The sequence below is a fragment of the Cannabis sativa genome, chromosome 1 (genome assembly GCF_029168945.1).
Source record: "Cannabis sativa cultivar Pink pepper isolate KNU-18-1 chromosome 1, ASM2916894v1, whole genome shotgun sequence".
Classification (NCBI taxonomy): domain Eukaryota; kingdom Viridiplantae; phylum Streptophyta; class Magnoliopsida; order Rosales; family Cannabaceae; genus Cannabis; species Cannabis sativa.
Window position 1 is genome coordinate 65,397,068 of NC_083601.1, and position 72,089 is coordinate 65,469,156.

At 33.7% G+C, this 72,089-nt stretch overlaps 4 protein-coding genes across 6 annotated transcripts; 3 read left to right on the forward strand and 1 right to left on the reverse strand.

Moving 5' to 3' along the window:
• The first annotated feature begins 697 nt into the window (after positions 1–697).
• Positions 698–4,693, forward strand: LOC115704768 (auxin-responsive protein IAA27). Its single transcript, XM_030631973.2, has 5 exons — positions 698–2,385; positions 3,014–3,246; positions 3,363–3,486; positions 4,103–4,164; positions 4,278–4,693. The coding sequence occupies exons 1-5, from the start codon at positions 1,940–1,942 to the stop codon at positions 4,313–4,315; spliced, it is 903 nt and encodes a 300-aa protein (XP_030487833.2). The 5' UTR covers positions 698–1,939; the 3' UTR covers positions 4,316–4,693.
• Positions 4,694–19,494: 14,801 nt separating this feature from the next.
• Positions 19,495–21,368, forward strand: LOC115706843 (DNA-directed RNA polymerases II and IV subunit 5A). 2 transcript variants are annotated; one of them, XM_030634596.2, is made up of 5 exons: positions 19,495–19,891; positions 20,258–20,487; positions 20,572–20,718; positions 20,799–20,912; positions 21,000–21,368. In XM_030634596.2, the coding sequence occupies exons 2-5, from the start codon at positions 20,278–20,280 to the stop codon at positions 21,129–21,131; spliced, it is 603 nt and encodes a 200-aa protein (XP_030490456.2). In that variant the 5' UTR covers positions 19,495–19,891; positions 20,258–20,277; the 3' UTR covers positions 21,132–21,368. The 2 variants fall into 2 exon arrangements, with proteins under 2 accessions (XP_030490456.2, XP_030490458.2); XM_030634598.2 differs by having other exon boundaries at positions 20,575–20,718; positions 21,000–21,363.
• A 1,430-nt stretch (positions 21,369–22,798) lies between these two features.
• LOC115704771 (uncharacterized) lies at positions 22,799–25,536 on the forward strand. The gene is made up of 9 exons (XM_030631977.2): positions 22,799–22,968; positions 23,076–23,132; positions 23,469–23,566; positions 23,776–23,845; positions 24,034–24,082; positions 24,274–24,362; positions 24,499–24,546; positions 24,892–24,951; positions 25,128–25,536. Exons 1-9 carry the CDS (start codon positions 22,909–22,911, stop codon positions 25,215–25,217), a joined length of 621 nt encoding a protein of 206 aa, XP_030487837.1. The 5' UTR covers positions 22,799–22,908; the 3' UTR covers positions 25,218–25,536.
• LOC115704770 (polyprotein of EF-Ts, chloroplastic) lies at positions 25,503–31,356 on the reverse strand. 2 transcript variants are annotated; one of them, XM_030631975.2, is made up of 5 exons: positions 31,160–31,356; positions 28,585–30,313; positions 27,987–28,172; positions 26,773–27,478; positions 25,503–26,479 (listed from the first exon to the last, which is right to left on the reverse strand). In XM_030631975.2, the coding sequence occupies exons 2-5, from the start codon at positions 30,254–30,256 to the stop codon at positions 25,834–25,836; spliced, it is 3,210 nt and encodes a 1,069-aa protein (XP_030487835.2). In that variant the 5' UTR covers positions 30,257–30,313; positions 31,160–31,356; the 3' UTR covers positions 25,503–25,833. The 2 variants fall into 2 exon arrangements, with proteins under 2 accessions (XP_030487835.2, XP_030487836.2); XM_030631976.2 differs by having other exon boundaries at positions 28,585–30,333; positions 31,160–31,339.
• Positions 31,357–72,089: the final 40,733 nt, after the last annotated feature.

The window sequence follows — 72,089 nt, forward strand, 5'->3', positions numbered from 1 at the left end:
TCTCATATGCAAAACTCATTCTCATTGTAATATGGAGAGCCATAGCTAAAAATTATAAGATTTTAGCCTCTAATTTGCTTGGTATTATCTCAAGATCACTTAATACAACTAAAATGAGAGTAGGTCATTACCTGAACAAAGGGGTCGAACTTCTATAAATCTGTATCTTTATATTTATTATTATTCCACATGTGACAGTTATAAGCGAAATTCGATTCTAATCAGACTCCACGTCGGTTGGCTAAATCTACAGTTAACAATGTTATTTGTTATTTAATACAATACAACCTACCAAACGAGTCCTTATAATTTTGATTTTTGCGTTCTCTAGAAAATTCTCTTTTTTGTAATGAATTAGGTTTTTATTAAGGAAAGCCTTTATTAAATTCATTTTTGTCATACACATGAGTTAGGCAATTCGTGCACTAAAAATAGATGACAAACTAATTTTGATAAATATTTTTCTATTTTTTCTCTATTTTCACGGAATGTTAAAGAAAAATTAACTTAATAGATGTACTTATATTGTTGTTTCTTTTTCTTGAAACTATAGTATTGGTTTTGAAACATTAAAAATTAATATTTTTTTTAAAAAAAGAAACATTAAAAAATGTGTTATTTTTCTTTTTGACAAATAAAATAAAATGGTATTATTAAATATTAATGTCAATATTAATAATATTCCCGCCAAATAATATAATAAATTAAAAAGCTACTGCTACTATTGATATTGAAACCGGAAAAGACAATAAGAACCGGAAAATAACAAATAAAAAAAAAAAAAATTGCAAAATTTTCCGGGAAAACAAAATTCCGGGCATCCAAACGACACGGGCTTTGTACAGAAACAACAGGGTCAGTTCATAATTACATTCCTAAAATAAATATAAAAATAAAAATTATTTCTGAGTTTCTCAAACTGCCGTTTTCTCTTTTTTCTTCATAGCAATTCGTTGTCGATTCGAGCGGTGTAGAGTGAGAGAGATAACAGTGAAGCAGTCCAGTAGTGTCAGCTTTCTCAAAATTCCCTCACTTTCTCTACGACTTTTCATTTTCTCTCACTATTTCTTTTTTCTTTTCTTTTAATTTTCCCAGCAACCAAACACCAAATCAGCCAAAAACACCCTCGGCGTTTTCCTCAGCCGGTGATTTTCCTGTCCTTCTGAAAATCCGAGAAAAGTTTTCGCGTTACAGCAACACCCACCCCCGCTTTCGTCCCATCCCTTTCCGCGATTCCCTGCCCCCATCTTTTCCCTTTGGTTCTTTCAATTTTCCACTCTCCCAAACACTGCCACGGCGCACGTTAGCTTCACCCGCGCATGTTTCCCCTTCCCCATTTTTTTAAAAAAATTAATTTATTTTTAATTACTCTTTTCTTTTCTATCTCTTTCGTAATATTGAAAAAATAATAAAGGTCAAGGGTATTATTGGAAAGTTTGCCGGGCACTTTCTGTGACCTGTCGGAGAGGTTGCCCACAAAAAGGTTCATATACAATTATAAAATTAAATAAAGAAAATGTTAAAATAAATATATTATTAAAATTTAAAACAGAGACAAACGGTTCCATTTTTTCTGTTCTTTCTTTTAGAAAAAAATGTTTATAAATGAAAATGAAATGATTTGGTTTTTTGTTTTGCTTTTTAATACACGACTTTACGGTATAGAAGGATAGTTTATACATATTATATTACATACACCAAATAAAAAATAAAACAAAAACCACAGAAGCTTCTTCTTCTTCTTCATAATCATCATCATCACCACCACTACCACCACCACCAAGCTTATCATACTCTTCTTCTCTCTCTCTCTCTCTCTCTCTCTCTCTCTCTCTCTCTCTCTCTCTCTCTCTCTCTCTTTTTCTCTGTAATATCTAAAGCTAAGTGAGTTCTTCTTCTTCCTCGTCTGTACTTTATTCCCTGTTAAAGTTACCGTTTCATGTCTATGCCCTTAGAGCATGATTACATAGGCTTATCAGAGTCAGTTCCTTCAATGGAAAGCTCTGGCAAGTCTTCTGAGAAAAAAAGTGGTTCTGGTTTGAACCTTAAGGCCACTGAGCTGAGGCTGGGTTTGCCCGGGTCCGAGTCCCCAGAAAGAGAGGAGGGTCTTGCTGGGCTGGGCTTAGTGACTGGAGCTAAGAGAGGTTTCTCTGACGCCATTGATGGAGTTTCTGGCAAGTGGGTTTTCTCTGGAAAAGGTGGATCTGAGGCTGATTTGGCTAAAGGTGGTAACTTGTTTTCTCCTCGAGGTGTTAATAATGGTGGGTCGGAGTCTAACAACCATACAACGGGTTTGACTGTCTCGTCAACTGTCAAAGATGGTGTTCCTCAGTCCCCTAAGCCATTGCAGCAGAAGAAGCCTCAGCCCTCTGCTCCGACTGCAAAGTAATAAGATTTGCTTTCATTTTCTCTTTCGTTTCTTTACTAACTAGAATAAAGAAAGAGTATAGTATTATTATCTGATATTGTTTTTTTGTTTTAAGTTTCTGTTTTCATGACATGTTCAAAAATTTCATCTATTGGCCCTTTTATAATTATTTTTCATATATTTGCTACGAAAGTGTTTGATGATAAAGTGAATATTCTATTTGTCTCGTTTTGTTTTCTTCTCTCATGGGTGGAAAGGGAAGAAACCCTCAATTGACCAGAGACAGATTTATTGGTTTGAATTAGCCATAACTGATGAAAATCTATTCTTTCTCTTTTGTATGCAATTTTATTGTATTTAATATGTTTTTTTTATTTTAATATATATTTAAGTATTTAAACAAGTCTTGATGATGATATCAACCACTCAAGCTTTGTAAGCTTGTCATAGAAATTGTCTTCTTCTAGCTAGGCCTCTTCATCAATATGTTTTCATGTAAGAAATAATCATGTAATGAGTACTAATTAAACTTTTCATTGGAGGTTGAATCTATTTCTGAATTTCATAGTAAGCAAGTTGATAGTAAGCAAGTTGAGAGAGATCTACAAATAAAAATGTTTCTTTTTTTCGAAACATGTCTGACAGAGCACAGGTTGTGGGATGGCCACCAATCCGATCTTTCCGGAAGAATTCGATGGCTTCTTCTCACCCTCCAAAGAATGATGATGATGCAGAAGCTAATGCAGGATCTGGTTGTCTTTATGTTAAGGTCAGCATGGATGGTGCACCATACCTCAGGAAAGTTGATCTTAAAACTTATGTTAGTTATATGGATCTATCTTCAGCACTGGAAAAAATGTTCACCTGCTTTACAATAGGTAAATTCTTTGGAAACCTATCTTATATATGTTCAATCCAACCATTTACATATTAAATACAAAATGTTAATTAATTTAATAGCAGCTATAGCAAGATATTCATAAAACTTGTTCAGGTCAATGTGGCTCTAATGGATTTAGTAAGAGCCGATTAATGGATCTCCTTCATGGCTCAGAATATGTACTCACCTATGAAGACAAGGATGGAGATTGGATGCTAGTGGGTGATGTTCCTTGGGAGTAAGTGTTACTATTCTTTCAACATTTATTTCTTTTGTAATTAACTTATTATCTTATCAAGTCTTAAGAAGGTTAGATTGAAACTGAAATTAGTCCACTTGACTTGACTTGATACATAAGAGGAGGTTTCTTCAGCATTGACAATGTGTTATGCTGCTAATGCTATAGGTTATAACCCCTAAACTGTATTAAAGCAAGTAACTTTTAGGGAGTTTCTCTAAGAAGATGGTATAAAAATTCACACGAGGAGCATTTCAAGTGGAAATTAAGGTCTACCAAGTAACACCTGTCATTCTCATTTATCTTTTTCTTTTCTTTTCTTTCTTTATTTTTATTGGTGCACGTGATAGCCTGATTAGATGTAGATGAGAATGAGTTGGGTTGGTATAATTTTAACTTAGTAAATTTTGGTAAAATGCAACTCTTGCTAGGTTGTCTTGGTTAACATGTTGATTGATGTACCTGCTGTGAATATTCTTCCCCTGTAACTATGCAGTTAAAGCAGTAAAAAAATAAAATTCAGACTTAAGAAAACATATCAAAACCAAAGCAAACCAGTAATGACAGCTCAAAGACTGTTTACATATTTACTTTTTACTGTTTTGTTTGTTTGCAGGATGTTTACCGAGTCATGTAAGAGGCTGAGGATAATGAAGAGTTCAGAGGCTATTGGTCTTGGTACGTAGTACTGCCCAACTCATCAAGGCTTCATGATTTTACCTTTACAATTCTACTTTCTTCTATGTAAATATATGAATCCCTTATTGGGTCTTTTTCATTTCTTTTTACAGCCCCAAGGGCCATGGAGAAGTGCAAAAATCTGAACTAGTGCTTGAGGACGCCATGGATGGACCGAAATGCACAAAAGCTTCAATGGCTCATCATGATCAAGCCTCCCCTGTTTCATATTATTCATGTGTATGATTTCTCCATATTAAATATTTTGTGTTTAGTGTAACAAAATGAAACAACCTAGTAGGGCCAGATATGTAATTTTAGAGTTTTTCCAGGATGTTTTCGAATCTCTGATACTCTTTTCTGCTGCCTTCTCTCTGTGTACTAATGTTGGCTGCATAGTAGTTACGATGATTATATATGTAAATGGTTTGTTTGCTTAAGTATTTTCCCCTCTCCTCACTCTGGAGTGAAATGAAACTGTTTTTGTGTGTTAGAAACTTATAAAAGTCTTGTTTGGCTGCCCAGAAAAGCTCTTTTGTAACTGTCAAGTTGTGTGAAAAGGAATGTGACTCAAGTATCAAAACATAAAATATCAAAGCTATTTGACAGAAAATTTCAAAAGGGTTGTTGATTGATGTTATTTCTTTATGTTTAACATATAAATTGAACTGTTGAATACTATAATAGATAGGATAGGAGTGGATAAACATTCCCATTAGAAATGGACAAGTTACATGGTTATTCATAGGAGAGATATATTATTTAATGCATCTATGTTGTTTAGAGTTAGAAACAGTGTTTTGGCCTTACTGATTGCTCTTGTACTGTTTTGGAGTTTAACCATTCTTGTAGAGATGAGTGAGAAGGTTAACCAGTTAGGAGACATGTCTACCTGACGTTGATTGATGGCTTTGTAAATTGGCAAAATACATGAAATTAAGTGGGGCCAGCATGTTTCTGTATATTTATGAAAGAATATAAATATATATATATATTAAAAAAGAAAAGGAAATTGTCTGTTTTGAGTGGGAAATGCATGACCAGCCACTAAATAAAATGACTGGTCTATTATCACTTATCACATTACCTTTATCTTTTGGTGTATTTTTGCCTAATTGTGATGCACGAGTAGAAAATACACATATATTTATAATATTTTGTCACTCATCTCATTATTTGAAAGTTGAAATAGTACAATATTACGATAGGTTTTTTATTTTCTTTCTTGAACTATTGTCTATTAGAATTTTGGCCCTTGAATTTTTGAATGTAGCAAAATATTTTCCTGAACCATCGGAACTAATATTGGTAAGTTTAATGCTGAAAGAACTTATCAATAAAAAACACTATCACAGAACTCAAAGAAAACAATGAATTTCTAAAGGCTTGCAAAAGTTGCAAGACTTGGAATGAAAAGCTTCATTTTTAGGCAGATTATTACAGAGTAGTTAGGAGTTGAAAACAGAAACGTTTAACTAATTAATTACTGTTTCTAACATTATGTTCGTTACAAAGATCCTAACTAAGACCTATGATTATGAACTAATAGATGTATCAAATGCTAATATTCAACTTTGGCTAATTTTAGCTAGTTAAATGAATTATCATATATGCTTATGATCTGTAACTGCATGAGCAAATCGTTCAGAAAATTAACTGGATACATCATAAGCAAATTTTTTATAGTTGCTATACTTTGGGAGAATTTTTTCATGCAAAAAAGTAAGAATCTATAAGGCAAGAAAAAAAATTATTTGCCATTACCAATATTATTTTAGGCAATTCTAGTTTATATTGTTATGTGAGATAATTTAGAGTAAAAATTATTTTAGATGTTGCGTTTTGCAAAAGTTAATAATTTAATAATATTTTTTGTTAAATGACAATTTAAACTCTATAAGATTGTTTGGCTATGTTTTCAGTTTTTAGAATTGTGTTTTCAAAAGTGTGAATAGAAAATAATTTTTTGTTGGCACAAGTTTTTTAAAACTAATTTTAGATTTTTTTCTCACTAAAAAAATCAATATTCTACACCATACCATGACATGAAGCCATCTTACCCTGGACCCGACTCAAACTTGGACCCTTGTTGCGAAAATTATTAATTACTACGCAAGTGCACGCAATCAAGTAGTATACTCACGCAAGTGAGGTCGAACCACAGGGAATTGGATTAATTACTACTAAACTATACTTATAATTCTATTTGGCAAATCAAAAGTATTTATGATTGAAAAAGGAAGAAAGAAATTCAAGAAACTTAAAGAAATAAGTGAATATTAATCAAGATGAGAGAATAGGGAGACGAATCCTGTTGTTAAGTTACCAATGTTAATGTCTAATTGCTATCCTTCTCTTGAAGTGAATGACAGATTATAAATTAACCTAGCTCTTTTCAGATCTTCTAGGTTCTAAATCTCATGCTCTCTAATTAATCTCTTAATTAAACTAACATGAAATCAGCATTAAGCAATAATCTAAATGTCACAAAGGCTATGTAAATACTTTCGTTTCACATCAAAACCTAGACTATCCAATTTTAGCATTCTCAATTCTCACTTTTCAGATTTCGAATTGAGATCATAAAACATGTAAAAGGTGATCAATCTTGCACATGGAAATTAAACACAAATATGAATAGTGTTCACAATCAAGATGGAGGAATGACAATTATTTATTAACTAGGAAAAACTTAAACAACATTCATCATTCTCCCTAAATAGGAGTTTAGTTCAAAACATCCATAATCAAATCCATAATTAACATTGAAACAGAAAATAGCATAGAAAAATTAAAGAGAAGAGAAAGAACTAGTTGAAGCAATTGATCCGGGTCACCACAAGCCGCTCTTCTAGCCTCCTTCTTTGTTTCTAGGGCTCCAAATCTGAATCAACCCTAATTTTCACGAACTCTCTCTATTTAAACCAAGTCTCATCTTTAAAATTAACGAAATTACGAAACTGCCCAAAAATCCCGTCACTGGGGTCCCCGTCGCGACTGGCAATGCCCCCGTCGCGACGGGGTTAAGCTGCGATTTCTTGAAAATCTTTCTGCCAGTTCTCGTCGCGACTGGCATGTTCCCCGTCGCGACTGGAACAGGCAGCGACACAATATTTGGTTTTTCTTCTCGATTCTTTCACCACGCGTCCTCAATTCTTGTACATACTTTCTTTAAACACCCAAGGACCTGAAACAAAAGAATCAAGCGTAAAATAGCCCTAAAACTAGAAACAAAGAGTGAAAACTAACCAAAAATATGACCCGAAACTTAGACTAATTTTAGCCTAACAAATTCCCCCAAACTAGATTCTTACTCGCCCTCGAGTAAGATAAATACTACTAACTACTAATCTACTAACTACGCTATAAGATAATCACAATACTACTGCTCATGTGTTGTTCTCTTCCATTGCTCAAACTAGAATTTCAATTCCACCAACTCTGACAATTAATTTAGATGCTCAGTTTGTCACATACTATACAAACACAAGATGACTTCACAATCGAAACAATGCTATAATGGTTTTACTCTTTCCAACCATTCCACTACCCGATAACTCATATGCTTGCATGCTTACCTCTCTCCACTAATGTTGACAACATCCTTTCAGAATCAATAGGGCTTTTTGAGGTTTATAAAGTATGGCTTAGATATTTGGAAAAGAAAAAAAAAATTGGCTAAGATATCATAAGCACAAAAGTAACCCACAAGCTTCTTCTAATTTCAAATTTCCCAAAATGTTCTCACAACTAACCAAGATTGAGAATTTTTTTCTTTTCCCAACATCACTGAATTTTATTATTTTTCTTGAATCATATTTTTTTTTTCAATATATTTTTTTTATTCAGTGATATTGATCTTACAACTTATATTTTTTTTTCTCAATCTTGCACGTTTTTTCTATCTTCTCTCACACCATGCATTTTGCTCCTCCAAACTAATTATATAGCTTATGATATCATTGATAAAATAGTGAGGACAAAATTTAACAGTGTGGATACATATTTCGGTTCAACAGGTGAAGAATAAAACAAGTTTAGGCTCAAGAGGGTTAACTAAGGATAATCATTTCATGGTAGGCTTGAAAGGCTCAAACTATCCAGCAAATGCCTAAATCATATTCCTATTGAATGTTGTCAAGGATTTCGCCTCAAAAGAATAAGACATGCAAGTTCTAAGCTATCCAGTCAATCTTACCACAAACCATAGTAAAACAATTATAACATATTTTACAGATCATCAAATTGCATTCTTACACATGTTATGCGAGCATCCAAACTAATCCAAAGAGTTAACAAAATTAAGCACACAGTTATTTTGCAATTTCAGAGCACATAACATTAACAGCAGCACACAATCATCGTTTAGCTTATTGCCAATTCCTAACTAAAACAGAAAATTAAAGCAGAAAATTAAAAATGCAGAAAATAATTTATTTTTTTTTGAATCCTTCCCCCCAAACTAAAGATTCACATTGTCCCTAATGTGACATTAAAGAAAAAGGAAAAGAAACTTACCTGAGCGCCGCATCAACAAGCGGTTGACTCCCGTAATAAGCGTCATGCAAGATAACTTGAAAATTGTTGTTGTACTTGCCTTCAAGCTTGGCAAGTGATGAGTTTGAACTAAAATCAACACCAACAACATAAGACTTTGGAAGATGTGCTTGGGGAGAAGCCTTCCGTAGCTCGTAGAGGATATAATATGATGTAGATGAAATATATGGATTCATTGGTGGTTTATCAGTCAATATCATTGATGAAGTCGAATCAATGATGCCATGTTCTTCTTCATCCTCCAATGTCACAGTTTCTACACTTTCATCTAACAACCCTTCTTCTTGTTGCTCACTCTCCACTTGGCTATCCATACCCTTGCTTGTGATTTCATATTCAATGATTTCCTCTTCACAAGGATCTTGATCTTCAATTGTAGGCTTATTATCTTCCTTGTATTCAAATAATGACCCTTCTTCATTGTACCAATAACTCTCATAACTTTCATCATTGGAGTTATTACATTCGATCTCACCATGTCAGTTAAGCGATTAATCTCTCTTGGAAGTGATTGTAGAAGTGATAGTAGTTGCTCCTCTTTTTCAGTTCGTTGGGATGAATTTGGACAATAAGGTGGGTACTGGTGACTCCAACTCTGAAGTGATGGATCCCAATGCCAGTCGTAATCAAAATCTGCCATATTATTCAACAAATTTATTACATCATAGCCTCTCATTAATAGAGGCGCTCCAGTTGCCTCTGCTCCATAATCAACCCAGCTTCTGGTTTCATTATTAAGTCCATTATAAAAGAGCCACGTAAAACATCCACTTGAGAAAGTGAGATAACATCTCTCTCCAAGTTCTTTAAATCTCCTCCAAGCAGAATAGAATGACTCATTGTGTTGTTGGACAAAATCCTCAAGATATAACATCTGGATTTATCTTGCAGGTCAAACTCATAAGTACAACATTAGTAAAATTAAAAAAAAAAAAAAACCTAAATTAGTAATTAAAAGATAAAAATTTGAAACAACAAAATTAATACTAAAACTAAAAAGAAAAACCAAATTAGAACAAAATTTAATTTTTAATAATATTACAAAATTTAATCTAAAAGAAACAGATTAGAAATAAGCAAAAAAAAAAAAAATTAACCAAAGTAGAAGTTAGTATAATTTTATGTAATATCAATCTTTATACAATTCCCCGGCAACGGCGCCAAAAACTTGTTGCGAAAATTATTAATTACTACGCAAGTGCACGCAATCAAGTAGTATACTCACGCAAGTGAGGTCGAACCACAGGGAATTGGATTAATTACTACTAAACTATACTTATAATTCTATTTGGCAAATCAAAAGTATTTATGATTGAAAAAGGAAGAAAGAAATTCAAGAAACTTAAAGAAATAAGTGAATATTAATCAAGATGAGAGAATAGGGAGACGAATCCTGTTGTTAAGTTACCAATGTTAATGTCTAATTGCTATCCTTCTCTTGAAGTGAATGACAGATTATAAATTAACCTAGCTCTTTTCAGATCTTCTAGGTTCTAAATCTCATGCTCTCTAATTAATCTCTTAATTAAACTAACATGAAATCAGCATTAAGCAATAATCTAAATGTCACAAAGGCTATGTAAATACTTTCGTTTCACATCAAAACCTAGACTATCCAATTTTAGCATTCTCAATTCTCACTTTTCAGATTTCGAATTGAGATCATAAAACATGTAAAAGGTGATCAATCTTGCACATGGAAATTAAACACAAATATGAATAGTGTTCACAATCAAGATGGAGGAATGACAATTATTTATTAACTAGGAAAAACTTAAACAACATTCATCATTCTCCCTAAATAGGAGTTTAGTTCAAAACATCCATAATCAAATCCATAATTAACATTGAAACAGAAAATAGCATAGAAAAATTAAAGAGAAGAGAAAGAACTAGTTGAAGCAATTGATCCGGGTCGCCACAAGCCGCTCTTCTAGCCTCCTTTTGTTTCTAGGGCTCCAAATCTGAATCAACCCTAATTTTCACGAACTCTCTCTATTTAAACCAAGTCTCATCTTTAAAATTCGCAAAATTACGAAACTGCCCAAAAATCCCGTCACTGGGGTCCCCGTCGCGACTGGCAATGCCCCCGTCGCGACGGGGTTAAGCTGCGATTTCTTGAAAATCTTTCTGCCAGTTCCCGTCGCGACTGGCATGTTCCCCGTCGCGACTGGAACAGGCAGCGACACAATATTTGGTTTTTCTTCTCGATTCTTTCACCACGCGTCCTCAATTCTTGTACATACTTTCTTTAAACACCCAAGGACCTGAAACAAAAGAATCAAGCGTAAAATAGCCCTAAAACTAGAAACAAAGAGTGAAAACTAACCGAAAATATGACCCGAAACTTAGAATAATTTTAGCCTAACAGCCCTAGCCCGAATCCTGACCCGGACCTAGACCCAAACCTGGACCCGAACTCGAACTTAGACCCAAACCCGAACTAGGACACTGGACCTCGGATCCCGAACCTCGACCCCCCAGACCCAGACCCGAACTTGGACTCTGACCTCGAACCCTGACCTGAACCTCGAACCCTAACCCTGGTCCTGAACTCGAACTCGAACACGGATCCAAAACCCCGGGCTAGGTCCGAGGTCCTTAGCTGGGTCTGGATTTGGGGTTCGAGTTTGGGTCTGGGGTGTGGGGTCCGGGTTGGGGTTTGGGATCCAAGTTTGAGTCTAAGTCCAGGTCTTGGTCCAGGTCTGGGGTTCGGGTTCGGGTCCGGGTTCGATGTTCAGGTCCAAGTCCAAGTTTGGGATTTGGGTCAAAGTTTGGGTTGGGGTTCGGGTCGGGGTTTAGGGTCCGAGTCCGGGTTCAGGTCCTGGTCTGGGGTTTGGGTTCGGGTTTGAGATTGGGTCCGGGTCTGGGGTTTGGGGTCCGGGTCTGGTGTCCAAGTTTGAGTCTGGGTCCAGATCCAGGTCTTGGGTCTAGGGTCTGACTTCAGTGTGTGGGTCGAGGTCTGGGGTCTATGTCCGGGTCTAGGTCGTGATTTGGGGTCCGGGGTTGGTGTCCAAGTCCGGGGTGTAGGTCCAAGTTCGGTATCTAGGTCTTAGTCTGGGTCTAATTTTGGGTCCGGCGTTTGGGTCTAGTGTCTAATGTTCGGATCCAAGATCTGATACTAGGTCCACGTCGGGGTTTGGGATCCGAGTATGGGTCAGTGTACGGTTCAGGTCTGGGGTCTGGGTCAAGGTTTGGGGCCTGGGGTTTGAGCCCGGGTCTGGGTTGGGGTTTGCGTCGAGGTCCGGGGTTCGGGTTTGGGTCCACGTCCGCGTCTAGTGTCTGGGTCTAGGGTCGGGGTTCGAGTTTAGGGTCGAGGTCCAGGTTCGGGGTTCGGGTCCAAGTCCGGGTCCAGAGTGTGGGGTTCGGGTCCAAGTCTGGGTGTGGGGTATGGGGTTTGTGTTGGCATTTATGCCCTAAATAAAACCCATTTCAATATAATCAGATTTACTAATTAATAAAGATCAGAAACAACATTTTATGTTGCATGGTTCACATGATTTATTTCATGATTATTGTTTAATGTATAAATTCTATTAAGTCCAGAACATATTTATTTGTACATGATTGTAGTGTTGTCAGCACAGTGGAATATAATCATATTTATATGTTCGAAAGTTTTTTAATTCCCTGATTTGTCAGATCACTGGATTTAGACTGACATGGTAATCAGCGATAGGTTTTCTTACACCTTGGATAAGTGTTATGTCCTTTCCAGGGCATTGGCAAAGTTTACTAGTATCGGATGTATGGAGTATACATTGGATGGGACTGATATTGAACTTTGATTAGATATGTTAAATTTACCGTAATATCTATTCAATTTAATATCACCTAGTTGATCCTAGATCAAATGATCTTAATCCTGGCATGATTAGGTTCGATCTCAAGAGTATTATTCATGTTCTTGGATTTGTTAGTTAAGCCTATTTTCGGGTCAGGGTGATACGTACATTTTGGAACATGATAATGCAATTGAGTGGGAGCGCTAATCAAAGATATGGAATCTATAGCTTCTATAGGTATTTAGAAGTGAAACGATGATTTCCTTCGAGCTTGCTAAATAGAGATAAATGATTGAGATCTCATTTTAGTGATTATATTATTTCACTAAAATATCATTTATAAGGGGCAAGTATTTTAAGGATAAAATACATTGAAAGGGTGTAACGGTAATTTTATCCCTATGCAATGTAGATCATCTATAGAGGATCATTGATTATTGGGATTATAACAATGGATAATTTATAGCGTATCTATATCGTGGAACATATAGAGCGTTCTATATGACCGAGAGTGTAATTCTAAGTTCCAAGAGTGGATGCAACAAGGAATTAATAAGCTAGTGAATTTACTTGGTAAATTCTTGATCAGCTTATTGGAAGCTCGGTTATATAGGCCCATGGTCCCCATACTAGTTGAGACCATACTGCTTGTAAGACTCAGTTAATTGATTTTAATTAATCAATTATAATTCTAAAATTAGACTATGTCTAGTTTATGAATTTTCACTAATCAAGGGCAAAATTGTGAAGAAAAGAGATTCTAGGTTTTATTTATTAATTGAAAGACTTTATTAAGTCTAATTAATAAATTTATTAAATGACAATATTATTTAATAATTAATTTTTAGTTATTAAATGATTGGAATTGGCATTTAAGTGGTTAAATTTGGAAATTAGCGTTTTTGAGAAAATAGGATAGAAAAATGACAAAATGGCAAAATTGTAAAGTGGGCCCATTATCCACTATCTAGGGTCGGCCACACTTAAAGCAATCACCATTTATTTTTTCTATTATTTTAATGCCAAATAAATCTAAGCTAAACCTAGGTGGTTACCTATAAATAGATAGTGATGGCTCACATTCACACTTAACTCTGTCAGATGAAAACTGAGCCTCTTTCTATTCTCTATAGCCGAAACCTCTTCTTCTCTTTTCTTCTTCAATAATTACGAACCTTGAGTCATAGAGTGAGTGCCCACACACATCAAGTGGTATCTCAATCATAGTGTGGAAGATTGTGAAGAATCCAATCAACAAGAAGGAGAATCAGCATCAAAGAAGGAGTGAAAGAGATCCAAGTTCAGATATTGATAATGCTCTGCTATAGAAAGGAATCAAGGGCTAGATATCTAAACGGAAGGAGTCATTATATTCCGCTGCACCCAATGTAAGGTTTTCTAACTTTATATGTGTTTATTTCATTGTTTTAGAAATTCATATTAGGATATTAATGAAACATACTTGTTAGTAAATCTAGGTCCTGGTAAAATATTTTCAACAGTTTGGGTCCGGGGTCTAGGTCCAGGTTCAAGTTCGGGTTTGGTTCCGTGTCTAGGGTCCGAGTATGTGAGCAAAAATGTAAAATATAATATGTTAGACGAAAAAAATTATTTTTGAAAATTGAAAATAATATTTTGATGTTTTCTGTTTTCTAGTTTTATAAAACTCAGTTTTTAAAAAATTTAGCCAAACGATCCCTATTAGTTTTTAAAAACTTTTTTTTTTTTTTTTAAAAAAAAAAAAAACTAAAAATTGTTTTAAGTTATGAAGTCATACAATCCATATATTTTTCAAAATGGGATATATTAATAACATCAGCTTAATTTTAGTCAAAATAGAACATAATAATACATTGAGTTGTGATGTTATGACTAGTTTGTTTACATTTTTTTGTATTTTTATATACTAAAAATTGGCTTTGAGTTGGTATATTTTAGTGTTATTATTTATTTTTACTAAAATTGGGCTTAGGGTTTCACCCAGACTCCAAACTTGGCCTTGACCGGACCCCATATCTTGATCTTGAGTTGGACTAAGCATCAACCTAGACCCTTAGCCTGACTTGGACCCTAGTCCTTATTCAGGCTCCTAGCCCGACTCGAATCCCGACCCAGACCTTGAGCTTGGCCACGACCTCAACTCGAACCTTGGACCCTTGGCCCCAAGCCCAAACCCCCAGTTCGGACTCAAATTCGCACCTCGACCTAGACCTTGTACCCTCGTTCCCTGACTTGCACCCCAACTTAGGCCCGAACCCCTGGCATAATCTTAACTCGAACGTTGACCTTAACCCCAATCTCACCTTTGTCTCACATCATTTAAAATAAATTAATAAAATAAAAGTTACGAAACACATTTTTTTTTTAATTTTAAAATAGAAAATAAAATAGCTATCAAATATATTATTTATTTTCAAAAATAAAGAATAAAAACTAAAAATTGTATTTTCATTTTTCTAGTTTAAAAAACTCAAAAACAAAAACTTTACCAATCCCTCCTTGACTTGTTTTGCCAAAGGCAGTAATTCCCCATATATAGTATCAATCAAGTCTCTCTTTTTTTTGAGATAACCAATCCTCAAAGTTGATCTTCCTATTTTTGTGGATAATTTCGTTTGTTATACAATTTTTTGGGGTAAGTTGAAAAATACCATTTTTATTAATCAATTAATCAAATTTACCTCTAATTTTATATTTAATTGAAACATACTTCTTTTTATATGTATTGTACTCAAAATACCCTGACATAAGAGAGTTACATGGAGAATATCTTGAAGTGATAGGGGTAAAATTAGTATAATGTTTAAAAAAATAGGTAAATATGATAAACTTTAAAAAAAAAATAAAAATAACAGTAGACAATATAAAAAAGATATAGAGTCTAATTTCCTCCATATATTTTTTTTGGGATATTTTCAAAAATATGGGAAAAATGAGCCATCTTATGATAAATATGGCAACAAAACTAAATGCCACAAAATATGGCATTAACTAAGGAAGCAAACTACAAATATGGTTTTTTTTTAAAAAAAAAAACCATATAATAAGTTAAAAACAGAAACTAATTTTAAATGAATAAAATTTACTATTTTTAACCATATATAAACAAAATCTGTACACAATTTTCTCTCTCCTGCGATTCTCTCTCTCTCTCTCTCTCTCTACTGCGATTCTCTCTTCTCTCTCTACTGCGATACTGCGATTCTCTCTTCTCTCTCTACTGCGATTCTCTCTTCACTTCATCATCTTCTCCGATTCAATTCATCACTTCTCCCTGTCCAAATTTATTCTCTGATTCAAACAAAACTGATCTGAAAAACAGCCATGGCCATGACCAAACACACAGAAGCAACCTGCAACATCGCACCTGATAAGCAATGAAGCTCTCACCTTAAACCAGAAAACGCATTCTTAAACTCAGAGCAGAGCATCGATTAACCTGCACACATAAAATTCAATCAACAAAATCAAGCCAACACCGATTGTCCCTGTCAACAACGATCAAAATAAAATACAGGTACACTTATATAAATTCTGCTATGAATATTATAGGCATATATATACTGCAAAAGAAAATTACACCGATTATGTACAATTCCAATTTAAACTTAAAAGAAAAAAAAAACTAGTTTGAAGTAAATTTCATACAAAAACTATATGATCTTGCATTGCTTCATAATGAAATGTCCATACTTAATCTAGATTTAGACTATGAAGTTTCACAAACAAAAAAAAAAAAAAAAGAAAAGGAAAATTAAACATTATGAAAAATTCAGTTTTAGACATCCACGACCAAAAATGAAAAGATTACTGAAAATTATGAATATAAAACCGGTTTCTAAAAACAATATATATTTTAACTAAAAGTTCTTAAAATGATATTATCTGTTAAACATAAACAAAATATAAAGTAATGTTGGAAACCGGTTTCTGAAATATATAGGGAAACAAACACATATAATTTTTTTTAAAAAAAAAAACAAAAACCGGTTTCTAAATACATTATAAATTTTAACAAACAGTTTCAAAAATGATATTACCTGTTAAAAATAAACAAATATAAAGTAATGTTGGAAACCGGTTTCTGAAATATATAGTGAAACAAACACATATAATTTTAAAACAAAAAAAAAAACCGGTTTCTAAAAACAATATATATTTTAACTAAAAGTTCTTAAAATGATATTATCTATTAAACATAAACAAAATATAAAGTAATGTTGGAAACCGGTTTCTGAAATATATAGGGAAACAAACACATATAATTTTAAAACAACTAAAAACAAAACAAAAAAAATAAGAAAACCAGTTTCTTAATACATTGTAATTTTTAACTAACAATATTTAAAATACTGTGTACAGGTATGGACTCAATAATGTGTGTGGTCAAATATGGAGGGCAATGGAAAGAGGATAAAAAGTATGAAGACTACATAATGACTGGACTACTAATACCAACAAACTGTGATCTAAGAAGTTTGTTGGAAATAGTAAAGGCTGAAATCAAATGCAACACAACAATAGAAATGCATTACCAGTTATGCCCAGACTCACCACCAATGATCAATCTGTAAAAACTGGTTTTTGACATGTTTCCAAAATAGGAATGATCAAATATGTGCATTACATTGATGTTTGAAACCAGTTTCTCCTTTTATATCATTCAGTAGGATACTAGTGATTACGCTAGTTTATTTCAATCTAGAACCTCTAAAACACAATTGTCTAACTAGAATTTTCTTGTATTCCCCTGAGGATCCCAAACAACACCTGCATCAATTCTAAGTAATATAGAAAATGCAATTTCAGAAACTAGTTTTTAACTGATTCCAAATTAGGTATAGGATAAGCCCAAAAAACAACTGATATAGAAACTGTGATCTTCATATAGAAACAAGTTTTCAAATGACAATTTTTAAAATCACAGAACGCACAAATAACACAAATTAAACTAGAGAAACTGGTTTCTGAAGAAAATTAAACTAACACTGACACTAACAGAGTTGAAACTCTTGAAAACAAATCAGAAAAAGGGGCAGAAAATTACTTTGCTCGTTCTCAATCGAAGGCTACCAGGTTCTCCTACTGCTTTTACTTGATTTTCAAAACAGTTTTGGAAATAATTAAGCCAAATTTATTTGTACATACATATGTCCAATTGTGATCGCTTATATGATAGAATTATTTGATCGATTAAAGAGACAAATTCACTTGCAAGCTCTAAGAAACCTAGGTTTTTTACATGCCATAAACTGTTGAAAAACATTAAATATATAATCATATACGTTTGACTGATATGACTTTGACATGATGCATGAATATGCAAGGAAATCAATTTGTTCAACGAATATAAATGTGTCATTGGATATAACCCTCGGTTACCTGGAAAACTTTTGACTTTATGTGCATATAGAAACTGGTTTTTGAAGGAAGATTAGGCAGAATGGGAAAACAAGTATTATAGACAGATGAACCTGTCTCTGAAACCATATAGAATTGGCACACAAAATGCAGGTATACACTGGCTCTCCTTATAGGAGCACTATAGACAGAAACCGGTTATTGAAACTAATTATAATAGCTAGCTTTTCAACATTATAACATTGACAGAAACCGGTTTACGTTTTTATGCACAATGAGTTAAAAGAACACCAATACTGCTGAGCCTAAGATTTGCAGAAAACATCCAACTCCAAGATCTAAACATCCACCTCTATATTGCTCAAGATTCTATTATTTTTAGGTGCATATAGAAACTGGTTTTTGCAGGAAGATTAGGCGGAATGGGAAAACAAGTATTATAGATAGATGAACCTGTCTCTGAAACCATGTAGAATTGGCACACAAAATGCAGGTATACACTGGCTCTCCTTATAAGAGCACTATGTATTTAAACCTATTATTGAAACTAATTATAATAGCTAGCTTTTCAACATTATAACATTGACAGAAACCGGTTTACGTTTTTATGCACAATGAGTTAAAAGAACACTAATACTGCTGAGCCTATGATTTGCAGAAAACATCCAACTCCAAGATCTAAACATCCACCTCTATATTGCTCAAGATCCTATTATTTTTATGGATGGAAATTTTGAACATAAACAAAAGGAAAAATACCCATTCAATTTTTTGTTTCAATACCGTACAAACTTAATAGATCAAATTTTAAAAATCTAAGTCAACATAACGAAGAGTGAGCACCAGTATCGACAATGAGATACTCATATCACAAAAGCTCAAAATCAGACATTATTGGAAATCAAATTTGATACAGACACCATTAAATTCTAACAGAAAAAAGAAAAAACAAAAACAAATATGGAAAGAATACAAAAACAGAACAACCATCACCGAAAAAAAGAATACAGCCACATCACATTCCAGTTACAGTGTATAATAACATATACACATTTTCAAATTAACCCATAATGTTGGTTTAACACAACAAACAAACAGTGTAAAAAAAAAAAAAACTCCATGAACAACCAAAAAACTTCATTAAACACATAAATGAAAATGGAAAAAAACAAACCCTAACATCTGAAAATTAATAAAATGGAAAGATAGAAGCAATACCTTGAAGAACCAAAATCGCAAAATCACAATGTGCCTGATTTCCTCCCAAAATCGGTAGCCAAAAAGCAAAAAAAAAAAAAACAAAATCAAGAACCAGAACAATGAAGCCGAACAGAGGAGAGAAGGAAAGCTGAAGTCGAACAGATGAGAGAGGGAAAAATGAGAGGGATAAAGTGATATAATAGGCTGTTTATGGGGTTTATAGGTCTTAGTTGAAAACTGAAAAAAGAAGTTAAAATGGGGAAGCAACCATCAAATCACCATGATTACATGCAAAAATCCCTCTACAATAAACGGTTATCTTAAAAAAAAACTGTACCAAAAAATTTAAATACTTAAAAGGATTAAAATAACTTAAAGAAACTACAAAACCCACAATATGGGCTTTTGGCAAAATAGTTCCAGGTGTATGGGCTTTAAAATCCCATAAACTATTGCCAAAGTTGAAAAAAGCCATATAAAGGAGTCCATAGTTAAATATGCCATATTTATCATAAAAGGTTTAAAAAAACCATATACCATGTAAATTCTACTTTTTTTTTTTTTTAAGTTTTGGGACTTCACGTGTATGTTGGGCCATAAGAAAAGAAGGTTTTTGATGGCCCAATAGAGTAAATGGGTATTCTTCGGCTACAAGAAACTTTTGGATGGACGGCATTTGGGAAGTTTCCTCTCTTTCTATAAAATCAATCTTCATTCGTATCTTCATCCTCTTGATTCCTCGTCTTAAAATTCTTCACTCTTTTTCGATTAAGAATCAAGAAGGGAGCAAGTAAATCAGGCTCGTCAACTCAGCAAGTTAATCAGTAAATAATTAAAATACTTTAATTCCTCTTTCCTATTTAAAAATTTACACTCTTTTTTTAATGTATATACTATTTTGTACTCTTCTTCATTACGATGCCTATCATATTTTGGTATTTTTTCTTTATTCTTTCTTTCGTACTATGTATATTCTAACAACTTTGGTTCTTTAATTCCTTTAATCCATAATAATAATAACAACAACAACAACAACAACAATAATAATAATCCATTCTAGTTTGGGTGCTAATTAAGTAAAATAACTACTTTAATTAATTGCTATATATTGGTTTTTCTTGTAGAGTAAGTTAGTGAATAGTAGTAATTATTAATTAACAAAATTTGGTGTATTATTATATGATGATTAGAAATCGATCGATCGAAGAATATGGGTATAGATGATGAAGAGATAACATGGCTATTCTGTATAAGAAGAACACTGATGCAAATGCTTAGGGATCGAAACTATTTAGTTGAAGATTGTGAAATCAACATGACTAAACAACAATTCATCGACGCCAATCATGCCCAAAAAATGAGGAAATATCCTACCACCTTATACTTCACTGCAGCAAAAAGGAATGATGACTCTGATCAGGTACACATATAATAGAGGGATTTACCTCTTCAATCTCTTTCTATGAAATTACTTACCTGTTTTTCTTTTTTTTTTTGGTACAAGAAGATTTGTGTTTTTTTCTCCGCTGAAAAGGATAGTAGTGGCGTGGACAAGATGCTTAGGCCATCTATGAAAGCAATCGTAGTTTTTAAAGAAAAATTGCCTAATATTAATAAATTACGTAGACAGTGTGGCGCTGAAATTTTCCAGGTAAAATCTTATATATATTTATATATGTAATACCCCTTGTTTTTTATTCTCAATATTACACTCGGTTTCTCATTACACAGGAAGAAGAATTGTTAGTTAACGTAACAGAGCATGCTCTTGTTCCTAAGCATGAGGTTCTAACAGAGGAGGAGAAGAAGGCTTTGTTGGAGTTTTACAACATTTCAGATTCACAGGTACATATATAGTTTATTACTTAATTAGTCATATATGTATAGTGGGCGGCCGGGGTAATTAAAATGAATTGGTGATGATGATCTCAGCTTCCATGGATAAGAACTACTGATCCAATTGCAAGATACTATGGGTTAAGGCGTGGACAAGTTGTCAAGATAACTCGGCATAGTGAGCTTGAAGGCCAATCTGTCATCTACCGATGTTGTAGCCACTCCTAATTAATAATATATAGATATATATTTTGAGAAACACTCCTAATTTTTTGTTTGGTTTTGGATTTTCTCCATTCATTTTTATTTTGTTGAACACTATTCTATATGACTTAAATATTTTGTATGGCTTCAACAACACAGTCATGTCTTATATATATAGAAAGCTAATTCAATTCGTTTTTTGTATCACTATATGAAGATTTTATTGATTCCGAAGTATGATGTTTCGTAATTATAATGCTAGAAACTTAGAATGTTGTATTAATTTTAGTAATGCAACACATTACACAAATGTGACACATTAATCATAGAGAAGTGATTTTTCATATTTGGGATATAGCTAATAATATATATAAGATTAATATTTTGTGTCCAAATTATTAGAGTATAAAATTCTAATAATTACTTATTATGAAAGTGAGATTAAAAAAAGCACAATAATTTTCATAATTAGATCTCGAGTGATTTTTTGAGTTTTTATTATATTATATTATTTTATTTTTAGAGAAAGTAAATTGCATGTAGTCATGAAGATAACAAGGATGTCAATAATAATAGGCTTATTGTGGGTTAAATTTAATAAATACTAAGTCTTGTGTTAAATTTGATATAATTTTTAGTATGTATTTAATTTAGCACATTTTTTAGAGCACCATTACAGTAGTAATTTTTCTTCAGGTGTTAAAATATATCAATACACTACTTTTTTGACACTCCATTAAAGATGTTTAAAAATAGTATAAGGTAGCAATAACACTCCAATATCAAAGATAAGTTTTCAACAGTAAAATTAAAATTCATACTTCAATTTAATACTATCATTAAGTAGTGTGTTAACTAAATTTTACATGTATATCTTTTAGGTATAATTTTTTCACTATCTTCCAAGGATCCAAGGATTTGAAGGGAAGAAGTTATATTACTATTCATTGTCTTAAAATTAATATAATGTAAGGTAGCAGTGAAACTATTAGCTGGATAGACTTTTAAAATAAGTGTTTGATTCATAGCAATTATAATTTAGAATGCTTTTCTAGCATTAAAATTTTAAATTCATACTTTAATGAATATTATCATTAAGTAAAGTGTAACGTTAATTGAATTTTGTATATTTGTTATAGGCCAATGTAATTTTTTATTTATTAATCACTCAATTATTTAAAGATCTAAGAAATTTCAATAAATAAGTTTTATTATACTTTATTTTTAAAAATTACTCCCATGAAATTATATATGACATAAATTTTAAATTACTTATTTTAAGATTCTCTTTATAAATTACTAATTAGTGTCTTGTTATTAACATTAAAACTTTATTATTTAGCTTTTCTAGAATATCTTTTTTATGTTAGTGGTAATTTTATGAGCTCACAGATTAACTTGACATGTATAGATAATGAAGTTTCTTAAATGGAAAAAACCCTTCTTCTTTAACAGGATTTTTATTTTCCAATCATCTAAAATGATCATTTAATAAAAAAAAACCGCCATCATCAAATAATACTAAATTTCATTGAAGAAAATTAAACATGGGTAATTTTTTGAGTTTTTTCTTTTTATTATTATTATTTTTTTAAATCCACTAAATTAGAGTTATGAATACGTACAAAAAAACTTATAGTAATTACTTACTATATAAAAATTCCCCTAACAAATACTATTAAAAATTGATTTATTTTTTAATTTTTTTTTGGAGGAAATAAAAATTAGGGTTTATCTTTAGGAACTGAGTCTTCTCGTTCTCTTCCATTGTTTCGTCCAAGATTTTCCAAGGGGAAAAAAAATGAAGCTGAAGCAGTTGGAAGGCCTCGTTGGTGAACTTCAACAATTTTCCAACCCAAAAGTCTCTCTCTCTCTCTCTCTCTCTCTCTCTCTCTCTCTCTCTCTCTCTCTCTCTCTTCGAGCTCACTCACTCCTACTGTCGATTTTGATAAAGTTTCTGTAATGCAGGTGGAATTGGAACAATACCCAACTGGACCGCACATTGCTTCTCGCATGCTGTTCACAGTATTACTCTCTTCTCATGTCTTTAGATTGCAAAAGTTGATTCCTTTACTTAATAATTAGGATTACTTTTATGGGTTATATCTCTGTTTTGTTATCCATTTCTTAAAGTGGGTTGTTGGCGTACTTGTGGAAATTTGAACTTCCGTACTTAATGTGGGTTTTATGATTTAGTTTAAGTTCAACAATATTAGTAATGGGAATCCTGTTGTTGGTAATCATTGGAAGTTATTATTAGCTAAGTAAGTTTTAAGTTTGAATTTATAGTGATAATCAAAATTTTCCATATTTTTGCTTTGATTAATTTGAGGGCAACTTTTTGTTTTTAAATGCAATCAGGCAGAGAATTCATTTGAAGATATAAGCAACAAGGTAGTGGCTGATTTTGGTTGCGGATGTGGTACATTAGGTACTGCAGCTGCACTCTTGGGTGCAGAGTGAGTACCCATTTTTCATACTTCTGTTTATTTCTTTGATTTGGTTAGGATTAGTGTATATATCCAGAGCACAATCCAAGCACTATTTTCTTAGAAGTTATAGATAATGATTCCTTAAATTGTAAATGCACAGTCTTTTATAAATAAATTTGATACATGCACTATCTCTTATCTTGAACTTGATCTTAACTCTGTTATGCTTATATCAGACATGTCATTGGCATTGATGTTGACACCCAGGCTCTTGAAATTGCTTCTCTAAATGCAGAGGATCTTGAGGTTATGTTGCTCTCTTTATTCTGGTTGGTAGTGTTATATTCTTAATTAATTGCTTGTTGTAGTCTGATATCATTTTCTTAAGGTTGAATTGAAATTCTAACAAGAACTTGGTGCAATATGCTTGCTCTGTAACTATTTTTTATTAGCCCTAAACAAAGTTCTATGTTGTAAATTCCTTGAATCTGCAGTTGGACATAGATTACGTTCAATGTGACATAAAGAACTTAGTATGGAAAGGTAAAATGCCCCGCCTTTCCATTTCTATGTACTTTGGTCTTTGAAATGGAAACTATTATGATTTCTGTTTGTTTGGTTTCCAAAATACCAGCATATTAGGCCCAATTGATGTGTCATAGTTTTATAAAAGTTCAAGTGATATTTATAATTGCATAATTTATCTTTAATTTTAAATATATTTGTTTTATTAGGTCGAAACGTTGATACTGTTGTAATGAATCCACCTTTCGGAACCCGGAAAAAAGGTGCGGATATGGATTTTCTCTGCATTGCTCTGAAGGTATGTATCAGGACTCTATATCTGAAATTATGATTGCTTGTAATTTTCGGTAGAATCAAAGTTTTCAATCAGTTGATCTGTCATCTCTGTTTTAGTCTAATGTATAACCTATTATCTATATTACCTGTTCTGCTAGGTTGCATCTCAAGCAGTTTATTCCTTACATAAGACCTCAACAAGAGATGTAAGTCATTTGCTACTTTATGAAAAGCTGTTATAATACGACTATTACAACTGCTTCAGCATGATCACGTTCTAGTAAACTAAATCACTATTCATCTGTTAATTCTGCAACTTGACAAGCAACTTATGGATATTATTATGAAACCATAAAGTTTTTGGTCTTCTTATATTCATATCCCGGAGTGTGACTGTAAGCATATTTTCTTTGGTCACCCTGATTGATTTCAGACCATATGATCTGGAGATTAGCAGTTTCTCAAAACAAAAGCTTCCATTTTTTTCAGCAATGTCATTTCAGGCCTTAAATGGTATTGATAGTTTTTTGTTTTTTCGTGGGTCATTTCAGCATGTGAGAAGAGCTGCATTGCGAGACTTCAATGCCAGCAGTGCCGAGGTTTTGTGCGAGGTCAGTGAAAGTCATGTCAGGACTACCAAAAAATGTTGTTGCTTTATTCCTCTTTTGTTGGTTCTAACTATGAACCTTAATGAACTTTCCATGCATTGCTCCAGCTTAGTAATGATCCTTCTTTTTTTTATATAATTAATGGCTTCCTATTTTGCCTTTTTTTTTTCTGTTGTCAGCTTCGATATGATGTGCCACAACTATACAAGTTTCATAAGAAAAAGGAGGTGGATATTGCCGTTGATCTGTGGAGATTTGTGCCAAAATAATTACTAAACACTGCTTGTTTACATTACATTAAGATTGCTTATGGGTCATAGACTCGTGGTACTTAACAAATGTAAATATGAAATCTGTCTGCAACGTTTCTTCGTCCAAATTTATTTGATTTTTCCATTGTCATGTTTTTGTAACAATTAAAATAAGTTCCTTGTCTCTTTTCTTCAGTTTGTATCTCTTTAGAAGTTTAAGTGTGGATTATAGATCAACTATCTGGGATGTATAAGATGACGAACTATTGTTGATACAATGAAGGATAAACCAAAAATCAAATATAATGATACAATAAGCCATATTCGATTTATTGAATATAATGATTCCAAAAATTGCCTTTACAGAAATGCATTTCTGTTTTTGATAAAATAACGAATAAGCAAAAAGATGCTTCCTCAAGATGTAGATCCCAAAATGGTTTTCGTGATACAACACATACACACAACAACATTCTGGCTGAAGATAACGACTAATCCCCTCAAATTACAACAAAAAGAATCAGATTACTTTCATCTAAAGTTTTAGGTTATCCGCTCTGTACCCTTTACTTGTTATTCTCTACCATGAATCAAGAAGCACCACCACATCTCGCCGTGCCTGCTCCAAGTTTCACTAACTTGATGCTTCAGATTCTGCTTTTGGTTTCTCATCTGTCTCCTCCCCGAGAGTGAAGCGAACAAACCTTCTTACTTTGATATTTTCTCCAAGAGCAGCAACAGTTTGCTTAACCAGGTCCTTCACCAGAACACTGTCATCTTTAATGAATGGTTGCTCTAGAAGAGCAAGCTCCCCAAGCCTCTTGGAAATCCTTCCTTCAACAATTTTCTCTCTAATGTTCTCTGGTTTTGACTGAAGGTCCTCTCTTTGCATCTCAAGTTCTTTTTCCTTCTTGACAAAGCTCTCTGGAATATCTTCAACGGATACAAATTGCACCTGTGGGCTGGCCACAACTTGCATTGCAAGATCATCAACCAACTCCTTGAACTTTTCACTTCTACCAACGAAGTCGGTCTCACAGTTTACTTCGATTAGAACTCCAATGCGGGAATCGTGAATATATGAACCGATCCTGCCTTCAGCTGCAAGCCGACTGGATTTCTTATCAGCAGATGAAAGACCCTTCTTTCTCAGGTACTCTTGTGCCTGTGTGATATCCCCTCCTGTCTCCGAAAGAGCTTTCTTGCAGTCCATCATTCCGGCTCCAGTTTCTTCTCGCAATTGTTTAACCAAAGCAGCAGATACAGTTACACTTGGAGGCCTGCAAAATAACGATAAGTATGTGAAACACTTTCAAACTTGGGAGATGGTTGGCACCATGGAAATTCCACTCAAGATAATAAATACATATTAAAAAAAGAAAAATGCATTGTATATGTTTTTGCACCATGGAAGTTCACTGATTTAGATTTATAAACACGCTGAGATGCTGCACTAGTTCGTTTTTCGCAATTGCACTTTTCTCCCAAAACACTAAACAATTTATCTGAATTTCATGATCAATACTGATTGAAAGGTAAAGTACAACTCAGATGTAGAGAAAGTGGCACTTACTTTTGAACACTTTCCTTAGCCTCCTCTGCAGCAGCAGGTTGCTCTTTTGGAATTGGTTTTGCTGCAGTTTGGGCAGCTACCTCAGCAGCAAAATCTTGACTTTTCTTTTCCAAGCCTTCTCCCAAATTAAACCTCACAAATCTTTTCACTTTCATGTTCTCTCCAATGGTTGCAATTGTCTGTTTCACCCAGTCCTTTACAACAAGCTTATCATTCTTTATGTAGGGCTGCTCAAGTAAGGCCAACTCATCAAGCCTTTTCTTGATCCGCCCGTCAACAATCTTTGATCTTATCTGCTCTGGCTTTGACAAAAGATCTTCCTTCTGCATCTCTATATCTCGTTCCTTGTTAACAATCTCTTCTGGAACATCTTCAGTGTTAACATATTGTACTTGAGGGGATGCGGCCACCTGCATGGCTAGATCATCAACCAACTCCTTGAAGATATCACCTCGGGATACGAAATCCGTCTCACAGCTTACTTCAACCAAGACACCAATCCTGCTATCATGAATGTAGGAACCTATTCTTCCCTCAGCAGTAGCTCTGCTAGCTTTCTTTTCTGCACTAGCCAATCCTTTCTTTCGCAGGAACTCTTGAGCTTTTACAATGTCCCCTCCCGTCTCAGACAATGCATTTTTGCAATCCATCATTCCAGCTCCTGATTCTTCACGCAGCTGTTTTACAAGAGCCGGTGATATAGTAGCTGCAGTTGATACATAAACCAATATGAGAAACAAGATATATTTATTATTCGTGGCAATTGTGAAAAAACCTGGAATGATTTCATCCTTGAATTATATTATCTATGGCATAAATCCTTGTTATATGCCAAAGCAATTCTAGATAGCATCTTTGACCCAAAAAAAGTGCATCTACCCAAGCATTGTCCTCTTTGTTTGAAAATTTTCAAATAATAATCAGCAACATTAGGAATGCGATAGTGAAATAAATTTTAATTGATTACCAAGATAACAAAACATTTACAGACTTCAGGCACTTAAAAACATATTAAGATACTTCTATATCCTAGCCATTGAAATGTTTCTTGAGTCATATTTTCAAGTCATAACTCTTAAATTATGACATGGAATTGTGTACGCAGTTTTTGTGTGAACTATGTTTATTGCTACTAAGATAGAAATATCTACTTGTTTACTGGGATAAAAAATTTGTGAACTTTGTTAATCAAATAAGAAAGGAGGAAAAACAACCTTTAGTCACATTTTCAACAGGAGGAGTACTAGTTTTCCCATTAGAGTTAGATTCACTAACGATCTTGTCAGAAGTAGCTCCAACATTATCATCCTCAACATTTGATGGAGAAGGAATTTCGGTCTCAGCAGGTGTTTGTTCTACATTTTCAATGGCTGGACTTTCTGGAGACAATGCTTGCTCTTCTGTGAATGAAATGTGCACTTTAATTTCAATACATACCAAGAAAGAACAATCAAGAGTTCCAAACATAAAAGGAATGGAGTAACATAAGAAAGAGTATCAGATATTGTTATGAGCCTCAGCAAATTATTTCTGACAGTCTCTTAGTGCTTCCTTTTTCAGTTATACTAGGAACACTCAAACCTTGTAGTTAAAACTTATACTCAATGATGTGATTTAAATAAATTTAAGTGACCTTACAAAAAATAAAAAAAATACATTTGAGTGAGCTAATATCATTTAAAAATCATGATAATAATTGATGCCGCATCTAGATTTTGAGTGCAAATTTGAAGTTCTTAGCTTTGCTCTTGAAAGAAAGTGAGACATTTAAACTTTAACATAATGTTCAAGAAAGATTATCAGGTTGCGGACCTGAGCTGGTAATACTTCCATTTTTATCATCTGGTTCCACCTTATCTGCAGTAGGCGGTTCTATTGGCAGTTCATCTTTAACTATAGTATCATCAGCTTTTTGTTCTGTACTCACTTCATCAGTTGAACTTTCTGTAGATAATATTTGATCAGCTGATGCAGCAGTTGAGTCTGACTGTCCTTCATTTTCAACGGGTTCCTCTGTCGATATGCTCACTTCAGTATTCAAAGTTTCAGAACTCACCTCAGCTTTCTCAGTGATTTGGGCTTCACTGTCAGTGCTGTTATCAGTGCTGGAAATAGCCTTTTCCAGCTCCTCTTTGTTGTCTGAAATATCTGTTGAGGCCTCTTCTATTGCACTAGATTCCACCTCTGTCTTCTCTGAAGAAGCTTCATCTAATTTAACTTCTTCTTCAACTGCAGAAAGATTTGCCTCACCACTGATTGCTGTTTGTTCCTCCCCTTCTGGACTATCTAACACAGTCTGGCTTTCACTAACCTTGCTTTCTAATTCTTCTGAAACTTTTGGTGTCACTGGTGTTTCATCAACTTTTTCCATTTTCTCTCTTTCATCCAGAAACGCAGAAATTTCCTTGTTCTCACGGAAGGCCAGCACAAATGGGTTTGTTGCGGTATGGGTTACCCCTTGAGTGTACTTGATATCTTCCTTTTGAGCATTTTCTTCTTTCTTCATTGTCAAGGTTACTTTTCCTCTGCTGAAACGCAACACTCGAACACTAACTTCTTGGCCAACCTCAAGTGAAGTTTCCCCCATATGAGTTCCAAATCCTTCCTCAAGCTCCTCTGTTATGGGAAGGAAACCTTCCTCACCATCAGGGAGAGATATGAAAGAACCAGACCTGTTCATATTCTTCACTGTACCCTCTAGGTCCTGTCCAACGGAAAATTTGGAATTTCTTCTCCCCTCGCCTTTTCTCTGGTTGGGCTTTGAAGGACTCCTGCCAGAGCCAGTCCTGTCATTACCACCAGAAGTATCTCTCCTTTGTGGCGTTTTACTAGAATCATTTTCACGCATAGAGAGAGAAATTCGTCCAGTCTCCATGTTTGCTTCAACTAATTTCACCTTCACTTCTTGCCCAACAGAGACAACACTTCCAACATCTTTGACATAGCTATCACTCAACATGGAAACATGTACCAGTCCATCTGTGAAAGCTCCAAAATCTATAAATGCACCGAATGGCTGGATTGATCTGACTTTCCCAGTAAAAGTTGCACCAGCAACTAGTTCCTCTTTGCTTACTGGTGGCATGTCACTTTTCTTAACAGGTCTTGAACGTTTTGATTGAGCTGATTGAGCTGGCGTTGGACTGGCATCAGATTTCACTTCAGCTTCATCAGACAAAACTTTCGAGGCTCCAGCATCCTCATCTACTACTGGAGATTCTTGTTCCTCCACAGCTACATCAGTTTCTGTAGCTGATAATATATGAATTCTAGACCGATTATGTAATGAACATCCTCTTCCATATGATGGAAGCAATCTAAAAGAAGCTGAGCGAGGTAGCAAAAAATTCTGTGGGGAACACGTTTTTATGGTGCATTTCTTTGAGAAGCTGAATCTTGTTGAGCAATAAGTCTTTCTTGTTCTGAAGACCGTCCCGGGAATAAGTGAAACACTGCTTATAGAGTATGGAATTACAGGCGTCATATTGAATCAAATTACAGAAACTTTCCAATACTATAGGTCCTTCATCCCTTGCTTCACCTGCACAAACGAAAATTTGACTATAAGTTCATCAGTTACCAAATAGTCAAGATAGATTATGTAATTACAATTTAGGAACTTGCTACTACACTGATTGAGCTACCAAATTTTTTGCAACTAGGTGAATTGAGATGTAAGTGATATATTGATTCAACTTGTTCATATAAACAAAGAATATAAGTTTTATGAGCAAATGAATAAATAATGTCATCCGCTAAAACTTAACTACTTAACTACTGTCAATCTATTGTTTATCATTATTCTCAGCACGATAAAAAGAATAAATTCATTGATTACAACGATTCACTCAACTCAATTATGAAACCTGTAACCCAACCATAACCCCTTTTCCAAGAAAAATGTTCACGAAATATTTTGGTACTTGCTTAAAACGCATAAATACAGCACAGAAACCCCTGTTCAACCCTATCATTATCATCTAACCATAAAAATATAAAAGCTTTAGTGCAAACCAAAACTGTACCCCTTAGCATAAAACTTTGAAACACCAAAACTGAACACCGTTTAAACATATATCCTCAGTCGTCACACTGTAGAATCCACTATAAAAGGCATTCAATTGTACAATTTCATAAACAATGCATTTCGCTAAATTAGAAGACTTAAACTCTCCCTAATTATTTGATGGCATTAAAGAGTGAAACAATAAAACAAGTAAAGCATATCAAGAACCATAGTAGTTTCCAGCCCTGAACACCCAAATAGTTCAAAACCCACATGTAAAAGCTGAAGAGAAAGCATGCGGACATGTTAATTAGTTGACTCAAACACAAGAAACAATGGAAAACCCAATGAGCCCATTATAATAGAAAGCAGAAATATTACCTTGTTTAAACAAACAAAACAGAAAAGAGGTTTTGAATTGGGATAGATAGGTAGTTCAGTTCACTGTAGTCTAACTGGTGGTACTGGTAGTCTGGTACTTTGATAAAAGATTATTAATGAGCGCTTTGAGGAGAGGGAAATGAAAGGTGAGGCTTTATATATCCTTATCTTTGTGGTACTGTTTTCTTGTTTCTGGATGGATAGGCAGAGCTATGGTGAAGGTGAGGTTAGGAGAGGAACAGAGACCAGTTCTTCCGGCCCATTTTAATGGGCCAGCTCTAACCAATTATAATTATGGGCCCATAATTGTGAATTCAAGGATAAGGCCCAAATAACAATGGAGGTCTAGATGACCAATGGTTCACCGTTTTATTTTCACAAATACATAAAAACAACAAAAAAATTACAAAATACAGTTTCACAAAATTTTAAATATTTTTACGATTTTTTTATTTTATTTACAATACAGTCTTTTTATGTTGTACTCTTATTAATTTTTTGTTATTTGTATGTTATTTTTTTATTGTTGTTTTGATGTTATTTCTATGTAGTTTTCTTATTGTTTTTATAAAAAACCATAAAAATATAAAAAAAAGAATTCTTTTAAACGTAAAAATATAATATTTTTTACAAAAAATAATATTTTATATAATTATCCTTTTATTAAATTGGTGTTAAATTTTAAATTATGTACTAAATTAGTATACACTCAATTCTACACTGATAATAGTATTAGATTTTAATTCTACACTAATTTGGTGAACATTTGTTTTTGCATTCTAACTTATTTTGTTTCATTTTATTTTAAATTATGATCTTATTCATTAAATTAAAATTTATAACAAAAATAATAGTTAATTTAAAATACTAACATATTTGTAAATACAAAATGACAATAAGAAAATACTAATACTAAAAAAATTAAAACAACATAATATTAAGTTATAAAACTAAAAAAAAAAAATATTAAGTAAAAAAATAATTTAATAGTCAAATTGATTACTTGTGATATTGAAATGCTTGATATTATTGATGCGTTTTTTTTTTGCATAATTTTTTTTTGTTCATTTTGAAAATGGTCGCGTATATTACAATCAATTATAGACTTTTTAATAAGATTTTTTTTTTTAAAAAAAAAAAGTGTAGTGTTTAATTGATAAAATAAATATTTTATTTTACTAAATTATTTTAAAATTTTAAATTCTTACTAGCTAGTAGCCGTGATATAATTGTTATTAATATTTTATAAATGAGCTATTTTGAGTTATTAATATAAATAATATAAAATGTGAAATCTTTTAAGTAAAATATATTTATTTAGTAGAATATTTAGTGTGAATTATTAGAGTTGTTACTTTAAAAAAGTAAATTTTTTTACCCTAAACTGATGTAGATTCTACACCAAATTGATATAATTAAATAGCTAAATGATCTAAATAACCAATTCCATTTTGTTTACATTTTTTTTCCAGGTCAGTCTATGAAACTAAATTAGTTACCATCACAATTTTTTTTTTTTGTTCAGTGTTGAATTGTTTGTAATGAGATCATTCAATTACCACCCTATTATTATTATTGATTACCCATATTTGTATAAGTATTATTTAGCATATATTAAATAGCTATATAAAATAATTGAGCTTTTTTTATTTTTCAACTTGAAAACAGTATTTTTTTTTTATTTTTACGGAATTCTATATAGAAACTTCAACTGCAACTAATGTTGCAACCTAAATTGCAACAACAAATCGTATAGAAACTCCTATTGCAACTAGCACTGCAACCACTTTAGAAACCCAAACTGTAAATTTAAAAAAAAAGTTAAAAAATAGTACACAAGGTAATTTCCCTAAAATAATACTAGCTGTTACCCATATATCGTAATTCATATAAATATTACATATACGGACAATGGTTGTATAAAATCAAACTACAAAAAATAATTACGTAAATTAAATAACTAATTAATTATAAACTGACATATAAAAATTACTTACGTAAAATAATTAAATTAAAAACAACCACACAAAAACTAATTACTTAAAATAATAAAAAAAAAAAAAACTTAAACTTAAAAACTAATTACATAAAACAATAAAACCGACAATTAAATACAAAAATCAATTACTAAATATAACCAACTAAAAAATTGAAAGAAAAATATAATACACCTAAAATAATCAATTAATTTTGTTAAAAAAAACTAAGCTACACCAGAGAGTAATTCTTAACAAATAACTTATAAAAATAAATCACAAAAATTAACTACAATAAACAAACAATTAACAAATTTTTTTTTAAAAAAACTTCAATAAAAAATCTAACACAGAAAAATCAATTATGTGAAACAACCAAATTAAAAGCTAACATACAAAAATTAGCTACACAAAGTAATTCTTAACAAATGACTTATAAAATTAAATCACAAAAAATAACTACAATAAACAAACAATTAACAAATTTTTTTTTTTAAAAAAAAACCTCAATAGAAAATCTAACACGGGAAAATCAATTATGCGAAACAACTAAATTAAAAGCTAACATACAAAAATTAGCTACAGCCAAATCAAACACTGAAACTGGCCGATTGCATTAAACAACAAATCCAACAAATAAACACAAAGACATACTACACTTAAAACAATTAAATTGAAACACCAAAAGTAATTACCTAATACAACCAACTCAAAAAGGGAAACAAATACTACACAATAAAACTAAACAATCAAAACATATATATAATAAATTGAAAACTTTTTTTTTAAAAAAATAGACATACCACAAATGAAATTGTTAACAAATAATTTATAAAATTATCACAAAAACTAGTTACTTAAACAATCAATTAAAAAACATCTAACATTGACAAAACTATTTACTTAAAGCAACTAAATTAAAAACTACCACACAAGAATCAATTAACTGATAGAACTAAATCATAAGCTAAAACTTACAATCCAATTACATAAATAACAAAATCAAAACTTAAATACAGAAACTAGTTACCAAATACAATCAATTGAAAAAACAGAAACAAATATATAAATCACCTAAAATAATAAAACATAAATTAAAATACAAAAATCAATTACAAAATTACCTGAAATAAATTTATAAATTATTTTTGTAAATGCTAGTTACAGAATTTTTTTAGCTAGTTTATTACTTCACTCTGCATTTTGTGCAATATCATCGAATGAGTTTGAGTCTTCATTTTTAGCAAAATGCAATGTTTATGAAAGTGTACGATTGAATACCTTTTAAGTAGATTCTAAAGTGTTACGACTAAAGATGATTAGATGATCGATAGGGTTGAGCAGGTTGCTGTGCTGTACTTATGAATTTTAATCAATACCAAAATATTTTGTGAAACTTTTTCTTGGAAAAGGGGTAAGAAAAAAAAAATTGTAATGCTAATCTTATATAAATCCGAAATTAATTATGTAGGAACATTCTTAAACAATTAAGAATGAGAAATCTATTATCAATTTTAGATCAAAAACAATAAAATCAAAATACACAAATATAATTTCACATTATAATCATATAAACCCTAAAACTTTAAATTTAAAATTCTCTTAATATACACAATGATTTTATGCATATAATATATCAATTGAAAGAGAATTTAACGATCAATAAAACCTTTAAAGTTTTAAGATTTATAAACAAAAAATTGCACATAAAATAATAACGAAATTGATATGAAATTATGGATAATTAACATATACAAATTAATTATACTAATTATAGGTTCTAAATCATATACAATAGGCAATCTGATACCACATGTTAGACAAATTAACCATTAACCCAAGATCTATTTGTATATAACATAGAACACAATAATAAGATATAATAATTAGGTATGTGTACCTGATTGATCCATAGCAATTATCTCTGATTGATCCACAGCAGTTACTCCAATTTGATAGTGCAATACTATCAACTAAGTCTTCCTCCCTAGATCTCTAAATCAGAAGCAGTTTATTTTCTCTGATTATCAAAAGGGTATACAATTGTGATGAGACAATATGTATTTATAGAGTTAGGGAGGGGACTTAGCTACAAAACCCTAGTTGGGCTGGGCTTGCTCATCAAAGGCTTCAGTCAACTAGAAAAGCCCACACTTCTGCTTCACCTAGACTTTACTCACAGATGCTAAGCCCATTAACAATTGATCACCAACAACATGGGCTAACACAGCAAAGAACTATCCAATCAACCCAAATTTTAATAAAACCAATAAAATTTAATGTAAGCCCAAATAAAAGTCTAACAGGTTATGGTAAGGTTTACAGGTTTCATATGATTGAGTTGAGTGAACCATTGTAACCAATGATTTTATTGTGCTGAAAAAATGATAACCAATAGATTGATAGTAGTTATTATTATTTATTTACTTGCAAAACTTAAATTCTTTGTTTATGTGAACAAAATTATGAAGTATATATCATTTACATCTCAATTCACCTTGTTGCAAAAATTTTGGTACCTCAATCAATGTAGTAACTAGTTTCCAAACTGTAATTACTTATAGTCATATTTTTGTTTGTGCAGTGAAGCAAGGGATGAAGGATTCAAGGATCTGTAAAAGACTTATTGGTCAACAAGATTAAACTTCTCAAAGAAATGCGCACCAGGCATAAATATTCCCCACAAATATCTTTTTTTTGCATTGGGTAAGACCATCTTCTATTTATATAACAAATTAAGGTCAAATAAGGTTTTTTTTTTTTTTTTGGGGGGGGGAGGAGGCAAGGGAAAGGTCAAATAATTCTTTAACGATCTTCTATGTGCATTTTTTCCCATACTCATTCAAAATTTATCAAAAGAAAAATCAAGATTAGGTGTAGCATAATGAAATGTTTATTTAATTTAAGTAAAATTAAAAAAGACATAAATCTAACTCTAAAAATTCTATTTTCAATATTGAATGACTATCTACTACAACAAGAAGTTGACTTTCAATATGTTCATTTATTATATGATCCAAATAAAAAACAAAAATCAATAATACAACTATATTAAGAGATATTGTTTCCGAGGAGAAAATAGTTAATTAGAAATACCACGTACGTTTTGATCCATCCATATTCTCTAGTTCAATAATATGTATTAGATATAAATATAATAATTATGTTTTAAAATGTGAAAATACTTTTGGAAAAACAAATGATACACGTGGTTAATGAGCCTCAAATCACTTTCGTTAGCTGAAAAATAAAGGTGTGTAGGACCAATTAATCTAACAACTCAATAATTATAATATATATGACCCATATTTATTATAAATATATTGTAGATTCGTTATATGTATAAAATTGTAAGAAAAATGTCCAAATGCATGCATACAAATCTATATATTTATATATGAGCATTGCTATTAGGCACTAGTGGTGCCTAGCATCTTCTCGACATGTCGTCGCGTAGCGATTGACTAGCGATACTCCCTAAAAACTATTATATTGAATTATATGGGACCCGATACTTAGTTGGATCAATAGCGATATTGATACATAGGAGGGTGCTAGGCACCACTGGTGCCCTTTAACATTTCTCTTTATATATCTACTAGGTGAATGTACGTGCCGAGCCACGTATTGTTAGTTTCATTTAAAATTTTGGTTTTTTTAAGATTTTGAATGTATTTTATTTTTAAAGATTACAAATTTTTTGTTTGAAAAAATTAAATATATATATTTGAAATATTATTTAATAATGTATTAAAAATAATATTAGTGTAATTATAAAATTGTAAATAAATTTATTATTGGAGTAGTAGATTATTCTATTTAGTTTTTTTTTTAACATAGCATTGTAATGTAAGTTTATATCTATAAATATTCTGTAAAGTGTTAATATTATATGAACATCTCCATTTATAAAGCTAAAAAGTGGGTCAATGACAGAAGTGGTATATCTGCAATCACACAAAGATAGAAGTGGTATTTCTGCTTCCTATGCTTATCTAGAGAAAACATTAGATAAGTGAGGTTAACTTTAATATATAAAGATTTTTCTTTTTTAAAAAATAAATAAAAAAAATTATTAATATTCATTTTTTTAATTTAAAAAGAGATTATTAATATTTAAAAGATTGTTTAATTTTTTGGGTTTAATTATTGGGTTTATTTGTTAACGGGAGATCAAACCTAATCGTTAAATTTAACAGAATATTCTTTTATTTTTAAGTATATTCTGTTAAACCAAGAAATGCCGTTAGATAGACACTTTTAATATATAAAGATATATAAATGAGAAATATAAGGGGGTGACGTGACACTCTAAAATACTTCAAATAGCTCTATCTCTTCTCTCCTTAAATCTCTCTCTTTTTTATTTTTTTTTTTATTTTGTTTATAAAAATTAATAAATTAAAAAATATATTTATATACAATCTAAAATCTTTATTTACCAATATTAAATAATAATTAAAATTTTAAAAAATATCTATTTTACTATTTTCTCATTCGATCTATTTTTGATTCATTGTATAATTTTTTTATTAAAATTTTTTAATTTAATAATTTAAAAAAAAAAACTAAAATATCTCTTCATAATAACTCATATATATATAAATTATATCTTTATATATTAAAAGTGTCTATCTAACGACATTTCTTGGTTTAACAGAATATACTTAAAAATAAAAGAATATTCTGTTAAATTTAACGATTAGGTTTGATCGCCCGTTAACAAATAAACCCAATAATTAAACCCAAAAAATTAAACAATCTTTTAAATATTAATAATCTCTTTTTAAATTAAAAAAATCATCTTAGCCACATATCTCTCTAACAAACCTATCTTGGGAGAATATTAATATAATTTTTTTTATTTATTTTTTAAAAAAGAAAAATCTTTATATATTAAAGTTAACCTCACTTATCTAATGTTTTCTCTAGATAAGCATAAGAAGCAAAAATACCACTTCTATCTTTGTGTGATTGTAGATATACCACTTCTGTCATTGACCCACTTTTTAGCTTTATAAATGGAGGTGTTCATATAATATTAACACTTTACAGAATATTTATAGATATAAACTTACATTACAATGCTATGTTAAAAAAAAAAACTAAATAGAATAATCTACTACTCCAATAATAAATTTATTTACAATTTTATAATTACACTAATATTATTTTTAATACATTATTAAATAATATTTCAAATATAAATATTTAATTTTTTCAAACAAAAAATTTGTAATCTTTAAAAATAAAATACATTCAAAATCTTAAAAAGACCAAAATCTTAAATGAAACTAACAATACGTGGCTCGGCACGTACATTCACCTAGTATATATAAAGATGTTAAGATATTTGTTTTGTATCTAACTATATTAAACTCTTAAATTTATAAATTTCTAGACAATGAAATTCCTTAATGATACAGTCTTTTTTAAATCTTCTTGGTTTATGCCATTATTACCATGGAAGCTTTGGACCGCTGTGAAGTCAATAGCCAGATAATAAGTAATACTATTTTTAATGGCCTTGTATGAGTACGGTAATAGGAAATTATTTTCTCTTCATATGATTCTAATCTCTGAACTTAAATTAGAAGTGATCATCTCCTCTACACAATCATATATATTGGTTCTCACTGATCTTGATTTGTTCTCCTAATTATCCTCGCAGGCAGAAAGCGATTTCGAAATAATGGGCTAAACGATTTAGAATTGGAGATGACTTAAGTTTTTAAGATAGGCCTGAGGTATTCATGGTCGTCCAAAGGGGTGCACCCATCAAAGACCAACCTCGCTGTTCCACCTAAGGTTCGTAGTCTCTCAATGACATGCTTTACACGAATAGAGGGTAATTCATAATCAATTTCTAACTTTTGAGGTTCAAAATTATTATGTGATAATATATTTGCACTTATATAATTAAAAAATCATGTGCTAAATATTTTTTAAAGCTTCCTTTTCATTTATTACCAAAGTCAGAGCTTATTATCTAACTCTATGTTTTTTTCATTATTATTTTTTAGTCTATTATGGATACTACATTGTTATATGATCAATTTTTTTTTTTGTTATGATTTTTAATTTAAATTATTTTGATCAATTTCAGCATGTTCAATTGGGATGATTTTGTAAGAAGTTATTGTATAATATTAATTTCTTTCATTCTATAATGGCTAGCTTAGTAAATATTGATATTGGGTTATATATGTCATAATTTGGTATATTGAGTTATGTTATAATTGTTTCCTTTACTAATTAGTGATTTATATTTTTTTAGGAGCCATGTTGAATACCGAGTTTGCAATTCATAACAAAAATATATCTCAAGAACAAAAAGTATTAATTTTTATGTGATTGTTTAGTTTATGCTGTAATATTTATATCACTTTGTTGTACTTAATCTGTTATGAACATGAAATTTTTTTGGGTTTATTTCTTTACTTCTCTAGATTTTTTTTACAAGGTTAATAGAAGTGACTAATTAGATATACAATAGCTTAAATCCAATCAATCCAATCTATTAGTTATTTTGGAGTGGTTATTTTTTAATATTAAATTATTTAGAATTTATGAAAAAAATATATATTTTTTTTCATATAACTAGCAACAAAATAAAATGAATTATAATTATTTTATGTCTCCAACAACATATTAAAATAAATAAAATAACAAATAACAATTTCAAAAGAAGAAAAAAAATGTATGTATAAAAAAATGTTTACTTTTGTTTGAAATTGTATTTGAAAAAAAAATTATATATAAGAATAGAATATACATTTGATTTATTAAGTTTTGAAATATAATTGTATTATATGCATTAGACTTTTAAATTATTATTTTTTTTTACATTAAAATACTATTTATATATATAACTTTTTAATTTTTTTTTATAAAAATATGTGGATTGGATTGGATCGGTTACTTTTACATGTTAATCAACATTCAATCCGCACAAGTGCGGATTTTGAATTTTCCAATCCAATCCAATCCGCACAAGTGCGGATATCCACACTTTACAGATTGGATTAGATCGGCTATTTTATGAACATCCCTATATATAAGGCCCAGATTCTAAATCGTTGGATCGGGCTGGCTTAATTTTACATCTAACTTCTTATATTTTTCAATCATATAATAAAATACATAATTTATTTCATATATATAATTTAAAATTTTTTAAACATCCGCCGCGAAACGCGGGTTGTTTACTAGTTCTTATTAAAATTTGACGAGAAATTGCTATTTCCCTAGGAGCATTTGATTATTTGCTAAAATATATTATTAGTGTTTAGTATTATTTTCGGTGTCATATTATTATTAGTATAATTAAATGTGGAATCCCATATAACTTAATAAAATAACTTTTAGAGAATATCGCTAATTAATCTTAGGATGCTATACATAATAAAAAGTGATGGACACTACTAGTGCCCTATAGCAATGCTCTCAGGGTCGATACTAGGCCAGGGCCGGCCCTAAAATTTAGTGGGCCAAAGGAAAAAAAATATTTTTGGGCCCTCATTTGGAAAAAAAATGTGCTATTTTTCAATATTGATAAAAAAAAATGTGTAATTTTAAAAAGGGACAAATTTTTTTTGGGCCCCTGAGCTAGGTGGGCCCTAGGCACAGGCCTAGCCTGCCTATGCTCAGGGCCGGCCCTGTACTAGGCATAGGCGGGCTAGGGCCGTGGCTAGGACCCAAAATAAAAAATAAAAAATTTCATGAGAAATTTACACCACATACTGTTTTTTTCAATTTTATTGTTGCACAGCAATTTACATTTTTACTACTCTTTTCAATGCCGATATACTGTATTTTTTAGAATTTTTTTTGTTCCATTTTTATCACGTGTGACATCTCAGGGTATAATCATATCATTTTCTTTCTTATATTTTAAGTTTTATAAAGTTACAATTTGACATGGTGTTATCACTTTTGTGACAATTCTTTTTTTTTTTCTTTTAATTAAATTTGATAATGAAAAATATTAGACATAACACGTTCTTACTCAGTTTCATCTTACTTCCTATTATTCTCTCTCCATGTTCATCATCTTCTTTGTGTGTTTCTTTCTTCTTTTCTTTTTTTATTTTTGTTTTAAAATACATACGATTTTTGTGTTAGGGACAATTTTAGTTGGTTGTCTTTGAAATTTATTCAGTTTTTTTGGTTTTAAATCACAAGTTTCCCTCTACATTTCTCCCCTTTATTACTTATTATTCATGTATTCATTGTACTTGTCACGCCTTCCTATTTTCCTAGGTAACTGTTGTTGGTTCTTTTGTAGTCTCTTTCTTGCATCACTCTGTTGTATTTTCTTTGCTAATCTCTCCTATGGTGCTTGGTCTTTTATTACTCCTTTCAATCAAATTGACTTGATTATGAGGTTAGATAGCGTCCACACTAACTTTTGTCTACTTTGGTATTACATCGATATAGTGGTGAAGTTTAAATCTATAATGCCGACATATATGTTCAATGATTGCTTCCTTTATTATACTAACCCTCTTGTTATCGCATCACTTCATATTTAAAATACAACATATTTTTTTTCCAGCCATATTTATGTCTTGCATATGGTAGACCTCTTTAATTCACAAAACAAATCCTAACTTCTTGATTGCACTATTAAGACCTTCAAAGTCTAAAACTAACTTACATTCCAATACAGGCTATCTACTTTTAGTTAAGTGAGATCATACCATACATGTGCTAAAATACCGTAAGTACAGTAGTAACCCTTTAAAACGAGTTCAGCCCTAACATGGGTTAGGTAGCCCAACTATTTATTTATCATTGACTTTTAACAATAGGTTAACCATCTAGTCTCATAAAATATTAATCAATCAAGTTTCTGAGGTAAGGATACCATATATATAATTAGTAAAACATGTCAAACAGACCTTACTCTGTTCATTAATATTATACCTCCTACACCCCACTTGTATCTGATTACTAGAGACTCACTTTTTATAATTATTTAGTCAGGGCTCCTTGACTCTTATTTTCTAAACTACCTTTAAAAATAAATTTATAATTCACTTAAGCATTTTATTCCATATCTGAATGCAATCATGTTATCAATATAAACATCTCTTTCCTTATAAGTTCCTCACTTCCAATTAGATGAACTTTAGTTATTTTCCAGATAATGGCTATTGTCTCATTCCGGCTTAGATGTGTTCTTCTAGGATTCTCCATTACTAGCCCTCAAGGCCAGGAAAAATATCTATATTTATAAAAATTCATTCCTCTCATTAATTTTAACTTTTGTCAGATCCATTGTCATTCTCTTCTCGAGCGATGTAAGGCGTAGAAATACCATCTCTTTTAATCAAAGTTGCACTCTTTGTGAGTTTTCCTCTTAGTTGATTCTTATGATGACACTCTAACATACTTATACTATTGTCCATAAAGCAAATTGTGAGTAGAATGTAGTATTGTTTGCTTACGATGTGCCTTAAATCCATTTACGTTGCATGAGCATTTTTTAATCCCAACACTTCTCAAAAACTCGCATGGTCCTTGTCATGCCATGAAATTCTTTAAGATACGTCACTTTGGCCTTATATGTGTCTCACTTTTCCCATGCCTCTAATATTAGGGAGACTTTCCTAACGTTTTCTCCTCAAGTTATGCACTACCCTTCTATTGTTGTGTCGATGGGTATGTAGAATCTAAGTATGTCACTCGTGAAAGTTAATTTCTCTTCTTCCTCTTTTGAATTTGTGATCTTCTCTCTATAGTTGTTTGTTGTACCACCCACCTCAAATTTGTATCCACTTTGTATTAGTTGTGCAATTGTGACCTGTTCCAAGTAGTTATCCTCTTGTTGTCTCTCATTCATGTTGTACCCAAATTGTTAGTCGTGCTTGGACCTTCTTTGTCTTTCTCCTTTGAAAATGTCTCTGCCGAAACCATGCACATTTTACTCTATTGTCTCCTCCACCAAGTAGATGACCTTGAGTTTAGAGTTTACAACTTTTCTCCCGTAATCTAATATTTGTTGATGCGTTGTTTATCTCTTAGTGTTTAAGATACCTTCATAAGCTATTACCCTAGCAATTTTATCATGTCTCTTTCTAACTTCTTATTTTGGGTTCTATTCAGCATGCTACACTCCTTTCTATAGATGGCATTGTCCTCTCCCGACTCATTTCTATAACAAATTTCTCTCTAAAGTCTTTGCATACAGTATTCATACTTCTTACCATCTAACTTAAGAGTGTGTAACTTATAGAATATCCAACAAGATAGTACTTGCTCCTTAAAGATCTATTCTTTCATCCTTCTTAATAAGTGGATTTTGTAAAATATATTGTCCAAGTCTAGTATAACGTCTACTATTCTAAGTCATCCCTACTTCCTATATGTTGGGCTTCCATTCATAGCTAGGTGCAGAGACCGCTTCTTCAACCATTCATAGATAGGTGAAAATATATGCGTCGGTACTTAGTTGGCTATAGGTACATTTCATTATGTGCTTCAAGTTCCACTTCTAGTGTTGGTGATCTATTGCACTGAGCCTGTGAAAACTCTTGAACAAATCATCTTAGTCATGCTCGTAGTCCTTCCAATGCATCTATTAGATCGTTAGCCTTAACTATTATTGGGTTCTCTAGAACATCAACCATCTGTGGGTCAGCGGAACACATATCCTTAGTCCCCACCTCTATTGGTCGTTCCTTTCGCATTGATTATAACTGATCTTCTAGTTGCATGTGTGAGCTCTTACAAGAAATGTTGATTTAATAGAAACAAAAGAGTTCAATTATTGGAAGAGAAGATTCCATGTACATATCTAAACTTAATGTTGTCAAGCTTAACTAATAATATTCTATTTATCAAACAAAGTCTTATAAATTCCTAATATAATTTATTCTAAATTTTCAAGAAAGGAACACTGTCCTTCTTAGTTTCAATTCAAGACAATAAAGAAATATAAAACATATTCATCTTCTTCGTAAAAAGTGTTATCAATCATAAGAGGTAAGTTACTCTTAATTTCTCTAAGCACCCACTACAGATGATGCTCTAATTCTAGGAAACATATTTTAATAAAAATCTATGTGTCACATATAAAACTATTAATGGCAATACTAAGCATATTAAAACTAACACTTACGTTATAGTGAGAGGGATCTTTTCAGTCTTTTGTATGTATACTGTGAGTATCCTTCGGCTAAGGAACAATCGCCTCTGATACCACCTGTAACGCCCTACTATTTTGCCTTATTTTATGAAATACTAATTTTGATGCATTAATTAAAAAGATTCAAAGCTATTTGGAAATACACAGTGGGTTTTACAATAAATATGCAAAAAGGTGAATGATTATTCATATTAAAAACAAAATAAGTAGTTGAGTGCATTTTTTTAAAAATAAATTTGCAACATCCCACTAAGCTCAGATTACTTTACTATAAAAAAAAAAAACAAAACCAAGGCTCCACTGGCGTTCTAGACCGTTTGCTCTCCCATAGCCCCTCGCAGTATACATACCAAAACTGACCCAGCTCATCAAACTTACATTCAATGTTCTCTGTCTATTTCCTGTAGGTGGAAAGTAAGGGGGTGAGCTAAACGCCCAGTAAGAAAATGCTTAACATACAATAGCATTCAATACACTAAACATATCTTAAAATTCACAATAATACGAGTCTTTATAACATTAACGTATCCAATCTTAACAATATTATATACCTTAGCTCATAATTGTAATTTAAGTAACTCCAGATATGGAAAGCTATATCATATACCATATATTTGTACTAAACGTACATATATGTAGGGATCACAACCCTGACATCATACTTATAGCACAATCATAGTAATAACATATAATAATTATTTCAATCGTATCATGTCTTTACCATAATGTGGCGTATCATATCCACTACATACACAACCTGGGCCTAACTGGCCCTACAATAACCTGGGTACATTTAGCCTACCATTGTTATAGAATAAGGTATCTCTACATTCAACAACACTGTCGCTGTATCATACCTTACCATAACAATGTCATACACAAATCCGACAAATATAGGATATGGTACCTCTACATTCAACGACCTTATATCCTGTATCATACCCCACCATAACAATTTCATACACGACTTAGAAAAAATGCAGGGTAGGGTATCTCTACATTCAACGGTCTTACCACGTATCATACCCCACCATGGTCCCTCACTTTACCGGAGATGTTAGCATACAACTTACAACATACAACATACAATATATGAATACAACATACAACATATACAAGTCAAAACAACCATAATCTATATATCAATTCACAATTCCATATTGTGTCCATACCACACATTCTCAATACCATATACATATTCATAATAACAAATCATAAATCGTATTCTAATACATAAAGAATTTAAATTTATGCAGATAAACACATACAAAACTATCTAATTTCCTTACCTCAAATCTCGCTGCTTAAGACTTGTTATCTTGTCACTACTACCTATAATAAGACATGGGTCAAGGCCCTAATATTAAAATCCGTACTCTTACAACAGCAGAAAGATCACTATTTTTGACCAACAACTACACTAATTCAGTGAAAGTTGTCTTCATAAAAATTATGGAAAATTCAATTATCTTTCCAATGATATAAAGATCATTAAAATGGATTAAAACTGAGGGAGTTATGATTGTTTTACTGAAACTATTTCAGAAAAGGAATATGGAGTAACGAATTACATGACTTAGTAAAAATACAAACTTTTGGCATTGAGGTTCAGAACTAGAAGATAATATCTTCATGAAAGTTTTAGGAAATTAAATTCCCTTTCCAATGATACCAAAATCTTTGAAATTAAAATTATATTCAGAGAGATATTGTAATTTTACTAAAACAATTTTGCAAGGACAATATTCAAGAAACGAATCACATGATACAGAAGGGAACTAATTTTTCGACATAGTATAACTCCGAATTAATGAAATGTTTCTTCATGAAACTTATGAGAAATTGAATAAGCTTTAAAAGCATATATAGATCATTAAAAATGAATGAGAATTGAGAGAGTTATGGTATTTTAAGTGAAAGTACTTTTCTAGGAATATGAAGAAAAACGAATTACAACAACTGCAGCAAGATGATCATTTTTGACATAGAATAATACCGAAATTGATAAATAGTTTCTTTATAAAAATTTTAGATCATCGAATAAGCTTTCTAACATACAAAAATCGTTGAAAACTGATCAATATCGAGAGAGATACGACTATTTTACTAAGACAATAATTTTTAGATAAATGAAAAAAACGAGATTTCATAGTTTAACCTAAAAGTTCACAAAAATAAGTGGAAGAACTCCCTTACCTCTTGATGACTCTTCTTAATCAAATTCTAGATCTTGAAATCTCAATTATTAGTGGTGATGATGATCTCAACCCTACGTTGATGAAAATCATGAGTGGTATTTAGCGAAGAGAACGAAACAAGAAGAGAAATAATAAATCCTTGATAGATACAAAGATGAATAGATTGTAGGATTAGGATTTTATGAATGTCTTCTCTAAGAATTGTGTTCAAGCTGAAAGAAAGAGATGGAGATTGAGTTTTTGTTTTTCTTAGGGTTAGAGGCTCTGCCTATTACGTAACAAGAATGTGAGAGATTTAGGTTTTATAATCTAATTAAACAAAATAATGGTGTAAAAGAAAATAATAAATAACCCCTATAATTTGATGCTAATATAAATAGAATAATTAAATAAAAATCTTATTTGTTAAAAGTGGAATTATTAGTAAAACAGAGAAAATTCCATTGATATTTAAGTATTACAAGAGTTGATCTTAGCCATTGAACAAAGGACAGATGGCAGAAGATTAAGCAAAGGGAATATTGCAAAAATAATAATTACAGTGCACAATATTTGTTGTAACAGAATTTGTACAATTCTAGAATATTCCTTCTGACAATATCTCCAAAAAGTGAGGAGCCATGTAGGCAACCAAGTCATGCACCAGTAAGCAGCCAGGTCATTGATCATTTCTTCACACCACCCCTCAAACGATAGGGTGACTCTTTCACTCTGAGTTTGTCAACTAAAAATTGGAACCTGGCTGGTGACAAACCTTTGGTGAGACAATCATCAACTTGGTCATGTGAGGGTATATAATGAATTTCCAATTTCTTTTGCATAACCTTGTCTCTGATGAAGTGAACATCTAGTTCTATATGCTTAGTTCTTGCATGGTAGACTGGATTGGAAGCCAAAGCACTGGCACTCATGTTATCACACCAGATAATTGAGGGAGCAGAGTGAAACAGTTTCATTACTTTGAATAACTCTTGTAACCATGACAGTTCTGAGGCAAGTTGTGCGAGTGCTCTGTACTCGGACTCAGTACTTGATTGAGCAATAACAGATTGCTTCTTTGATGCCCAAGTAATGAGAGAATCCCCCATGTAGACACAGTACCCTGCAACGGATTTTCTGTCATCTGGGCAGCAGGCCCAATCAGCATCAGAAAAACCAACCAGATTAAGTTGAGTGCCTAGTGAGATGTGAATGCCATGATGCATTGTGCCCTTCAAATACCTGAGAACTCTCTTAGCTGCATTCCAGTGAGCAATCGTTGGAGCTTTAAGGAACTGACTCAACTTATTCACAGCAAAAGAGATATCTGGTCTGGTCTACTCAAATATTGTAAAGCTCCAATTATGCTTCTGTAGGCTGTTGGTGAGTTGAGAGGTTCTCCATCAGACAAAGATAATGGTTTTCCAGCTACCATAGGTGTAGGACTTGGCTTCAGATTAGTTAGCTCGACCTTTTGTAGTAACTCAGCTATGTACTTTCCTTGTAAAAGATAAATACCAGTGTTGTCTCTAAACACTTCAATGCCAAGGATGTAGTTGAGTGTCCAAGATCTTTGAGAGAAAAGATCTTGTTCAGTTTGGTGATGAACAAGTTTAGCTCCCTGGAATTGTTCCCTGTGATGATTATATCATCAACATAGATTAACAACATGATAACATATTGTGGTTTCTTCAGAATGAAGAAGAATGTGTCAGCCTTTGAATTCTCGAATTGCCATTGCAGCAGGGTATTTTTGAATCGATTGAACCAAGCCCTTGGGGCTTGTTTAAGGCCATAGATTGCCTTGTTTAATTTGCACACATGAGTAGGATGTTCGGGAGACTCAAAACCAGGAGGTTGCATCATGTAGACATCCTCCTCAAGTGTGCCATTGAGAAAGGCATTGTTTATGTCAAGCTGTCTGATTTCCCAGTCCTTAGTAACCGCAAGAGTAAGAACAACTCTCACTGTTGGGGCTTTGACAACCGGGGTAAAGGTCTCACTGAAATCAACACCTGGCCTTTGGTGAAAACCTTTAGCAACCAGCCTTGATTTTAGTCTTTGAAGTGACCCATCAGCATTTAGTTTAATCTTGTGAACCCATTTGCACCCCATAATATTGTAGAAAGGTGAATAAGGCACTAGAACCCATGTCTTGTTTTTCTTAAGAGCCCAAATTTTATCTTGCATAGCTTTATTCCACCCTTGGTGTTGAAGAGCAACTTCAATAGTCACTGGTTCATGATTGGATAGATCAAATTTAGCTTATCCAACGTACACCTTGGGCTTGAAAATTCTTGCTTTTGCTCTTCTCACCATTGGATGAGTTATTGGAGGTGCTGGTTACTCTGTTTGGACAGGATCATATGACTGGGATGAGGCATTCCCTGGACTCACAGATTCATTAACAGACTGTGCAATAGTAGGTATATCAAACTGAAAATTATTACTGACCTGGTTGTGTGCAGAGGATTGAGATGGTGATTCTGAGTTAAGTTCTTCTGTGTTGTCTTCAGCTTTAGAATTGAGAGTTTTGTTTTAAGCCATTGAGGGGAAAGTAAACCAGGAATGAAGTGTGTTTAGTGTCAGTGTGTTCTCTGGTTTATAGTTGTTCAGAAAGCCATGTTCAAAGGGGAATTCATTCTCATTGAATATGACATGTCTTGAGATATAAATTCTCCCATGAGGACTTTGTTGGGTTTTGTGCCCTAAATAAAACTCATTTCAATATAATCAGATTTACTTATTAATAAAGATCAGAAATAACATTTTATGTTGCATGGTTCACATGATTTATTTCATGATTATATATATAATGTATGAATTCCATTTAAGTCCAGAACATATGAATTTGTTAATGATTATAGTGTTGTCAACACAGTGGAATATAATCTTAATTATATGTTCGAAAGTTTATTCCGTGATTTGTCAGAACACTGGATTTAGACTGACATGGTATAATCACCGATATGTATTCTTACACCTTGGAAAAGTGTTATGTCCTTTCTAGGACATTGTCAAAGTTTACCAGTATCAGATGTAAGTGTTTTAAGGATAAAATACATTGTAGGGTGTTACGGTAATTTAATCCTTTTACAGTGTAAATCATCTATATAGAGGATCATTGATCAAATTAGGATTATAACAATGGATAACTAATGACGTATCTATATCGTGGAACATGTAGAGCCTTCTATATGACTGAGAGTGCAATTCCAAGTTCTAAGAGTGGATTCAATAAGGAATTAATAAGTTAAGGGAATTTACTTGGTAAATTTGGTTCGACTTATTTGAAGCTCGGTTATATAGACCCATGGTCCCCATACTAGTTGAGACCATACTGCTTGTAAGACTTAGTTAATTGATTTTAATTAATCAATTATAATTCTAAAGTTAGACTATGTCTACTTTATGAATTTTCACTAAGCAAGGGCGAAATTGTAAAGAAAGAGATTCTAGGTTTATTTATTAATTAAGATAATTTATATGTTTAAATTAATAAATATATTAAATGGCAATATTATTTAATAATTATTTTTTAAGTTATTAAATAATTAGAATTGGCATTTAAAATGTTAAATTGGAAAATTTGCATTTTTGAGAAAATAGGAATGAAAAATAACAAAATGGGAAAATTGCAAAGTGAGGCCCAATCCTATTCTGGCTGCCCACTATGCATAGGCTTTTAACATTTATTTTTTCATTATTTTAATTCCACACAATTCTAACCTAAACCTAGAGGGAATTCTATAAATAGAAAGTATTGGCTTCAGGAAACTCATGACTTTGAACATTGTTTCCTTCAGAGAAAAGCCTACTCGCCCCTCTCTCTCTTTTCTTCTCTCAAATTTTGAAATTCCCATGAGTGATAGAGTAGTGCCCACACACATCAAGTGGTACCTCAATTACAGTATGTAAGACTGTGGAAAATCAGCATCAAAGAAGGAGAGAAAGAGATCCAGATTCAGATCTTGATAATGCTCTGCTACAGAAAGGAATCAAGGGCTAGAGATCTGAATGGAAGGAGTCATTATATTCCGTTGCACCTAATGTAAGGTTTTCTTAAACTCTTAATTATGTGTTTATTTCATTGTTTTAGAATTCATATTAGGATGTTAATCAAACATACTTGGTAGTAAATCTAGATCTTGGTAAAATATTTCCAACAGACTTAGGCATTTATAGCCTTTGAACACTTCACTATACCCTAGATTGACACATTTTATAGAGTGGAATTGGAATTTATGTTGCTGATAGGGTCTGATGCAAGGGAAACAAGTAGCTCCAAAGATTTTTAAAAGCTTGTAATCAGGTGCTTTGGAGTTGATTATTTCATAGGGTGATTTGCCACTCAACACAGCGGTAGGTAGCCTATTTATCAAATAGATAGAGGTCTGAAATGCATCAAACAAGTATTTTAGTGGGATATGGGCTTGAGCTAGCAATGTCAATCCCATCTCCACTATGTGCATCTGTTTCCTCTCAGCTCTCCCATTTTAAGCTGAGGTTCTAGGGCAAGAATGCTGAAATTCAATTCCACTTTTGGCAACTAAATCAGAGAAAGCATCTGTAATGACTGCTCTAGTAATTTAGATTAGTAAGGGCAATTAGCACTAATTTTTATTATTTTATTATTATATGTGAATTAATTTAATTCTGGACCCCAATATTTAGAAATAAATATTAGAGTTATAATTTCTCAATTTTGGAGATTTTATTAAACTCTTAGGGGTATTATTTAGCATATATGTAAAATATGTTATTTTTGTAATTTTACTCGGCGATAACAGAAAATGCGATGGATGGCTAGATTGATCACATGGGTAAGTTTAGAACCTTATTTCATACGGGGAAATATTTTAGAGAAAATAAATTATCGGGATTGAGCGAGGTTATGGATTTTGACCATTTTACCCCTAGCTTTTGAGAAGCCTTAGTTTTTGGGTTAAGGGCATTTTAGACATTTGGTTTAATGGTGGATTAGGTGGCTGCCATGAGTAGGTGACACCTAGCACATTAATTTTCAGCAAAGAGTTAATTGGGAAAACCCTTTTCATTTGAGGAAATTATAAGATAAAGAAGAAAAGTTGGAAATTTGAGTTATCTCTTGAACTCTCTCTTTCCTTCTTTCGGCTGGGACAAAGCTAGGGCAAGGAGCAGATTTTTCCTTCCATTTCATTGAGATTTAGCAAGAAATCAAGGAGGAATTAACCAAGGTAACCTTAGTTACTCTCTAGTTATGTTTTTTCTTAAGTTTTGTTTAGTTTCAAGAGGTGATTTTTAGGTTAGTGGCTGTTAGGTTTAGAAATGATTTGGGTTCAGTTTTTATGCTCAATATTGATTGATTTAAGGTTCTAGCTGCTGGTTTTGTTGCTTGGTGTTAGTTCTTAGCAAGCTTGAGTTTTGAAACTCAAGCTTTGAGCTTTAATGGCAATTTGAGATTTGTTGGTGTGTTCTGTGAATTGTTGGCTGGAATATGTTGTTGATCCCCTAACTAGGTACTCTGGAAGGTTTCATTGCATTTGGTGGAGAATTGAGCATTGAATGAATAGTTTGGGGAAAACTGGTGCAAACCGGCTAGCCGGTTTGCAGTGCCACAAAAACCGGCTAGCCGATTTTGGCAGGGTTCCCCGGGCCTTTCATTTTCTCAATTTTTGCCATTTCGATGCCTCGGTTGGGTGTTTCCCCATTTCTAGAGTTAGAATAACCCATTAAGGATATAACAGAACCTAGGGTTTCGGTTTTAAGTTTCCCGGGATTAGTGTTTAATTCATGTGACTTACCCGGTTTCAAAATGTGATTAGGGCATCCATCTAGCACGAGAATTCCGTTCAGGTCGGCCAGCACACTTGAATTTGGAAAACAGGTAAGAATTGTGTATAATGTATGATGTGATTATCTGAATGTATGTATGTGTTAATATGTATACATGCTTATTTGTTGTGATTCATACACTACCAACACTTGTACAGTTGCGGTACGGAGTGCATTGGTAAGGTGTATGATGTTTAGAAGTACGTCATGGTGTTACTAGCACTTGTACGGGAAGGTACAAGGTGTTTGTGGTACAACACTTGATAGTACTCAAGGTGCGGGCATACCCTACCTACACTAGTACGAAGGTATAATGAGTGCATGTGGTACATGGTACATGGTCGTATCCTAGTTAGAACGTTCATACTCATCTGTTAAGCTCTGTAAATAGGTGTATGGGCGCCTATTTACAGGTCGGAAATTATATGATATGTTATATAAATTTCTTACTGAGTCTGTCGACTCACAGTTCTGCTTCCATGTGTAGGTAAAGGAAAGGCTAAGGCTGAACAGGAGTGAACCTGACCTCAGATGGGATTGTACATGTCAAGCAGCGCGACCTGGAGTGTTCGGTCTCGGGACATCTGGGAGTTGTATTTTGAAAGTCGTTGTGCGACCAGTGAATTTGTGTATTTTGGAATATATATTTTGGAAAGTAAATTTTACAAAGTTTGAAAACGGGATCCCGACATTTGTAAATATTTTATTATATTACAAAGTTTAATATTTAATGCAAAAGTTTTAATTTGACACGTTTTTCGAGAAACTTCTTTGATTAGCAAAGATAGCACAATAATTGAAAAAGCACTGTAGCGTGCCTTAGCATTAGGGCGTTACAATTTTGGTATCAGAGCCGCCAGGTTTGTCTACCAAAGCTTGCTAAGACATGTACAATCTTCATTAGAGAAAGCTCGGTTCACGGTTCATTAAGCCCGTACTTGTTTAGTACTTTAAATAAATGTGAATGTGAAAGTATATTAGGAAGCATATTAGATTTTAATTAATTATTTAAAAAAAAAGAAAAGAAAAGAAAGTGTGTTGCCTTTAAATTATTAAGAGTGGTGTTAAGTTTTGATCGTTGTCTATTCTGCCTGGCTTATGGATTTGCAAGCTAAGTCCTATTAAATGGACGCCCCGCGAAATACAAGAAGTCAGGGTGATATGGTTGAGACTGGAGGCGGTCAGAGGAATCCCCAAAATCCTCGTGGTCGCGGCCGTGGCTGTGGTAGAGCTCAGGGTGGTCGCCCTATAAATCCACCTCAAGCTCCTCCTGACCGGGAGCAAAGATTTGCGGAAATGCAAGATCGGATCCGCCAACAAGATGAAGAAATTTAGAGATTGAGGCAGCAGGGTCCTCCTGCCGAGCCTCCTCAGGTGGTTCAGGCCGTGGCCATTCCAGCGGTGCCAGTGGAACAACCTATTGTTGGCAACCGTATGGAGCCGTTGTACGAAAGGTTCCAGAACCAGGCACCTCCAGCGTTTCTGGGAGGTCCGGATGTCATGAAGGCTGAGCAGTGGGTCACAGTGATCGAGCGTATCCTCAACTTTATGGGAGTGGTTGGTAATGATCGGGTGACATGCGCCACTTTCCAGTTTCAGGAAGACGCTCTCGTGTGGTGGGAATTGATAACCCTCACTCCAGACGTCACAGTGATGACCTGGGAAGAATTTAAGGAGGTGTTTAACTCCAAGTATTACAATGAAGCAGTTCGCATTGCAAAGCGGAAATAGTTCACCGAATTGGTTCAAACTGAGGGAATGTCGGTTACTGAGTATACAACAAAGTTTGACCGTTTGGCCAAGCTTGCAGCGGGAATTGTGCCGACTGATTTCAGCAAGAAAGAGAAATATCTAGCTGGTTTGAGTGCGAAGATTCGGCACGATCTAGTGATTACTACCACCGAGGCAACTACGTATGCAGAAATGGTTGAAAAGGCTTTGAGAGCCGAGGGTGCAGTGAAATTTCTTCAGGAGCCTCGGGTGACTCCGAGTGTTGGTGGAACCCCCAGTGTTCCTACTTCTGTTTATGGTAGGGATGGTGGTGACTCCACCACCGAGCAGAAAAGAAAAGTTGTTCCAGCTTCTGGTGGCTCAGGGCAAAGTAAGTGGTTCCGTGGGAACCAAGGCAGAGGTGGACGCCAGGGTTACTCCTACCCTGAGTGTCCACGATGTAAGAAACATCCAGGAGAGTGTAACCGGAAGACATGCTTCCTGTGTGGCATGGTGGGGCATTTCAAGAAAGATTGCCCCCAGGCAAAGAAAACGGAGCCAAAAGCTGAGGTGAAACCGGTTCCTGCTCGAGTGTTTGCCATCACCCAAGCTGATGGTGCAGCCAGTCCTTCTGTTGTGACAGGTCAGCTTTCCGTCAACAACTTATTGTTTACAATATTATTTGATTCGGGAGCTACACGCTCATATGTAGCTACAAGAGTAATTGATCTTTTGGGTAGGCCTTGTGATATTTTAGAAAGAGGGTTTGGAACCCTAATGCCTAGCGGGGAATTGGTTATCTCTAATAGGCGCATTAGGTCTATGCCAATTAGAATCGAAGATAGGGAGTTGAGTACTGGCCTCATAGAATTGAAATTAACTGAGTTTGACATTATACTGGGAATGGATTTTTTATCCAAGTATGTTAGGCTAAAATTAGTCTAAGTTTCGGGTCATATTTTCGGTTAGTTTTCACTCTTTGTTTCTAGTTTTAGGGCTATTTTATGCTTGATTCTTTTGTTTCAGGTCCTTGGGTGTTTAAAGAAAGTATGTACAAGAATTGAGGACAAGTGGTGAAAGAATTGAGAAGAAAAACCAAAAAATTGTGTCGCTGCCTGTTCCAGTCGCGACGGGGAAAATGCCAGTCGCGACAGGAACTGGCAGAGAAAATCTCAAAGTTTCAAAGTTTAACCCCGTCGCGACGGGGGCTTTGCCAGTCGCGACGGGGACCCAGTGACGGGATTTTCGGGCAGTTTCGTAATTTCACGAATTTTAAAGATGAGATTTGGTTTGAATAGAGAGAGTTCGTGAAAATTAGGGAAATTCAGATTTGGAGCCCTAGAAACAAAGGAGGAGGCTAGAAGAGCGGCTTGTGGCGACCCGGATCAATTGCTTCAACTAGTTCTTTCTCTTCTCTTTAATTCTTCTATGCTATTTTCTGTTTCAATGTTAATTATGGATTTGATTATGGATGTTTTGAACTAAACTCCTATTTAGGGAGGATGATGAATGTTGTTTTAAGTTTTGCCTAGTTAATGATTAATTTCCATTCCTTCAATCTTGATTTGTGAAATTATCTATATTTGTGCTTAATTCCATGTGTAAGCTTGATCACCTTCTACATGTTCTATGATCTCAATTCAAAATCTGAAAAGTGAGAATTGAGAATGCTAAAATTGGATAATCTAGGTTTTGATGTGAAAAGAGAGTATTTGCATAGCCTTTGTGATAATTAGATTATTGCTTAATGCTGATTTCATGTTAGTTTAATTAAGAGATTAATTAGAGAACATGTGATTTAGAACCTAAAAGATCTGAAAAGAGTTAGGTTAATTTATAATCTGTCATTCACTTCAAGAAAAGGATAGAAATTAGGCATTAGCGATTGTGGTAAACTAACAACATGATTCTCCTCCCTAATCTCTCATCTTGATTAATATTCACTTGTTTCTTTAAGTTTCTTGAATTTATTTCTTCCTTTTTCAATCATAAATACTTTTGATTTGCCAAATAGAATTATAAGTATAGTTTAGTAGTAATTAATCCAATTCCCTGTGGTTCGACCTCACTTGCGTGAGTATACTACTTGATTGCGTGCACTTGCGTAGTAATTAATAATTTTTGCAACAAGTTTTTGGCGCCGTTGCCGGGGAATTGTATAAAGATTGATATTACATAAAATTATAGTAACTTCTACTTTGGTTAATTTTTTTTGCTTATTTCTAATCTGTTTCTTTTAGATTAAATTTTGTAATATTATTAAAAATTAAATTTTGTTCTAATTTAGTTTTTCTTTTTAGTTTTAGTATTAATTTTGTTGTTTCAAATTTTTATCTTTTAATTACTAATTTAGTTTTTTTTTTTTAATTTTACTAATGTTGTACTTATGAGTTTGACCTGCAAGATAAATCCATATGCTATATCTTGAGGATTTTGTCCAACAACACAATGAACCATTCTATTCTGCTTGGAGGAGATTTAAAGAGCTTGGAGAGAGATGTTATCCCACTTTCTCAAGTGGATGTTTTACATGGCTCTTTTATAATGGACTTAACGATGAAACAAGAAGCTGGGTTGATTATGGAGCAGAGGCAACTGGAGCGCCTCTATTAATGAGAGGCTATGATGTAATAAATCTGTTGAATTATATGGCAGATTTTGATTACGACTGGCATTGGGATCCATCACTTCAGGGTTGGAGTCACCAATACCCACCTTATTGCCCAAATTCATCCCAACAAACTGAAAAAGAGGAGCAACTACTATCACTTCTACAATCACTTCCAGGAGAGATTAATCGCTTAACTGACATGGTGAGATCCTTATGTGATAATTCAATGACTCATGATTCAGAATGTAATAACTCCAATGATGAAAGTTATGAGAGTTGTTGGTACAATGAAGAAGGGTCATTATTTGAATACAAGGAAGATAATGAGCCTACAATTGAAGATCAAGATCCTTGTGAAGAGGAAATCATTGAATATGAAATCAAAAGTGAGGGTATGGATAGCCAAGTAGAGAGTGAGCAACAAGAAGAAGGGTTGTTAGATGAAAGTGTAGAAACTGTGACATTGGAGGATGAAGAAGAACATGGCATCATTGATTCGACTTCATCAATGATATTGACTGATAAACCACCAATGAATCTATATATTTCATCTACATCATATTATATCCTCTACGAGCTACGAAAGGCTTCTCCCCAAGCACATCATCCAAAGTCTTATGTTGTTGGTGCTGATTTTAGTTCAAACTCATCACTTGCCAAGCTTGAAGGCAAGTACAACAACAATTTTCAAGTTGTCTTGCATGACGCTTATTACGGGCGTCAACCGCTTGTTGATGCGGCGCTCAGGTAAGTTTCTTTTCCTTTTTCTTTAATGTCACATTGGGGACAATGTGAATCTTTAGTTTGGGGGGAAGGATTTATAAAAAAATTATTTTCTGCTTTAATTTTCTGTTTTTAGTTAGGAATGGGCAAAAAGCTAGAAGATAATTGTGTGCTGTTGTTTATTGTAATGTGCTCTGAAATTGCAAAATAACTGTGTGCTTAATTCTGTTAACTCTTTGGATTAGTTTGGATGCTTGTATAACATGTGTAAGAATGCAATTTGATGATCTGTGAAAGATGTTATAATTATTTTACTATGGTTTGACTGGATAGCTTAGAACTTGCATGTCTTATTCTTTTGAGGCGAAATCCTTGACAACATTCAATAGGAATATGATTTAGGCATTTGTTGGATAGTTTGAGCCTTTCAAGCCTACCATGAAATGATTACCCTTAGTTAACCCTCTTGAGCCTAAACTTGTTTTATTCTTCACCTGTTGAACCGAAATATGTATCCACACTGTTAAATTTTGTCCTCACTATTTTATCAATGATATCATAAGCTATATAATTAGTTTAGGGGAGCAAAATGCATGGTGTGAGAGAAGATAGAAAAAAAAACGTGCAAGATTGAAAAAAAAAATATAAGTTGTAAGATCAATATCACTGAAAAAAAAAGGAAAAATATTGAAAAAAAAAATATATGATTCAAGAAAAATAATAAAATTCAGTGATGTTGGGAAAAGAGAAAAATTCTCAATCTTGGTTAGTTGTGGGAACACTTTGGGAAATTTGAAATTAGAAGAAGCTTGTGGGTTATTTTTGTGCTTATGATATCGTTAGCCAAAATTGTTTTTTATTCTCCAAATATCTAAGCCATACTCTCTAAACCTCAAAAAGCCCTATTGATTCCGAAAGGATGTTGTCAACATTAGTGGAGAGAGGTAAGCATGCAAGCATATGAGTTATCGGGTAGTGGAATGGTTGGGAAGAGTAAAACCATTATAACACTGTTTTGATTGTGAAGTCATCTTGTGTTTGTGCAGTATGTGATAAACTGAGCATCGAAATTAATTGTTAGAGTTGGTGGAATTGAAATTCTAGTTTGGGCAATGGAAGAGAACAGCACATGACCAGTAGTATTGTGATTATCTCTTAGCATAGTTAGTAGATTAGTAGTTAGTGGTATTTATCTTACTCGAGGGCGAGTAAGAATCTAGTTTGGGGGAATTTGTTAGGCTAAAATTAGTCTAAGTTTTGGGTCATATTTTCGGTTAGTTTTCACTCTTTGTTTCTAGTTTTAGGGCTATTTTACGCTTGATTCTTTTGTTTCAGGTCCTTGGGTGTTTAAAGAAAGTATGTACAAGAATTGAGGACAAGTGGTGAAAGAATTGAGAAGAAAAAACCAAAAAATTGTGTCGCTGCCTGTTCCAGTCGCGACGGGGAAAATGCCAGTCGCGACGGGAACTGGCAGAGAAAATCTCGAAGTTTCGAAGTTTAACCCCGTCGTGACGGGGGCATTGCCAGTCGCGACGGGGACCCCAGTGACGGGATTTTCGGGCAGTTTCGTAATTTTACGAATTTTAAAGATGAGATTTGGTTTGAATAGAGAGAGTTCGTGAAAATTAGGGAAATTCAGATTTGGAGCCCTAGAAACAAAGGAGGAGGCTAGAAGAGCGGCTTGTGGTGACCCGGATCAATTGCTTCAACTAGTTCTTTCTCTTCTCTTTAATTCTTCTATGCTATTTTCTGTTTCAATGTTAATTATGGATTTGATTATGGATATTTTGAACTAAACTCCTATTTAGGGAGGATGATGAATGTTGTTTTAAGTTTTGCCTAGTTAATAATTAATTGCCATTCCTTCAATCTTGATTTGTGAAATTATCTATATTTGTGCTTAATTCCATGTGTAAGCTTGATCACCTTCTACATGTTCTATGATCTCAATTCAAAATCTGAAAAGTGAGAATTGAGAATGCTAAAATTGGATAATCTAGGTTTTGATGTGAAACGAAAGTATTTGCATAACCTTTGTGACAATTAGATTATTGCTTAATGCTGATTTCATGTTAGTTTAATTAAGAGATTAATTAGAGAACATGTGATTTAGAACCTAAAAGATCTGAAAAGAGTTAGGTTAATTTATAATCTGTCATTCACTTCAAGAAAAGGATAGCAATTAGGCATTAACGATTGTGGTAAACTAACAACAGGATTCTCCTCCCTAATCTCTCATCTTGATTAATATTCACTTGTTTCTTTAAGTTTCTTGAATTTATTTCTTCCTTTTTCAATCATAAATACTTTTGATTTGCCAAATAGAATTATAAGTATAGTTTAGTAGTAATTAATCCAATTCCCTGTGGTTCGACCTCACTTGTGTGAGTATACTACTTGATTGCGTGCACTTGCGTAGTAATTAATAATTTCCGCAACAAAGTATTCGGCCAGTATAGATTGTAAGAGAAAATGGTGACTTTTCAGCCGGAAGGAGAAGATCCATTCGTTTATGTGGGATCAGTTCAGGGGTCCCAGATCCCGGTAATTTCTGTATTAAGGGCTAGGGATTTACTATGCGGTGGCTGTGTAGGATTTCTAGCAGTGGTATTTGACTCCAGCAGACCTGAAACATTTGGGCCTGAGGCAGTCAGGGTGGTGAAAGATTTTCTTGACCTGTTTTCCGAAGAATTGCCGGGATTGCCGCCACAGGGAGAGATTGATTTTGTAATTGATCTGGCACCCGGAGTCGAACCTGTTTCTAAAGCTCCATATAGGATGGATCCAGCAGAACTCAAGGAGCTTAAGTTGCAACTTCAGGGGATGCTTGACATTGGGTTTATTCGACCCAGTGTATCGCCCTGGGGAGCTCCGGTTCTCTTTGTGAAAAAGAAAGATGGTTCCCTCAGAATGTGTATTGATTATCGGGAATTAAACAAGTTGACGATTAAGAACAAGTACCCATTGCCCAGAATCGACGATCTGTTCGATCAGCTTCAGGGAAAGACAGTGTTTTTGAAGATTGATTTACGATCTGGTTATCATCAATTGAGGATTCGAGAGGAGGACATACCGAAGACTGCTTTTAGAACCAGATATGGGCACTATGAGTTTCTGGTAATGTCATTTGGATTGACTAATGCTCCTGCGGCCTTTATGGATCTCATGAATAGGGTATTCAAGGATTTCCTCGATAACTGCGTTATAGTGTTTATCAATGACATTCTTGTATACTCTCAATCAGAAGAGGAGCACGAGCATCATCTTCGAATGGTATTGCAGCGACTTAGGGATCACAAGTTGTATGCAAAGTTTAAAAAGTGCGAATTCTGGTTGTCTGAGGTGTCCTTTCTGGGTCATATTGTTGGAAAGAATGGAATTATGGTTGATCTAAACAAGGTAGAATCGGTGAAGAACTGGCCGAGGCCCAAGTCTGTGACGGAAGTTCGAAGTTTTCTCGGATGAGCAGGGTATTATCAGCGTTTCGTCGAAGGATTTTCTAAACTTTCTATACCCCTAACCGAATTGACCAAGAAAAATCAGAGATTTGTGTGGTCAGATAAGTGTGAAACAAGTTTTCAGGAGTTGAAGCAACGTTTGATAACAGCTCCGGTGTTAGCTTTGCCATCAGATCAAGAGAAATTTGTGGTGTACTGTGATGCATCCAGACAGGGTCTAGGATGTGTTCTGATGCAAGCTGACAGAGTCATAGCCTATGCCTCTCGTCAACTGAAAGATTATGAGCAGCGTTATCCAACTCATGATTTAGAGCTCGCTGCTGTGGTTTTTGCTTTAAATATATGGCGACATTATCTTTACGGTGAAAAGTGTGAGATTTATACTGATCATAAGAGTCTCAAATACTTCTTCACCCAGAAAGACTTGAATATGAGGCAGAAAAGGTGGTTGGAGTTGGTTAAGGACTACGATTGTGAAATTTTGCATCACCCTGGGAAAGCCAATGTTGTGGCCGATGCTTTAAGCAGAAAAGGTCCCGGGCAAGTTTATACCACGGTTATGATAGCCCCTCAACTAGCTTCTGAAATGGTTAGTGCAGGGATTGAGTTCATATTTGGGAAATTGCATAATTTGACACTCCAATCTGATCTATTGGAGAGAATCAGAAAGGCACAACTGGAAGATCCCGAGCTAGTTAAGATTCGAGACGAAGTAATGGCTGGTCGGCCTAGAGGCTTTTCAGTCTCGAACAGTGGAATGTTGTTATACAAAGCTCGAGTTTGTGTTCCTAATGTTGATGAGCTTAAGAAAGAGATACTTGATGAAGTTCACACCATGCCTTATTCGTTGCATCCGGGAACCACCAAAATGTATCAGGATTTGAAACCCTACTTCTGGTGGTATGGGATGAAAAGAGATGTGGTGGACTACGTGTCCAAGTGCTTAACCTGCCAGCAGATTAAGGCTGAACATCAGAGGCCGGCAGGGTTACTGCAACCTTTAGTCCTTCCTGAATGGAAGTGGGAGGACATTGCAATGGATTTTGTAACTGGATTGCCTAGAACTATGGGAATGTATGATTCAGTATGGGTCATAGTGGACAGATTCACAAAATCAGCTCACTTTCTACCAGTGAAAGTTACATATTCAGTGGATCAGTACGCTGAATTGTATGTGAAGGAGATAGTTCGTCTCCATGGAGCCCCTAAATCTATTGTGTCAGATATGGATCCAAAGTTTACATCGAAGTTTTGGGTGAGTCTTCAGAAGGCTATGGGTACCAAGTTAAAGTTTAGCACAGCCTTTCACCCTCAGACTGATGGTCAGTCAGAAAGAACTATTCAAATTTTGGAAGACTTACTGCGAGCCTGTGTCATGGACTTTGAGGGTTCATGGACTAAGTACTTGCCTTTAATTGAATTCTCCTACAACAATAGCTACCAGAGTACAATAGGGATGGCTCCCTATGAGATGTTATATGGTAGAAAATGTCGTTCTCCTATCCATTGGGACGAAACGAGAGAAAGAAAGTACTTGGGTCCAGAGTTAGTGCAGAGGACCAATGAGGCAATTGATAAGATCAAGGCTCGGATGCTTGCTGCTCAAAGCAGGCAGAAAAGTTATGCTGATTCGAAGCGCAGGGATGTTACATTTCAGGCAGGGGAATATGTTTTCCTGCGGATTTCACCAATGAAGGGTGTTAGGCGCTTCGGGAAGAAGGGTAAGTTAAGCCCTAGGTTCATTGGGCCATTTCAGATACTCGAGAAGGTCGGGCAGGTAGCATATCGGCTAGCCTTACCACCAGCGTTATCGGCTGTTCATGACGTATTTCACATTTCTATGTTAAGGAAATACGTGGCAGACCCGACTCATATCTTGAGTTATGAAGCCCTTGAACTGCAACCAGACTTATCCTATGAGGAGCAACCTGTTCAGATTTTGGATAGAAAGGAAAAAGTTCTTCGGAACAAGACTATTGTACTGGTTAAGGTGCTCTGGAGGAACAGTAAGGTGGAAGAAGCCACCTGGGAATTGGAGTCGGATATGAGGACTCAACATCCAGAGCTATTCAGGTTAGATTTCGAGGACGAAATCCTTTTAACGGGGGGATAATTGTAATGACCGCTCTAGTAATTTAGATTAGTAAGGGCAATTAGCACTAATTTTTATTATTTTATTATTATATGTGAATTAATTTAATTGTGGACCCCAATATTTAGAAATAAATATTAGAGCTATAATTTCTCAATTCTGGAGATTTTATTAAACTCTAAGGGTATTATTTAGCTTATATATAAAATATGTTATTTTTGTAATTTTACTCGGCGACAACGGAAAATGCAATGGGTGGCTAGATTGATCACATGGGTAAGTTTAGAACCTTATTTCATAGGGGGAAATATTTTAGAGAAAATAAATTATCGGGATTGAGCGGGGTTATGGATTTTGACCATTTTACCCCTAGCTTTTGAGAAGCCTTAGTTTTTGGGTTAAGGGCATTTTAGACATTTGGTTTAATGGTGGATTAGGTGGCTGCCATGAGTAGGTGACACCTAGCACATTAATTTTCAGCAAAGAGTTAATTGGGAAAACCCTTTTCATTTGAGGAAATTAAGAGATAAAGAAGAAAAGTTGGAAATTTGAGTTATCTCTTGAACTCTCTTTTTCCTTCTTTCGGCTGGGACAAAGCTAGGGCAAGGAGCAGATTTTTCCTTCCATTTCATTGAGATTTAGCAAGAAATCAAGGAGGAATTAACCAAGGTACCTTAGTTACTCTCTAGTTATGTTTTTTCTTAAGTTTTGTTTAGTTTCAAGAGGTGATTTTTAGGTTAGTGGCTATTAGGTTTAGAAATGATTTGGGTTCAGTTTTTATGCTCAATATTGATTGATTTAAGGTTCTAGCTGCTGGTTTTGTTGCTTGGTGTTAGTTCTAAGCAAGCTTGAGTTTTGAAACTCAAGCTTTGAGCTTTAATGGCAATTTGAGATTTGTTGGTGTGTTCTATGAATTGATGGTTGGAATATGTTGTTTATGCCCTAATTAGGTACTCTGGAAGGTTTAATTGCATTTGGTGGAGAATTGAGCATTGAATGAAAAGTTTGGGGAAAACTGGCGCAAACCAGCTAGCCGGTTTGCAGTGCCACAAAAACCGGCTAGCCGATTTTGGCAGGGTTCCCCGGGCCTTTCATTTTCTCAATTTTTGCTATTTCGATGCCTCGGTTGGGTGTTTCCCCATTTCTAGAGTTAGAATAACCCATTAAGGATATAGTAGAACCTAGGGTTTCGGTTTTAAGTTTCTCGGGATTAGGGTTTAATTCATGTGACTTACCCGGTTTCAAAATGTGATTAAGGCATCTATCTAGCACGAGAATTCCGTTCAGGTCGGCCAGCACACTTGAATTTGGAAAACTGGTAAGAACTGTGTATAATGTATGATGTGATTATCTGAATGTATGTATGTGTTAATATGTATACATGCTTATTTGTTTTGATTCATACACTACCAACACTTGTACAGTTGCGGTACGGAGTGCATTGGTAAGGTGTATGATGTTTAGAAGTACGTCATGGTGTTACTAGCACTTGTACGGGAAGGTACAAGGTGTCTGTGGTACAACACTTGATAGTACTCAAGGTGCGGTCATACCCTACCTACACTAGTACGAAGGTATACTAAGTGCATGTGGTACATGGTACATGGTCGTATCCTAGTTAGAACATTCATACTCATCTGTTAAGCTCTGTAAATAGGTGTATGGGCGCCTATTTACAGGTCGAAAATTATATGATATGTTATATGCATTTCTTACTGAGTTTGTCGACTCACAGTTCTGCTTCCATGTGTAGGTAAAGGAAAGGCTAAGGCTGAACAGGAGTGAACCTGAGCTCAGATGGGATTGTAAATGTCAAGCAGTGCGACCTGGAGTGTTCGGTCTCGGGACATCTGGGAGTTGTATTTTGAAAGTCGCTGTGCGACCAGTGAATTTGTGTATTTTGGAATATATATTTTGGAAAGTAAACTTTATAAAGTTTGAAAACGGGATCCCAGCATTTGTAAGTATTTTATTATATTACAAAGTTTAATATTTAATGCAAAAGTTTTAATTTGACATGTTTTTCGAGAAACTTCTTTGATTAGCAAAGATTGCACAATAATTGAAAAAGCACTGTAGCGTGCCTTAGCATTAGGGCGTTACAGCATCATACTCTCCTCCCCAATCACATCGTATCATCTTAATTTTCTTTTCAAATTTATTCTCAACAAGTGCTTTAAACTGTGTAAAAGCAGCTAGAGCATCTGATTTTTATTTTAAGGGAAATAGCCAAGTGAACCTACTATGATCATCGATGAAATGAATGTAATATTTATAATTGGTATGTGATGCTATTGGTGCTGGACCCCAGAGGTCAGTGTGTATGATTTCTGTTGGGTTTTATGCCCTAAATAAAACTCCATTTCAATGTAATCTGGATTATTCAATATCAATAAAGAAACAGAAGTATTTTTCATTCATTTGTGTATGTTTTGGTTCACCTTATCAATTATTTTTCTGTTTGATTATAAATTCATCCAAACCCTTTTTACATACTTGATCCTGTTTATTGTGTTTTCAGCACAGTAGAAAGTAAACATGACTATGTGATTAAAGATTCCTAGATTTATCAGAACACTGAGGTTTTACTCATATGACAATCTACAACAGAGTTTACTTGCATTTAGAGAAATTCTATGTTCTTTCCAGAGCATTGGTTGAAGTAAAGCTTGGGTTGGATGCATGGAGTATGCATCGGAATGGACCGATATTGAACTTTGACATAGATTTATTAAACTTACCGTAATGTCTATTCAATTCAATATCACCTAGTTGATCCTAGATCAAATGATCTTAATCCTGATATGATTAGGTTCAATCTCAAGAGTGTTATTCATGTTCTTTGATTTGTTAGTTAAGCCTACTTTTGGGTCAGGGTGATACGTACATTTTGGGAACACGGTAGTGCAATTGAGTGGGAGCGCTAACATAAATATGGAATCTATAGCTTCTATTTGACGAATAGAAAGTAAAGGATGATTTCCTTCAAGCTTAACCAAACGGAAATAAATGGTGGAGTACTCATTTCACTTAGCTGAAATATCATTTATACGGGGTTAAGTTTTTTAAGGATAAAATACATTGTAGGGTGTTACGGTAATTTAATCCCTTTATAGTGTAAATCATCTATATAGAGGATCATTGATCAAATTAGGATTATAACAATGGATAATTAATAGCGTGTCTATATGGTGGAACATATAGAGCATTCTATGTAGCTGAGAGTGCAATTCTAAGTTCTATGCGTAGATTCAACGAAGAATTAATAAGTCAGTGAATTTAAGAGGTAAATTCTTGATCTGCTTATTGGAAGCTCGGATATATAGGCCCATGGTCCCCACACTAGTTGAGACAATACTACTTGTAAGAATCATTTAATTGGTTTTAATTAATCAATTATAATTCTCAAGTTAGACTATGTCTATTTGTGAATTTATCACCTATTAAGGGCGAAACTATAAAGAAAGAGTTTATAGGGTATATTTGTTAATTAAGAGACTTGGTTAGTCTAATTAATAAATATAATAAATGACAATATTATTTAATAATTAATTATAGTTATTAAATAGTTGAAATTGACATTTAACTGGTTGAATTTGAAAATTGGCAATTTTTAGAGAAAATGGGAAACAGAAATGATAAAACAGCAAAATTGCAAAAGTGAGGCCCATATCCAACAGCCATGGCCGGCCACATGCGTAGGGTTTTATCATTTATATTTTCATTATTTTAATGCCAAGTAATTCAACCCTAACCCTATGTGGTATTCTATAAACAGAAAGTAATGGCTTCAGGAAACTATGACAATGCATCTCATTCCTTTCAGAGAGAATGCTGAGCCATTTTTCTAAAAGCTAGCTGCCACCTCTCTCTCTTTCTTCTTCTTCTTTGTTTCGAAATCCCTAAGTGATAGAGTAGTGCCCACACACAGTAAGTGTTAGTTTTTATGCCCTAAATAAAACTCCATTTCAATGTAATCTATTTTATTCAACATCAATAAAGAAACAGAAGTATTTTTCATTCATTTGTGTATGTTTTGGTTCACTTTATCAATTGCTTGTCTATTTGATTTATAAATTCATCTTAAACCCTTTTCACATACTTGATCCTGTTTATTGTGTTGTCATCACATTGGAAAGTAAACATGACTATGTGAATAAAGTTTCCTAGATTTATCAGACACAGGGTTTTACTGATATGATAATCTACAACAAGAGTTTACTTGCATTTGGAGAAATGCTATGTTCTTTCCAGAACATTGGTTAAAGTAAAGCTCAGGTTGGATGCATGGAGTATGCATCGGAAGGGACCGATATTGAACTTTGACTTAGATTTAATTAAACTTACCATAAAATCTATTCAAGTCAATATCGCCAAGTTGATCCTAGATCAAATGTTCTTAATCCTATTATGATTAGGCTCAATCTTGAAAGGCTATTCGTGTTCTTTGATTTGTTAGTTAAGCCTACTTTTAGGTCAGGGTGATACGTACATTTTGGGAACACGGTAGTGCAATTGAGTGAGAGCGCTAACATAAACATGGAATCTATAGCTTCTATCTGGCGAATAGTAAGCAAAGGATGATCTCCTTCGAGCTTGACCAAACGAACATAAATGGTGGAGTACTCACTTCACATAAGCTGAAATATCATTTAAACGGGGTCAAGTATTTTAAGGATAAAATACATAGTAGGGTGTTACGGTAATCTAATCCCTTTACAGTGTAGATCATTCATATAGAGGATCATTGAGCACATTAGGATTATAACAATGGATAACTAATGATGCGTCTATATGGTGGAACATATAGAACATTCTATATACTGAGAGTGCAATTCTAAGTTCTATGCGTGGATTCAACTAAGAATTAATAAGTTAGTGAATTTTAGTGCTAAATTCTTGATCTACTTATTGGAAGCTCGGTTATATAGACCCATGGTCCCCGCACTAGTTGGGATAATATTGTTTGTAAGACTCATTAATTGGCTTTGATTAATCAATTATAATTCTCAAATTAGACTATGTCTATTTGTGAAATTTTCACTAAGTAAGGGCGAAATTGTAAAGAAAGAGTTGTTAGGGGCATATTTGTTAATTATGATACTTTGTATGGTTCAATTAATAAATATGATAAATGACAATATTATTTAATAATTATTTATAGTTATTAAATAGTTAGAATTGGCATTTAAATGGTCGAATTAGAAAATTTGCATTTTTGAGAAAATCAGATACAAAAGTGTTAAAATTACAAAATTGTAAAAAGCAAGGCCCAAACCCAATAAGCCATGGCCGGCCACTTTTGTTGGCATTTTAAACTGATATTTTCATTATTTTAGTGCCAAATAATTCAAACCTAACCCTAGTGGAATGCTATAAATCAGTAGTGAAGGCTTCAGGAAAGTTACACTTCTAAATCAGAAAAACTGAGCCTTTCTCTCTCTACCTTGGCCGCCACCCTCTCTCTCTCTTCTTCCTTCATATTTCGAAATTACCTTAGTGATTAGAGTAGTGCCCACACACAGCAAGCAATACCTCAATCATAGTAAGGAAGATCGTGAAGAAAGATCATCAGCAAAGGAGTTTCAGCATCAAAGATTCAGAGAAAAAGATCCAGGTTCACATCTTGATAATACTCTGCTACAGAAAGGATACAAGGGTTAGAGATCTGAACGGAAGGAGTCATTTAATTTCGCTGCACCCAATGTAAGGTTTCTTAAACTTTATACGTGTTTATTTCATCGTTTTAGAAAGTTCATATTTAGGGTGTTAATAAACATACTTGTGAGTAGATCTAAGATCCTGGTAAAATAATTCCAACAGTAAGTAGTACCTCAATCATAGTGTGGACGATCGTGAAGAGTCCAGATTCAACAAAGAAGGATATTTGGGCTCAGATCTTGATAATACTCTGCGAGATAAATGATACAAGGGTTAGAGATCTGAGTGGAAGGAGACACATTATTCCGCTGCACCTAATGTAAGGTTTCTCATACTTTATATGTGTTTACTTATAATCGTTTTAGAAGTTCATATTTAGGGTTTTAATAACATACTTGTGAGTAGATCTAAGATCCTGGTAAAGTAATTCCAACAATTGCAAGCAACATTTTGGCTCTACTGTGAGAGATATTAAAGGGCAATGCATGTAATGACCGCTTTAGTAATTTGGATTAGTAAAGGTAATTAGCACTAATTTTTATTATTTTATTATTATTTATGAATTTATTTAATTGTGGACCCCAATATTTAGAAATAAATATTAGAGTTATAATTTCTCAATTATGGAGATTTTATTAAACTCTAGGGGTATTATTTAGTTTATATGTGAAATATGCAATTTTTGTAATTTTTGCTCGGCGACAACGAAAAATGCGATGGATGGCTAGTTTGATCACATGAGTAAGTTTAGAACCTTATTTCTTAGTGGGAAATATTTAGAGAAAATAAAATATCGGGATTGAGCGGGTTATGGAATTTGACCATTTTACCCCTAGTTTTTGAAAATACCTAAGTTTTGACTTAAAGGGCATTTTAGTCTTTTTAAATGGGAGATTAGGTGGCTGCCTATAGGAGTGACACCTAGCAAATTTTTCAGCTGAGATTAATTCAATTAATCTTACTTTTCCATTTAGAAAAAAAAAACATAGACCTCTCTTTCTCTCTTTCTCTCTTTCGGCTGGGGCAAAAACCAGGGGGAAATCCATTTTCAAGTTGTTGTTTTCTGAGTTTTCAGCAAGGAATTCAAGGGGCAAATCAACCTAAGGTAAGGCCTAATGACCTCTTCTCTAGTTTTAATGTTTTGAGTTAGTTTGAAATAGTGAAATTGTGATTTAGGAGCTGTTAGGGTTAGGGTTGTTTGGAGTTGAATTTTATGTTTAATTGAGTTGTTCTGTGAAATACTGGCTGAAATATATTGTGTATGCCCTTATTAGGTACTCTGGAATGTTTCATTGCATTTGGTGGAGAATTGAGCAACAAATAAAGGGCTTTGGGAAAACTGGTGCAAACCGGCTAGCCGGTTTGCAGTGCCACAAAAATCGGCTAGCCGGTTTTGGCAGGGTTCCCCGGGCCTTTCATTTTCTCAATTTTCGTCTTTGCGGTGCCTCGGTTGGGTGTTTCCCCATTTCCAGAGTTAGAATAACCCATAGAGAGTATAACAGAACCTAGGGTTTTGGTTTTGGGTTTCCCGGGATTAGGGTTTTAATCATGTAACTTACCCCGTTTTAAAATGTGATTAGGGCATCCATCTAGCACAAGATTTCCGTTCAGGTTGGTCAGTACACTTGAATTCAGAAATCAGGTAAGAACTGAATATAATGTGTGATATGATTATCTGAATGTATATATATGTGTGTGTATATGCATGCTTAGATTGTTATTTGCACTACCAACACTTGTATGGTTATGATACAGAGTGCATTGGTATAGTGGGTGATGTTTGTGAGTACAATACAGTGATACCAACACGAGTATGGGAAAGTGCTGAGGTGTGTGGTATATCACTCAGTGGTACTCAGGGTACGAAACAAACCCTACGAACACTCGTACAGTGAGGTACGTTGTGTATGTGGTATAGTGGATGTACCCTAGTATTGAACGTTCTTGCTCATCTGTTAAGCCCTGTAAATAGGCGTATGGGCGCCTAACTACAGGTCAAAAATTATGTGATATGTTATATGCATTTCTTACTGAGTCTGTCGACTCACAGTTCTGCTTCCATGTGTAGGTAAAGGAAAGGCGAAAGCTGAACACGAGTAAACCTGAGCTCGGATGAGATTGTACATGTCAAGCAGCGCGACCTGGAGTGTTCGATCTCGGGACATCTGAGAATTGTATTTTAGTAGTCGCTGTGCGACGTGTAATACATGTATTTTGGAATGTTAGCTTTTAATAGTTTGAAAACGGGATCCCAGCATTTGTAACTATTTTAATATATTATAAAGTTTAATAATTATTATAAAAGTTTAAATTTGACACGTTTTTCAGAGAAAATTCTTTGATTAGCAAAGATTGCATTGTAATTGAAAAAGCACTGTAGCGTGCCTTAGCATTAGGGCGTTACAACGCATGAGATTTCCCATACTGACAGGCGTCACAAAAACAGGGCTTTTCGTTAATTGAACTCTTTAAATTAGACATTTTTAAAACAGATAGAGAGGGATGTCCTAGCCTCCTGTGCCAGGTATCCTTTAGGGAACTTAAAAAACATTTTGAGTAGGTTGAACTTGGACAGAATACGAACATGGATGAGATTGGTTGAGACAAACAGATGAGCAATTGGTTGATGTTCCCAAGCTGTAGAGACCATCTTTAAGAGCTCCTCTCAGAATCACCTTCCCTGTTCGATCCTTCACACAACAAAAACCAGCAAAAAATTCAATTGATACATTGTTGTCTTGTGTTAGTTTTGAAACACTAACTAAGTTTTTTGCAATAGAGGGCACATGTAACACATCTTTGAGAACTAGAGGTGAGTCAGTAAGAGTAGTGAGAGTGGTATTTCCAATCTTTGAAATATGCAACTTACTACCATAACCTATAATTACTTTCTCCTTACCACCATAGTCAGTCTTGTTGTTGATTTTTCCTGCCTCAGATGTCAAATGGTTGCTGGCACCACTGTCAACATACCATCCTTCATCATATAGAGTCTTTAGTGTAGCAACTAAGGCATACTGGTGTTGTTTTTCCTGTGAGTGTTCACTGTTTGGTGGCTGACCAGTGTAGCTTTCATCATACCTGTTGTAACACACAACAGTAGAATGCCCATATTTTCCACACACCTGGCATGTGGGTTTGGAATTGTTGTGCCTGCCCCCTCTTCCTCTTCCTCTTGTGCCACCTCCTCAAGCCATTCTAGGGTGCTGATTATTACCCCGACCATGGTTATAGTTGTTTCCAGATCTACCACGACCATGGCTAGGATTATATGGTTTTTGAGCCATATTTGCAGTAGGATTATCAAACTGTTTGGAGTTGGTAGAGAAAGATGTGAGCCTATCTAGCTTACTGTCGAAACTGAGGACTGTGCTAGAGAGCTCCTGTCATGAGAGGGTTATCCTGGCTTCAAGGGGCACAACAATAGTCAGATATTCAGCTCCTAAACCAGACAAGACATTACCTCGAAGGAGATTATCAGGGTAAGGCTCCCCTGCCAGAGCAAGAGTGTCCACCCACAGTCGCTTTTGTTTTAGATAATCAATCATGGATTGAG

Bases quoted from the DNA above. Each gene is read 5' to 3' on its own strand.
- LOC115704768 (XM_030631973.2), top strand. From the start codon at position 1,940: ATGTCTATGCCCTTAGAGCATGATTACATAGGCTTATCAGAGTCAGTT. The intron at 2,386-3,013 runs GTAATAAGATTT...CATGTCTGACAG, and splicing joins CCCTCTGCTCCGACTGCAAA to AGCACAGGTTGTGGGATGGC. The intron at 3,247-3,362 runs GTAAATTCTTTG...AAACTTGTTCAG, and splicing joins GTTCACCTGCTTTACAATAG to GTCAATGTGGCTCTAATGGA.
- LOC115704770 (XM_030631975.2), bottom strand. From the start codon at position 30,256: ATGACGCCTGTAATTCCATACTCTATAAGCAGTGTTTCACTTATTCCC. The intron at 28,173-28,584 runs GTCCGCAACCTG...TTTCATTCACAG, and splicing joins TGGAAGTATTACCAGCTCAG to AAGAGCAAGCATTGTCTCCA. The intron at 26,480-26,772 runs GTAAGTGCCACT...GTTATTTTGCAG, and splicing joins GCTAAGGAAAGTGTTCAAAA to GCCTCCAAGTGTAACTGTAT.
- LOC115704771 (XM_030631977.2), top strand. From the start codon at position 22,909: ATGAAGCTGAAGCAGTTGGAAGGCCTCGTTGGTGAACTTCAACAATTT. The intron at 22,969-23,075 runs GTCTCTCTCTCT...TCTGTAATGCAG, and splicing joins AACAATTTTCCAACCCAAAA to GTGGAATTGGAACAATACCC. The intron at 23,846-24,033 runs GTTATGTTGCTC...TTGAATCTGCAG, and splicing joins TAAATGCAGAGGATCTTGAG to TTGGACATAGATTACGTTCA.
- LOC115706843 (XM_030634596.2), top strand. From the start codon at position 20,278: ATGGGTATAGATGATGAAGAGATAACATGGCTATTCTGTATAAGAAGA. The intron at 20,488-20,571 runs GTACACATATAA...TTTTGGTACAAG, and splicing joins GGAATGATGACTCTGATCAG to AAGATTTGTGTTTTTTTCTC. The intron at 20,913-20,999 runs GTACATATATAG...TGATGATCTCAG, and splicing joins ACAACATTTCAGATTCACAG to CTTCCATGGATAAGAACTAC.